Genomic DNA, 72,089 nt, shown 5'->3' with positions numbered 1-72,089 from the left:
TTCTTTGCTTTGTTTGATGCATCAGCCTTCTTCAGAAGGCCCTGTTATTGATAAAAGCTATTTCCACAATAGAAAGACCTTGGTCCCCATTGCTATCAGTAATGGGAATTATACCAGGGGTGCCTTGAGCCTCACACCAAACTCTGGATTGAACAGACTCTATCTTTCTTTTTTTCTTTTTTCTTTTTTTTAACTTACATCTAAGTTATTTAGCATATAGTGCAATAATGATTTCAGGAGTAGAATCCAGTGATTCATCCCCTACATATAACACCCAGAGCTTATCCCAGCAAGTGTCTTCCTTAATTCCCCTTGCCCATTTAGCCCATCTCCCCACCCACAACCCCTCCAGCAACCCTCAGTTTGTTCTCTATATTTAAGAGTCTCTTATGTTTTGTCCCCCTCCGTCTTTTTAGCTTCCCTTCCATTATGTTCATCTGTTTTGTATCTTAAATTCCACATATGAGTGAAGTCCTATGATATTTGTCTTTCTCTAATTTTGCTTAGCATAATATACTCTATTCCCATCCACGTTGTTGCAAATGGCAAGGTTTCATTCTTTTTCATTAATACCGTATTGTATGTGTACACAACATCTTCTTTATCCATTTACCTCTTGATGGACTTTTGAGCTCTTTCCATACTTGGCTATTGTTGATAGTGCTGCTATAAACACTGGGGTGCATGTGCCCCTTTGAAACAGCACACCTGTATCCTTTGGATAAATACCTAATAGTGCAGTTGCTGGGTTGTAGGGAAGTTCTACCTGTAATTTTTTGAGGAACCTCCATTACTGTTTTCCAGAGTGACTGCACCAGTTTGCATTCCCAACAGCAGTGCAGAAGATATCCTCTTTCTCCCCATCCTTGCCAACATCTGTTATTGCCTGAGTTGCTAATTTTAGCCATGGACAGATTCTATCTTTTTAACTCTATATCAGAATCATAGATTTTTATTTTATTCATGAAAAAAAATGAGAATTGATTGTGTTATAAGAGAAATCTGAAGATTTGAAATCACCTAAGATTGGGATAGTAGAGAGATGAGGAGAAATTTGGGACCACAGAAATTTGAAAGCATACAGGGACCTTAGAAATGACTTATGGCTTTGTTTCCTAGACTTTTTGCATCTTACTGCCAATAATTTTTTAACAGGGGTGTCTTTTAGGGTTTCTGGTTTTGCTTTGCCAAATATAGAGGTTTAAAAAAAATAAAGAACGTATTAACAGCCAAAAAAATTGAAGGACAAAATCTTACACCCAAAAAAGTCATATTCATTTAAATTGAATATCTGGCCTTATTAAAAAAACAAGCAAACAAATGCAAAATAACTTGAACATCTTCACCTGAACACCTTGCTTCATTCTGACAAGAACTCAATCACAGATCAGGAATAGTCTATAGAGTGGTATTTGTGACTCCTGAAGTTCTACATCAGTGTTGTTCAAACTTGACAATGTTCAGGCTTTCTATAAACCCAATTTGAGAAACATTAAAATCAAAGCTAGTTATTGTCACTTTATGTTTTACCTAGGTGCCAACATACTCAAAGCAATTTGACACTGAATTCTTTTTACAGACAAGAGAACTCAATGGAAAGAGATCAAAAGGAATTAGGAAGTATAATTGGCTACATGTTTCCTCCATTTCTACCGATAGGCTAAAATAAGGAGAGGCATTCAAAAAAGATGAGAGTTGGGGTGGTCAAGGAGCAAATCCGTGACTGACGGAATTAAAAAGGTTCAGTTCTGCCACCCTATAACCCTCTGCTTCAGTTTCTAATTCCTTCCTTTAACCCAAATTCTCATATTAAACATCAGAATCTCCTGTGGGACTTGGGGGAACCTACCCAATTTCTGACTCCACAGGTCAGAGTGGGGCCCAATGATTTATGATGATAATGAGTTCCCAGTTGATGCTCCTGCTGACAGCTGGAAGGCCACACTGTGAGAACCTTTGTTCTAACACAGTCTGATAAGCGAGCATCCCAATGGCCCAGTATTGAGAGGTAGGAAAGAGCAAGTAAAATGATAAGAAACACAATGGAGAGAAGACAGAAAACAGACCAAGAAACATATCAAAGCAAGTTCAAAGAAATCTATAGATTTGGGAAAACGAGCACTGTACTTTTGTACAATACTTAAAGTATTTGCTCTTTGAAATATGTTGGATGCTTTGAACACAGACATTCATTATAACTTTAAAAGTCAAATGACTGCATAAAAAAAATCTTAATTTCAAAGCACAGAACCCAGGCACTTTAAAATTTGGTGTGCACACATCATTTTCCATCAGCAGCTGTTAGGAGGATAATTAAGAATTAAATTTTCATTTAATCATTTTCAGATATGAATATACTTTCCCTCTCCCTCACCCCCACCCCAAGCCATTTGAAAGATGCAACTGAACCTCTAGCTCCAGATCTTATCTTTAGAGAATAAATAGATTTACTTCAATTTTGTAAACTCATTAAAGTGATTTAAGAAATATTTGGTTTAATTTCTATTTTCCAAATTAAATTTTCATAGTGAATAGTTTTGTTGTTGTTGTTGTTGTTTATTAAAGTTCTCATGTGCCTGAATGGGTGAGGAAATTCTATTCCATGCCTAAAAAGAAATATGAGCAGTTCACATCCTATTTGATTCTGTGTTGGAAATTGGTGGAAATCGGCAGTAGGGGGAAGTGAGGAAGTTTTGTAGGAGAATCACAGATATGAAACACAAGAAGGAACCCTACAGGTCACCCAGTCCCACAGCTTCATGTCACAGGTGGGGAGTCCTTGGCCCGAGGTCACACAGCCAGGCAGTGTGTTTGCTGACACTTTAACCCAGGTTGTCTCATTTAGAACCCTGGTGCTGTTAGCTGGGAACATTGTCATGTCCTTGCTTTTGTCAACATCCTAAGACTTTGGCTTGGAGAGACACAGGAATGTGGAAGAGCTTGCAACCAACCTGAAGACAAACCCTGGGAATGTCAGTCACTCAGCATTTCCTGCACAGGACAGTGACCAAGCACATTGTAGACCACACACAGACTTGAATCAAATGAGCTGAGATGCTTAAAATTTGGAAAGGGGCCTTGAAGGGAGGAGGAGAGAGAGAGGTATAAATACTCACCATCCAACTGTGCAATTTGGCCAAGATTTTGTTTCCATATACTAGGAAACACTGGACCTCAATTCCAATGCTTTGAAGGCCTAAAGGCAGTTGACTGGATTTTGCTTTTTCTCTGGGAAGAATCTATACTGCTTTATCTCTGCCTTTGAGGAGAGAAATTATTCCATTTGAACATTCCAGCAATTCAGGTGAAAATGTGGGTGGAGCCTGAGCGGTCCACATGGGCCTGGATTTCAGGGCTGCTGAAGGCTGGGGTAGGCCAAGTTCTTGCTGTCCCAAAGAGGCTGATGATTCTGGCAGGCTTGAGCCAGACCTTGCCAAACCAGAGGGCAGGGCTTCCCACTGCTTCCCCAGAGCCGGCCTGGGCAGCCGCCCACATTCACTCCGATTGATTCCAGCTGTGTGGTGCCATGCTGGCCAAGTCGGCCGCATTAGTAATGCTATCTGAAGGGACAAGGGGGCTTCCGTGCAAGTGCCTGAAAAAGGGACACCCTGCTTCCCTCCATTGCCCTCTTTTAGCCATTTTGCTGGTTCTCTCCCCATACTCCCATTTTTCACTTCTTTTCCTTCTCTCTTTTTCCCATTCCCTCTCTCCTCTTTCCATCTTTATCGCGTGCCTCACACTGTGCCACCTTTTTCTTTCCCTCTGCATCCTTTATGGCTCTCCCTTTCCGTTACCCAATCCTTTCCCCCTCTCCTCTGGCACCCTCAATCACCCTGATGTTTCCTCTTCCCAGCCCTGCCTCACATTCCCTCTAGCATTACAACGGAGTTAAGCTACAGGCCTTGCTCCTTTAAAATAAAGAGATCTTGGTTTTGCACAGCTGCAAGCAGGATTGAGCAAGACTGTACTTAACAGCATGGTTTTTTTGTGGCCAAAAAGGAAGAGTGTGCTTGTGCGTGCTTAGTAGCTTTGTCCAGGCTTTCATTGTCCAGCATTCAAGAGCAGATCCCTAATTTGCTGAAGAATCACAGCCGAATAGTCAATTTGCTTTAAAAGACTCTTGATTTAAGCCTTCTGAGAGCTCTACCTCTGTCCGTGGTTTTGGAAAGTGATTGCCTGTCATCTCAAAATGTTAGAGTAAACAGCGGGTCTGCTCAGCATCATATGTTTATTTTCCACAGTGGCATTTGCTAGGTCACGTGGTGGCCATTTAATTTCCACGACTGACATTCCACAGGTCTGAGATTTCATTCCTTTGGGAGTATTTCAAATACTTGTGGTTTTAACCAAGATGAAAAAATGTATATATTTAAAAAGAAAACCCATATGCCACCAGCCCCAAACCCCAGTCAGTGGTGTCCCTGGCACAGTCTCATGGGCAGCTCCTCTGCCCTTCACATCTCAGATGCCTGCAGACACAGGGAGAGTAGGAAGGCCCAGATGCCTGCCTTTGATAGATCTTACAAGACTAAGCCCTTTGAATTGACTCCAGCCTTAGACTTGAGTATTCGTTCTATTTTTGACTCCTGACACCTGGTTTGGCCTTATGCATCGAGAAGCTGGGAGATGGTTGTATCCTGAGTTGCAGTCACTGCTGGAGGAGCCTGAACATGTGCCCACCACCGTCCCCCAGGACCCTTGATTTTCCCTGGTGAAGAGACTGGTGGTACCATCTATCTAAAATTCCCTAAATTTCAGATAGAGGAGGACAAGAGGAACAAGTTCTTATCAAAGTATTTGGATTGTTGATCATTCACTGGGAGTTAACGTAAAGCAACAGGAATAGTTGGAGAAGCAATGGCTGCTGAATAGGAATGAGGTTTCAGAGATAAGGCCAGCCCAAAGCCACATGCAAAAGAAAACCAGAATACATCACTTTCATTTCAACCACCCTTTGAACTCTTTGAGTTCCATTTGAACTTGGCATCTCTTCATGATCTTCCAACTGCCTAGAGAGCTCCCAGAGGTATATCCTGCTAGGGTCAAAAATGGCTTTCAGCGTCCTGCCTCTCCTTTTCTGTTTATCTTACAAGTTCATTTTCTCACTTCCTCTTAGCCTGTCCTGCAAGAAACTGATGAACTCCATTGAGTGAAGGCATCTTAACTGATTGTGCTTCTTATTGCTCTTCTGGTGCAATAATTTTATTTTAAGAAAGGCCAATTACCAATTGTGGAACTATCATTAAAACATATATCGGGGGGCGCCTGGGTGGCGCAGTCGGTTAAGCGTCCGACTTCAGCCAGGTCACGATCTCGCGGTCCGTGAGTTCGAGCCCCGCGTCGGGCTCTGGGCTGATGGCTCGGAGCCTGGAGCCTGTTTCCGATTCTGTGTCTCCCTCTCTCTCTGCCCCTCCCCCGTTCATGCTCTGTCTCTCTCTGTCCCAAAAATAAATAAACGTTGAAAAAAAAAAATTAAAAAAAAAAAAAAAACAACATATATCGGAAAGTTCAAATTCAGCAGGAAGCTTTCCATCACCAGCTGATGACTAAAATAAGAACCTAACGGTTAGTAGCCTTTATTTTTCAAAGTTACTTTTCTTGACTATCTAAGTAAAGTAAGAGGAAAGAGTTAAAACACAGGTTTAGCATGAAATAGGGATTTGGAATGTTGGCACTGGAAAGGCCCTGAATGGAAGGCCTCCCAAATATCATGTGTACACACCTAGAGAAAATATCAGAAATTAAATTTTAAGGGTGCCTGAGTGGCTCAGTCAGTTAAGCATCCAATTTTGGCTCAGGTCATGATCTTGCGGTTTGTGGGTTCGAGCCCCACATCAGGCTCTGTGCTGACAGCTCAGAGCCTGGAGCCTACTTCAGATTCTATGTCTCCTCTCTCTCTGCCCCTCCCTTGCTTGCATTGTCTCTCTCTGTCTCTGTCTCTCTCTCAAAAAGAAAATAAACATTAAAAAAATTTTTTAAGAAATTAAATTTTATTATATCCTGTTACTCTTGCCTTCTTTCCTCACACTTCCCCCAATGTTTTCCCAAAGGCACGTCTTCTGAAAAGTTGGCATGTGGTCAAGGTGGGTCTCTGCAAAGACTGGCAGTGATAGCACATTTTCAAAGAGGTAGAAGGTAGACAATAAGGTGATCACTGCATACAGACATGTTGACCCTAAAATTGTCTCATAAAATTGCATTTCAACTTAGGAAGTTAATTGTTCCAGGGAAAATGGAAGCTGAAGAGTTTTAGATAAATCAGATAAAATCTTTTTAAATGTCTTCCTTTAACAGTTTCTCCTATGTTGCAGGTTGAGTTAAGCTCCCTAACTTTTGTGTTTGCCGGTGGATGAGATACATGTATTCCTCATCACATTCCTTTGTGGCCCTTTTTTCATTAGTAAGATGGAGAATGACACAATTTTAAACTCTCTAAAATTGCAGGTGAGCTGATGGCCAGAGAGAAAAGTCAGTATTTTACTTGTTTTTAATCAATCAATAAAGAACTAATAATTACATTAAAATATGCAAATCATTTGAAATTTTTTAACAAAGCACTCAATACAGTCAATATTTCCAATTGATTTTATTGTTGCTGTATAGTCCTTGATTAAATTCAGAGTACTTATAAATTGGAGATATCTCACCTTTTTTTACTCTCTTAGAGTAAGTTCCTTGATGTGTGCTTTATAGAGGAAGTCTAAAGTCACTGTCTTATATAGGAACCAAGGGCCACATGGGTATGATAAACAATCTAGTTGGTCTGTGTTAACTATCTTTATTTTTAAGGGTTTCTCATATGTTGCAATGCTCATGCACATTTTTATATGTAAAATTCAGAAATTACCATATATTTCAGCCACAGAACCCCCTCCTCCCCTGTATGAGGAAATACTTGCAGTACTAGTGTCTTCTGAACACACTTTGGGAAATACTACTGTTAACAATAATAGTAATAATAGCAGTGACAGTTGCTACAACTACAACTAGCTTTTACTGAGCACATACTATGTGCCAAGCACTGTTCTTAGTATTAACATGTATTCACCCATCATCCCCATCATTCTATGACAGGTACAGTTATGGTACCCAAGACCTGAAGAGCATAAGTAACTTATCTAAGGTTCCCAGCCATTACATTTGGGAGGTATGATTTGAACAAGGCTGATTAACCCTACTTGCACTCTTAATTCTTTTTTATTTTTTTAAAAAAATTTTTTTTCAACGTTTATTTATTTTTGGGACAGAGAGAGACAGAGCATGAACGGGGGAGGGGCAGAGAGAGAGGGAGACACAGAATCGGAAACAGGCTCCAGGCTCTGAGCCATCAGCCCAGAGCCCGACACGGGGCTCGAACTCACGGACCGCGAGATCGTGACCTGGCTGAAGTCGGACGCTTAACTGACTGCGCCACTCAGGCGCCCCTTAATTCTTTTTTAAAAAAATTTTTTTTTTAGGTTTCTTTATTTTTGAGAGAGAGAGAGAGAGAGAGAGAGCGCGCAGGAGCGGGGGAGGGGAGAGGGGCAGACACAGAATTCAAAGCAGGCTCCAGGCTCTGAGCTGTCAGCACAGAGACTGATGTGGGGCTCGAACCCATGAACCGTGAGATCATGACCTGAGCCAAAGTCAGAAGTTTAACCGACTGAGCCACCCAGGTGCCCCTTTTCTTCTTACATTATGCTCCCACTACTCTTTTCTGTGACAAGAGGTTGACAATGGTAGAACACAGTGGCCTAGAGTATGAGACCCTCCAAGGTAGGAACTTGGATGCCTAGGAGGTTCCTGCATCTCACATATCACTCCTTGTTGCTTTCTAGTTAAAGAATTACCCGGACTTAGAAGGAGGAGTGTATGTTCAATGTTATTTCCTAACAAGGTATTTAAACCTCCAAAATCCTAACACCATTGCAGAGTATTCCACAGCACAGAACTTAACTCCAGATTTTCTCTGCTTTCTCATGGATTCAGCTGTGTAACTCTAGACAAGCTGTGTAAGTTTTGTCTTCTCAACTGGACTTTAAGCTTCTATGGCCAAGAACCTTGTCTAATGCTTTTTTCCCACGTAGTAAGTGCAAATCATACTGATGAGTTGATTTGAATGGCCATATTAATAACTATACTCTTATTCATTGCTGAAAAATCTATTTATGAATAAAAGCATCCACATGGTATTTTGCTATTTGTGAATACTTCAACAAGTGCAGAATGCCTTGATTCCCATGACAGCCCAGTGAGGAAGATTTGAATTGTCTCTCCCCTTCCCAAAGATGATCACATATGTAATGTGACCAAGGTCATGGAGGAAAGTTTGAAGGTGGTAGAACTGAGACACAGTGCAGGTTGTTCAAACCCAGACCTTGTGCCTCTCTCAGCTGCCATATCACCACAAATAAGTGGAGTGTCTTATTTTGGAGTAGCCATTCTCTTTGGAGTATGCCCAAGCATGTGCACACTAGCACACTCACAGGTCAGTTCATCTCAGGCTACATTGCTTTCTATCTCCCACACTTTCTCTTCTTAGAATAGAAGCCTGTGGTTTTGGCCCACCAGAGTTAGGCAAGGAAAGAAAGGAGAAGAGATTTAGAGGACTTCAGTGCTAATGTTTTATCATCTCCTCTCCCTTTCCCACAGGGTGGGGAAGTACCCCTTTCATTCTGGGACACTTATTTAGGGTCAGGAGAATAATAAAACTTCTGGGACTCATGAAACATTTCTACTACTGAGCCATAGAGGCAAATTGGGAGGAAATAATATATTGGAGAGAGACGGCAGCCAGGGTGGGGGGGCAGCATTTGGATAATTCTTGAGCAAAATCATTGCTGTTTGCAAAAATAAAAGGAGTCTGCAGTACGCCCAAATCTGTGGGACTTTATTTCATACAAATGGCACCATAGGAATGATCATAATGATAGCAACAGACCCAGGATCCCAACTTGGCTGCCTCATGTTTGGCCAGAAATAATTTAGAAGTATGTAAGTGGAAGAAACACAAAGAGAAGGAAAGGTGAAGAGTAAAGATAAGAGTGATTCATAAATTGAAAGATGATATTTTTTTTATTCTATGGAATAATGCATTCAGTAAGGAAACAAGTACATCTTCAAGGGCACCGAAGGAGCACTGCACTTTAGATATTGAAAATGGAAGCACCAAAAAGAATGTGGCCAAAATGCTTAACAAGGAGGGTGATATTTTATTTCTTTAGTAATTGCCAACCATTGAAGCTCAAGTTGACTCTGAATATGTATTCTTGGAAACAGGGACAAAAGAACATAAAGAGATAATCTGGGAAAGTGGATGGCAGGGTTTTTTTTTTCTTCCAAACAAGAGGAAAGAGAAGGGCAGAGTACAGTCAGAGATTGAGTGTCGGGCGTGCTATTTCTAAGTTTGTCTTCTCAGACATGGTGCTGACAGGCGATTTTTGGTGGAGAGGGATGGGAGGAAGAGATGTCAAAAAGCTAACGACTCCCACAGAAAACTCTGACAGAGTTCAGGAAAGACCAGTTCTAGCACTAGAGAATTTTCTATTTTCTAAGTTTGTTTAAATATACACAGATGACAAGTTGGCCCGAAGCAAAATTGTGAAGTAAGAGAACATTGGCTTTAGGGCTTTATGAATCAATCAATCATTGGATATTTATTGAGCAACTCCTGTGCACAAGGCATCATGCTGGGGAAGTCTGAGCACATGCCATATGAATCCCTGCCCTCAAAAAACCTACTGTTTCGTTAGGAGGGCACAAGTTGCTATACCCAGATGAGGTAAATAATATTCTGAATAGTGTCATGAAGTACTGGGGAAAACAATATTAATGTAATGTTAAAAACAAACACTATAGTGTTTACCATGTTGCAAGATTAAAAGCTTTACAAATATTATGTCCTTTAATCCTTACAACAATCCTACGAGGTAGGTTTTGTCACTACCCTTATGTTACAGCCAAGGAAATTACAACACAGGAGTATGCAGTGACATTAGAATGGGAACCAGGCAGTATAAACCCAGAGCCTGGAGACTTAACCACTACACATGCCACCCCTTGTAAAATACCACTATGTACAATGAAAAGTAAATGAGTTAGACATGCGATAAATGCAGGGGAACTCTAAGTGAGGTCATGCCTCTGTCATTGCATTGGTCCAGACTCTCACTGTGGCCTTTGAGCCCAACAGTGACCCTGAGAGTGAGGGAGGCAAGGTCACTGTTAATCATTTCTGGACAGAAATGATTGAATAACTTTCTCAAGGTCACATCATCAAAAACAACAATCTGATGAGCCAGAACTAGAATTAAGGTCCTTGCTGCAAGTCAGAGCTTCTGACTCTGGGGGGAGCCGTCCCACTTTTCCATCTCCACACCCCACCCAGTCCTGAGTATGTACCACCTTGGTGACATTTTTTTTTCCTTTCACAACATTAATTGAGCACATTGCTATGTGATGAACATCAAGGAGAGGATGGAACAAAGGCAGTGTCAGCATGAGCCAGAATGAGTGATCAACCCTTAAAACATGTATGTTTATTTTAAAATTTCTATTTTGAAATAATTTTAGACTTAACAGAAAAGTTGCAAAACTAGTACAAAGAATGCCTATAAATGCTTTACCAGTTTCCCCAAATATATACGTATGTATTTGTGTGTGTGCATATATATATATAATTTGAAAGAGAGAGAGAGCGTGCATGAGCAGGGAAGAGGGGCAGAGGGAGAGAGACAGAATCTCAAGTAGGCTCCACACCCAGCACAGGGCCCAATATGGGGCTCAATCCCATGACCCTGGGATCATGACCTGAGCCCAAACCAAGGGTCAGACACTCAACTAACTGAGCTACCCAGGTGCCCAATCCAACTTCCCCAAATATTAATATCTTGCATAACCATAGCACAAATATAAAAACTAAGTTACTACAGTACTATTAACTAACTGTAGACTGTATTTGGATTTCACTCGTTTTTCCACTACTGTGCTTTTTTTGTTCCAGGATCTGATCCAGTATCATACATGATCCAGTATCATGTCATACATTTAGCCCTCATCCCTCCTGAGTCTCCTCTAATCATGACAGTTCCTCAGTCTTTATCTTTCATGGCCTTCAAACTTTTTTTTTTTTTTTTTTTAATTTTTTTTTTCAACGTTTATTTATTTTTGGGACAGAGAGAGACAGAGCATGAACGGGGGAGGGGCAGAGAGAGAGGGAGACACAGCATCGGAAACAGGCTCCAGGCTCTGAGCCATCAGCCCAGAGCCTGACGCGGGGCTCGAACTCACGGACCGCGAGATCGTGACCTGGCTGAAGTCGGACGCTCAACCGACTGCGCCACCCAGGCGCCCCTAATGGCCTTCAAACTTTTGAAGAGTAGCTGTCATTAATTTTGTAGACCATCCTTCTATCTGGGGTTGTCTTATGTTTTCTCATTACTAGATTGTGGTTATGTATTTTGGTAAGAAGTCTACCTAGGAAGTGATGTGTACTCAGTGTATCAGTCAGGTGTCAAATGATGACGTCTATTTGCTGGTGATATTAACCTTTATCACTTAGTTAAGTTAGTGTTTGATAAGTTGTTCAACTGTGTGAAGTTCTATTTTTCCCTCTGAAATTAATATATCTTAGGGAGATGAGGTTATATAAATATGCTGTCTCTCTTCAAACTTTCCCCCACTAATTTTATGTTGGGGATCTTGCCAGTAACAATTCTAATGTAGTGTCTTAATGATGATTTTCCATTTCCCTATTTTTTCTACATTTTTAAGTACAATTATTCTAGAAGGAAAAGCTATTACTTTTCCCACATTTATTTATTCAGATGTTGATGTATATAAGTATGGACTTATACATATTTGTTTTATCTATCCTATTGTTCTAGATTTGGTCATTAAGAGCTCTTTTATGTTGGTCCCTATGCCATTTTGACATATCTGCATTCTTTTTAAAGCACTTCATAACTTTTTGGCACCACAATATGCCCCAGGATCATCTTGTGTTTTCTCTGAGTAGCTTTGGAATCAAAAAGGTATCTTCAAGGAGCCCTGGCTCTATCTGTTGGAGGATGGCAGTTAGAAATCATGATCTGAGCACCAGGTGTGCTCATTGCTATTGTAGTGTCATTGCTCCTAATTCCTCATAGCAGACAGAGCTTACAAATAAGTGAATGAATATTAACTTATGCACTCACATGCATCTATATTTATTTAGGTACTTATGTACATATATTAAAAAGCCTTGAGTTCATACTCATATTTTTCATTTTAATCCAGCAGCACAAGGTTTATTATACCCTTTTCTCTTTTCTTATGTGTAATTTTATTTTCCAGTAGTGAAAAAGAACAGATTTTCTAACAGATTTTTAGATTTTTCTAACCTGACTCTCATTATCTACAATATATTTACTTATTTGTTCTAAACTAGAATACACATGAAATAGTTTCAGAATTATGAACCCATCCCCTTATGAGAAGCAAATTTACTAACTATAACACAGTATTTGTGTGTAGTTCTTTTTGTCTTTTGCCTTACAGTATGGTTTTTGGGTTTTGAAAAGCAGAAAGTCACATTTAACTCTTAGTTGTTTTGTTTTCTGTATAGTTCATATCTCTCCTGGATGGTTATGTTGTAGAAAATTTACTTTAAGACTACACCAGTGAAGAAGAGAGCATGTAGAAAATGATGCCAGAGGTGGTGAGGGGTCTACAGTCAAGGCATTCATTAATCAGTGAGTGAACCCTCTTCTTATATGCATCCGTATATTCATTCAGCCAGCAGTGGTTTATCTATCCATTGCAAAAGATTTATTGGGGGGCATATAACACATGGGCTATGAGCAACTAAATGCTGGAATTATCGAGACTATATTGGAAGTTGGAGTGAGACCAGGATGATTCTCTTCAAGTTTGTGAAAGCATTTCATGTGGAATAAGAATTAGACCTTCCCTGACTAGCTCCATTAAGCCAAACCAAGACAATTAGTCGAATATATGGTGATGCAAATTTTCATTAAATGTAAGAAAGAATTTTTTAATTCTTAGAATGGCCCGACAATTGAATAGGCCATCTTACACAGTTATGAATCCTCATTGCTGAGAACTTCTCCAAGAGGCTAGAAAGTTGGACAGGAAGTCCTCTAAGATCCTTTTGAAAGCTGAATCTGTGTGGTTCTAAAACACACCCTTTAGCACCCAGATATCCATTTGCTCTGTGTCTAACTCCTCTTTCATTTCCTCTGGACCCTCGTCAAAAGCACTTGGCTTGACAGAACACTGTCAGAGATAGAAAACCTACCTATGAATGAGAGAAATCCTGTCATATTAAGAGAGACACAATTGTAACTTCAACATTTTTAAATAAATAATTTAGTAAAAAGTACTTCAGGGATTGGTCTGAGAGGGTAACCCCATTATTTGGGGAAGTAGTATAGATAAGGGCAATTCATAAGCATATGTCAGTGAGTTGCATGGTTTTCAATGTTCTTAAAATTCATGTCAGGTCAACTAATGTTATTGAATACCTAATTTGTGCTGCCATGGTTTTAGGCACTAGGGATACAACACTTATCAAAAGAGACAAAAAGTTCTCACTATTGTGAAGTGTACATTCTACCAGACAGAGACAGACATCAAGCACAGTGGTTAAAGTATATAATAGGTAAAAAGGAGATATATAAAATCACTTTAAAAAAAAAAAAAAAGAGGGAGAGGGGAAAATCAGGTACACCAGGGACCAGGGTAGGAGATTGTTATATAAAGTGAAGAAGTAAGTGTGGGTCTCCTTGAGGTGACTTTGACCACAAACTTACAGGAGGAGTAGAAGTCATCACTGCTAGGCTCCTAACCACCTTCTGCTTTCATGAGGCCATGTGACTAGTCCTGGCCAATAAGCTAAGAGAGGATGGAGGATGTAATGGCATTGAATTTGAGGAATTTGAATATAAATTTTGACAGGTTCATTTCCCAAGAATACCACACTAAAGGCTGAGAAGGGACTGAGGTCACTTGTTGAGGTCACTTCCCTGTGCTCCTTTTAGTCATTGGCTTTATTTACATATCCTTACTCCTTTCATTTACATTCTTTAAACTTCTGTTCGGACTGAGTTATCCAAAATTCACTGAGTGTGGGGCCTCTTCATAGCTATTAATCAAGGCTTTATTTTCATGGAGAGTTCAACAACCAAAACTCCTTATTTACATATTATATATAATATATAACTTATATGCATGTATGTTCATATATATATATATATATATATATATATATATATATAATGTCAAACATACTTAAGCAAAGGAATAGTTTTAAGATCAGGTTTTTCATACATTTCTCACATCCTCTTATGGCCATAATGTTATGAAAAGCTCACTGTAAGTAGAGGTTTTCAATTGGTGTGTGGTTATTCCCTGGGTACCAAACACCCTTCACAGACACAGTGCCAAATTACACATACAAGCTATGTGTACACTAATTTTGTTGGAACCAAAGATCTATAATTTTATAGCTGTGGCTGTCAGACTGGATGCTAAGCTGAGGGACTTGAGTAATTCTTGCTACAGGTCAGGGTAAGGAATGTGGCATGTGATCAAACAAATATCAGACAAACATCCTGTATTTTCTGTAACATGTGAGAATACTGCCTTGTGAGTTAGTGAGAGTGGAGTCTGGACAGTGACAAAATCTCTTTAAACATGACACAGATTTGAAGGGTAACCAGGCAAACAAGTGTGTATATTTATATGGGTGTCTTTATGGGTACTGGAGATCCTCCAATTGTACTGGTGATTGTCTTGCCCTCATTGACAACTTGTATAGAAAGTGTTAGTATTTAGTGCTCTGCCAACAATTCCAACTACTCAATCCTGTCTTAAAAATCCTTGCAATATGTACAGACACAGGCTTGCCCCATTGGGTCACTTTGTCAAACCTGAGATAGGTGGGTATGTTATAAGATGTCTACTGACATTCAATCCTCCTCGTCTAGCTAGCAATAGACAGAGCTGAGAACCTGACTGTTTCCTCTGACCTCTCAGGTTCCATACTTTACTATGTCATTTGATAACTATACAACATTGTGTGAACTACCACCCTTCTCTTGTTATCCTCACTGTATTCTTCCTGGCTTCAAAAGCATGAAGATGTCACGTGCCATTCCACTGTGCTATCATCCCTTTTAAACCCATGGTAGCCATTCTTGGGAGAACTAAGTACTTTTAGGAGGGTGAGCTAATCCATGCACCCAGCACCCACCATGACACTACTAAACACTGAGATACAACCATGAACTAGGAGTGTTTTGATGTTAAAGAACAGCAAAGCTGTTGCCCCTGAAGTACTCCTGGGGCGCCTGGGCGGCTCAGTCATTTAAGTGTCCGACTTCGACTCAGGTCATGATCTCACAGTTCGTGGGTTTGAGCCCCACATCGGGCTCTGCTGACAGCTCAGACCCTGGAGCGTGCCTCAGATTCTGTGTCTCCATGTCTCTCGCCCCTCCCCCACTTGCACTCTGTCTCTCAAAAGTAAATGTTGAAAAAAAATATTTGTAAATAAACATTTAAAACATAAGTGAAAATAAACAAAGTACTCTCAATCCTGTGAGTCACACCCTTACAGTTTATTTAATATGGAGGACATTCCTGGGGAGGAATACGATCATCATTGTGAGGGGAAATATAAAGGAAAGAAACCAAAAGTGAGGGACAAGGGAGATGAGATGTGTGGAACACTGGGCCAACCACATCAAGGAGATGGAAGACAAGGTACCAGGAGACCTTTAGTGACTTAAGAAACGATGACAAGGACTTGTGAAAGGCAGTAAGAGATGGGGTGATAAGTGTTTGAGTGCTGGAAAAAACTCTCTGGGATGGAGAACACTTCAGTTTCTGGTATTTCCCAGTGACTTTGATGGAAACTGGATGCTGAGCAGCATTCAAGACTACTTGGAACAACTCTGAGGAGATAAACTGTAGGGAGCAGTTTGGCATGGACTTAAGGATGGGCCTGTTTGTTGTTCTTCCCTTTCAGCTCATGATTGTAAAAAGTTTACTTTCTCAGGAACTTTTGTTTGTTTTTTAAAACCCTATAGCAAACAGAGCCCATTGCTCATGATACACTACTTGACCATAAAATGTTTTGCATTTGTCTCTATTTGTTTCATGCTCATTAATCTTCCTCTGCCCTACCCCCCACCCATAAACTCCATAATCTCCAGGGAAGAGAGGGTACCATAAAGTTTTCTTCTGTAAATCCCACAGTAACCAGAACAATGTTGAAGCAAATACCGAGTGCTCAATAAATATGTATTGATAAACTATGGGTTTATTTAATACAAATATCTGCCTAAGCCCTCTGCTAGGAGCTGGGTGATGTAAATATGTCTTTTCCTCAAAATATGAGAGAAATTGGAAAAAAATCCACAAGTAGTTAATTTCCATTTAATGTTAAACAGAAATGTTGAGCACTAATATATAATAATAATATGTAATATATAAGAAACCAAAAGCAGTTTATGACCCATGCTAAACAAATGGTAGGATATCATATGTACAACTGCTGTGACTCCATTGTTTCATAAACAATTGGATTCAAAATGACAAAGGATTTTTGTCTTTTTAAAAAACATTTTTTTAATGTTTATTTATTTTTGAGATAGAGACAGAGCATGAGCAGGGGAGGGGCAGAGAGAGGGAGACACAGAATCCAAAACAGTCTCCAGGCTCTGAGCTATCAGCACAGAGACCGATGCAGGGGGTTTGAACCCACGAACCTCGAGATCATGACCTGAGCCAAAGTCAGACACTTAACTGACTGAGCCACCCACGTGCCCCATAAAGGATTTTGTCTTAGCTAAAGTGAAAAGCAATGCTGCTGTTTATTTTTCCCTTCTTTGTCCTGTTGTCTCTTTGGGAGAGCAACATACATTATGTAAAGTCAAAATACATGGCATGTGACCAATTTGGAAGCACATATATACAGTTGTGAGCAGTGTGGTCCAGCCTTGGAGCAGCAAGCAGGTGGTCACAGGTCCAGACTCCTGATATTTCTTCTGGTTGGGTGGGCATGGGTGGGAGCTGGTAACTGCTGTGGGTCAGGCTGGCCAAAGGTGGAGCTCCACATGACAGGTGAGGCTGGATAGCCATACCAGATCATGAGAGTAATTGGAAAGGTCCAGAGTTCAGCAAATTAGAGCCTCTTTTTGGTGTGTGTGTGTGTGTGTGTGTGTGTGTGTGTGTGTGTACGTGTACTAAATGGATGGGAGGAGGTTGAGGTTACCAGTAATGATCACTGACAGAAGGAGGTAAGGCCCTGAGGTTGAGTCATGCTTCCAGAAGGAGACCTGAATAGGCCAAGTTTTATAGTGCCAAATCAAGATAAAACTTTGAAAATGACCTGAATTTGATTCCCAAGGGTCTGCCCTTTCATTTTCATTAATAGGGCACTCCTTACCCAAAAGCAGAATGGATGGGAAGGATTTCAGTGTGCTGAGAACTTTCTTCTCATTTGTTTTTGGCTGATACCTATAGGTCTTTACCTTGAAATAAAACTTTGCTTTAACACAGATTTGCCATATAGGGGAGCACAGTAAATTTTTAGTTGCTTTTATTCATCAATGAGGGTGTTCTTTAAAGCCATCCACACAGGGCTGAAAATAGAGAGCAGGCATGGTAAATGAGTAGTACAGCTAATGGCACCAGTGTCCATATCCCCTTTGTACAGTGGGGGCCCCACTTCCAGGTAAAGAAGGCTAGTAATGCCTCTGTTTGAAATTCAAGCTGCATTTGCAAAACTTAACCAAGTCATAAGAGCAAAGGGAAATAGTAGTTCTTGTAAGAATCAAGCCAGCATTTCCCCAAAGGAAATTCCCTCTGTTGTGTAGACATCTTAGTGGTTGGGCCAGTTTAGTTTTAGCTCTCTCTAGCAATGTTTTTTTCTCCCTTGAGAGGTGATTCTAGAGTCTAAAGACCATTCCATCCTAGATCCTAGAAAACTCAGGGAATTCACAGCTTGAATGTAAATATAGGCTGATGGTTTAATTATGTCATGACTTTATGAAAAAGCATGAAGCAACTTAAAAGTGACTTTAAAAGTACCAGCAAAACATGCAATGATAAAAAGATACCTAAACCAGCAACCAAATCCCTTCTGGGTGAACCTAGATATTAGATAAACTCTACACGGAGAAGTCTGTCAGGAATCTTGCTATTGCAGGTGTCAGAATAATGGAACCAACTGGCTTAAATAAAAAGGTGATTTTTTGGTTCATATAACTGAAATGTCTAAGGTTTCAAGCTCAGATGAATCAAGGAGTTCTAACAATATCATCAGAATGGGTTTTTCTCCATCCTTCCACTCTGCTTTGCTATGTATTGATTTCATTTTCGGTGACTCTATACATTGCAGAAGTAAAATGATCATCCAGCAGTTCCAGGCTTACATCCCCGTAACTGTAAGTTTAGCAAGAGAGAATGCCTCTATTTTGGTACTCCTGACAGAATGCTTCTATTATGATATTGCCTTTATGGCTCTAATTGGGTCACATGGCTCTAATTGAACAAATCTCTGTGGCCAGGGCAGTTGGATGCTGTGATTGGTCAGGTGTGAGTCACATTCCTCTCTCTGAACCTGGAGGTAAAATCAAGATACCACTCAAATCATTGACACTGACGTAGTTGGGGAGAATATTTTTCAGGAAGAAGAGTTTCTCTTTCCAAATCAAGAGGGAATGGATGGTGTACAATAAAACCATCAAACACCACTATAGTCTAGAGTCAGTTTTTCTCTGATAATGTGTGTTTGTTGTGTGTTTGTGGTAGGGGGTGGCAAAGAAGAAAAGAGGAAGCACAAAAAGATGGGCAGAGTAGCAAGGTCTCCAAAGAAAAGTCTGAAAGTCTATAAAGAAAGCATTAACAAGGAGCTGGGAGGTAAGATGTAGGACAAATAGGAGAGCAAGCCAGATTCAGTATGTTAGCACAGATTGTTCTTTGAGTGAAATAAAATCCTCTTCTTTTTTTTGGAAATTAAAACTTAACTGTGACTTCTGCAAGTCCCTTTTCTTCTCTGGGCTCAGGGTAATCATCTGTGAAATGACATGGAAGGGTGAAGAGGATTTAAGTCCACGGAACACTAAGGTTCCATTATGCTGAAAATTTATGTCATATTTAATGTTTAATGAATTTTATTTAGTTTGAATTATAATTTCAAGGCAGGACTAATGAGGATTACCTAATACAAGAAATACTTAATTCAAGAAAATGTAATACAGTTCACCTCTACTTCCTTATATTTTTGTATTCCATTTATGTGACAATGGGCTTGCCAGGAGTCCCTTGTATTGGTGATAGTACAACCTAACTGACCAAAAGTGGTACCCAAAACTTTGAGACCTTATATATAGTGCTTGGAGCAGAGGCCAAAGTGAATTGATCAGCTGTAATTTGTCTGTATAGTTTCACCCATGTTGATCTTCCTGGGTCAATTCAGGCAAGGTGTGTGTTGTTCTCATTAGTGAAATTAAACATCTGTCTTAATGAGAAAACTTTAGTCTGCTACTAGCTTAAATATTAAGACTTGAACAATTTACTAAACTTGTAGTCCCTTTTTTTCTCTTATATTATTGGAAGTCTTTGGGATTAAATGATGCCTTAGCCATTGTTTTCCAAGGCTAAGACCCAGCCATAGATCTTTTATTACCTTTGCTCATAGATGTAGTCCAAGTTTTTATAAGATCCAGGTTTTTCAAATGTCTGATTTTTCCACAGTTATGAACATTTTATTAACATGGCTTTGTTCTGTAAGTCATCCATAGAGTAGGAAATCCATGCTCCAGCAAATTCATATTTTTTTCAGAGCAAGATATTGCCAGTCAACAGATGTTGAAGCTGGGAACCACCAAAGCCCAACAGAGTAAGGGCAGTGTCCTCAGATCCTTTATAATGACTTCTGTAATAGTATTTCAGGCCTTGCCCAAGGGAGTGTGACTCATAATTCTCTGTGACCTCCCTGATAACTCTCTTGTCCTCTTGAACATCATTTACTCTTCATTGAACACACCCTAGGCTCCCTTGAGAATGTTATTCTTGGTGTGAATTCCTCAAGCACAGCTCTGCCAAGAACAGTTTTTCCAGTCTTGATTCTCTGCCTGATGAATGAGTTTGAAGGTCTCTTTCAGGGAGAACTATAGAGGTGCATGAACTGAATTCTCTTTTTAAAGCTCCTTCCCACCTTGCAATCTTTCCGTTACTCATGCTAAGATTATGTTTCTCTGTAATGCTTAAGCATTACCCCTGGAAAGGGGTGGTAGTGGGTAGGAACAAGTAAAGTACTGTTTTTCATGTTTCACAGAATATGTGGTACCTGTTCCACAGTTTGAGTGACTTTATTTTTGGATGAAAGTAACAATGAAAGAGTATATGTACATAACAGGAAGAAGAAACAAATACTTTGCTAAACTCCTATATGAGAAAAGCTGTATGCATCCCTAATAATGGAAACATATAGGATAAACTCAAGTACTGAGTAAACTGTTGAATAAAGGTAATGGGATAGGTAGATTTACAACAATGAGATAGTGTAAAGATAGCAGGGTATAAAAGAAAGTACGTGAGATTTAGAAGAACCACAATTATTTCCTCTTTTAAATTGGATGTGATGGTACCTGTGTGCTAGGGCTATTATGAGTGATAAATGAGATAATAGATGCAAAGAACTTAAAATGGTGTATAGCTGTATTAGGTGCTCCAAAAAAGTGATTTTCTCTAGAGGCACTATGCCTGCAGTTCTGCGTTTTACCACCAGGTGGAAGTAGTCTCATTAAAGATAGTAATTGAATGATTCATTTATTGCTGAGTGATTAACATCTGCAGATAGAAATCCTCATCTTCATTACCTTATATTCCAGTAGGGAAGATTGGCATATTAAAAAAATGAATATATACAAATATGTAGGTTGTTGATAAGTGCTAAGAAGCCAAATAAGAGAATGAAGAAGAAAGGTACTACTTTTGACGATATAACCAAAACACTTTGTGCAGATGACATTTAAGCAGAGACTCAAATCAAGAAAGGGAATGAGCTATGGCATGCATCTCAGAGGAGAGTGCTCCGGAGAGTTGTAAAAGCAAACGTGCAGGCCCAGAGGTCTGGTGTTTGGGGACAGTAAGGAGACGTGTGGGTTAGGATGGAAGTGTGTGAGACAGAGTATATTGGGAAATGGGGTCTGAGAGACAGCTGGGGTAGATCATTAGAGCCCTCTAGGCCATGGTGAGGAGACATTTCATGGCATGCATACCTCACTTATTCATACTTTTAGCCAGTTCACTATCATGTGTAAATCAGGGGCTATGCTGATGAGTCCAAAAGGATAAAATGATTCACAAGGACCAGACAGAAATGGACTGCAAAATATTCAGTGGAGCTTCATGGTCCTTGAAACAGAAATATACACAAAGTGCAGAGGGAACATAGGAGAGGCTCTTATGTCTAAGGAAATCAAGACAAGCTCTTAGGAGATCAGCTTTGAAAAATGAAACATGAGTGAATTTTTCTAGGCAAAGACAAGGGGAATAGTGAGGTAGGATAAACATGCCAAGTAACAGCAGTATGACATTAGTGAGCATGACAACTTCAGGAACACAAATGGTATCGGATAGAGAAAGCCCATAATCCTGGCCATGATTTTTTTCCTTTAAACATTGTTGCATTCAACAAGTGTAGGTATTAGACATTACCTATTTATGTTACCATTGAGTTAGAATACCATTTGGAACAAGTTCAAAATAAATTCTGTTCTAGGCATAGATTGGTGCCATATGAATAACTGAATTATCATCAAGCCCTCCTAAGTTAAACTATATTTTATTGGTCTCCAAACTCCCATGCAAGGCTGAATCCCTGTACCAGTATCCAAGACAATCAACAGCATAATGGTTGATAGCTAGACCTGACCTCCCACTCTAGCCCTGGCTATTTCTATCAGCAATGTAACATTTTATTATATTATTTTATTACATATGTATTTTATTATATATGTAAATCTATATTACATATATTTAATTGCTTGTCTTCTCTGATAGACTTAGATCCAATAATGTTGATGTTAACAATCATCCTTGGCCTTTACCCTTTTCGTTCCATCCCATTACTTTAAAACTTCCCCAAAAACATAGAGTAACACAAATGTACCATTTTCCTTATCTCACTGCAGTCATCCACTCATCTCAGGAAAAAACACTTTAGCTGATTTTATGGGAAACCTGTAATGCACCACTTGAATTTCCTTGCTGGATTAGAAATGAATAGCATCTAGCATCTTACAGTTGCCAGTTCTGCCATGTTATTAGTAGTGTGATCTTGGATAAATGACCATATTTTATGAATCTGAGAAGCCAAAGATTGTAAGATGAATCCTCACTTCAGATGTATTAAAATGTGAAAAAAAAAAAGAAAAGGGGGGAAAAAAGCCAACTGATTCTAAGATGGCATCAGTGTTTTAAGGTGCATTCCATTCCAGAATGTTAAAATGTGAAAAATGTATTTGATTTAAGATCTGTGAAATATACCCTTAGTTTTTCTAAGCCTCAGTTTCTACCTAATAAGGTTGTTGTGAGGATAAATGAGATAACACACTTAACACAGGATCTGTTTGATATATTAGAGGCACACAAATATGTGCACAGGGTCCAAAAAGTCCCCATCCTTTCTTAGCCTGTTTTTATTTTTTTATTTTTTTGTTTTTTAATGTTTATTTATTTTTGAGACAGAGAGAGACAGAGCATGAACGGGGGAGGGTCAGAGAGAGAGGGAGACACAGAATCTGAAACAGGCTCTGGGCTCTGAGCTGTCAGCACAGAGCCCGACGCAGGGCTCGAACTCACGGACCGCGAGATCATGACCTGGGCTGAAGTCGGACGCTCAACCGACTGAGCCACGCAGGTGCCTCATCTTAGCCTGTTTTTAAAAGGGACTTCCGTTTTCCCACCTTCTGAACATATTTAGCATTTACATGAATAGCCTGATAGTATGGATTTCTCCCAATAATTACAACCTGGTCTTATACCACCTCTCCCTCCATCCCAGAACTAGCTCCTTGTGATTATCCACACATAGGAGGACTTTGTCTATGAAGCCAAATTCACATGGTTAGGGTGCTCCCCCAAACACCGCTAAATTCGGTGATAATCACTGTGACTTTGTGGTTTAGTGAAGATGTGGAAATTTACACAGGGCCTTCTTTAGGAGCTTCCCGTTGAAATACATAGCCCATGAGATGAATCAGTGGTTTCCTCATAAAATGTGGGTTTTTCTGATACTAATTAAGTGTCTCATCTGTGTGTTTGGTGAGAAGAACATGAGATTTCCTGTTAAGTCAGGGTTTCTCAACCTTGGCACTGGTGACATTTGGGGTCAGATAATTATTTTGTTGTAGGGGCTGTCCTCTGCATAGTATGATGTTAGCAGCACCTCTGGCCTCTGCTCACTAGATGCCAACAGCATTGCCCAATTGTCTCCAAACATTGTCAAATGTCTCCTGGGGGTAGGCAAAATTCCCCTGTTAACACCCATTGTGGTAGAGCGTTGGAGGCAGGAATTCTGACTTTGGCTGGATACCTGGCTTGGGCAAGAAATAGGTAATATTGGCTTACCTAACTCACAGGGTCACTCTGATGGTCAAAAAGCAAAAAGCTCATGAAGTGTTATAAAATGTTATATAAAAAAAATTTTTTTTTACAAATATTCTTCTCTTTCTGAAAGCTGGAGGGTGATCATCGTTTATTTTGCTTTGTAAACAGCATAGTTGCTGACTGATACTTACTAGTGCACATTCACTATATATGATGTGTGATATAGAGATACTTGGTAAGTATTATCTCACAACAGCCCCCAAAGATAGGCAACATACATACCCATTTCATAGATGGGAAGCAGAAATATAGAGGTGATAAGCAACATGACACACATGCATGTGAATTGTGGAGCTGAGATATTCAGACATTCTGGCTGCATAGCCTGGCTCTGATCTGTTCTATAGGCCATGGGGAAGGTTTATGTCTTCCTCAGCAAATATCCACTGAGGATCCAGTGGGCCAGTTCCTGTGCTGGGCAGCCAGTGATAAAAGAAAACATAACATGGTGGCAATAGCGGATTGTCTGAGATATGTTTTAGAATAATTACAAAGGAGCAGTAGAAAGACTTTGAAATTTACCTGCAATATTTTCCAGAAAAAAACAGGCCTCTTGAAACATTTCTGATGAATTTATGTGCAAAGGTGACGTTTTCTCACACTGGCCAGGCCCTGCTCATATGTCATTTTGATGGCTTGCAGTATAAAAGGGATGAATTTAGTCAAACAGTCTTTCTTTTGTTGTCAACCTGTTGGAACGCAGTGACTTGACTGTATTTTTCTCTTTTGAACTGTTTTTAGAATGATCTGGATATAGTTTTAACATTATCTTCTAATACTGCAGATTTGGGGGAGGGGAGAAGCATAGTATATGGCTTTACTTCCATCTTAAGCCGTGAACAGATGAACCCAGCTGTACAAAACAGATTTACTTTTTTGCCAGGAGTCAAAGTCTCTTCCATGTTTATAAGAAATTGTGAGCCTTTTTGCTGTGCAGGGCTCTGAATGAGAAACAAAAAGTTTTTAGATACAGCCTCTGCCTGCCCTCAAGAAGCTTACAATCTTCCAATAACATGTATATATATATTATATATCCATGCAATCCATGATAGAAGCTATCATTGATAGAGAACCCATGAGACATTGAAAGAAATTTTATAAGGAACCTCGGCACTATTGACACTTGGGGCTGGAAAATTCTTTGTTGTGGAGGGCTATCCTATGCATTTAGGATATTTAGTAGCATTCCCTGGCCTCTAATGACAAGACACCAGAATTAACCTCCCCTCCTGCACTTGTGACAACCAAAACTGCATAATTGCTAAAGTTTCCCCTGGTTGATAACCACTGATTTAATTGTAATGAGCTTGCTTTCCTGCTGCATATTTTTACTCCACAAACCAGGAAACTGAGGCTCCAAGAGAGTGACTAACTTTCCCAGGAGCACAGGGCTAATGAGGGGCAGAGGAAATATTTGAGTGGGGTCTTCCTGATTTTAAGTGTTGTGACCACACCACCACACTGCCTGCTGGATTCTAACGGCCCAGGATGCACACTAGTGGAAATCAGCACAAGGACACTGCATTGGCCTGAAGAGGCTGGGCATGTGAGAGAAGGGGCCTCAATGTAGACAGGTGGGATGGATCAGAGAGGAGGGCAGGGTAGCCCAGGTTCAGGAGCATACAAGAATTCTGAGGGGCTGTGGAAAGTCTGGGAAGGGTAAGGGAATGATTTGGTCCAAGTGGGTTGAGGATCCACATTTGGAGAGTAGTATCTCCACCACCAAGTGTTTAAGTCTATATAGGGGTCTGCTGTCTCACAGGCCACAGTTTATAGTGATTTTATGCTCCTTCAGGCTCTAGTTTTCCTTCAGCATAACATTTCTACAGGTCTTGGAAGAGGAACACAGTCTGGATGGTTGTCTGTGACCCTTAGCCCTCATGGGAGGCATTTGTCATTGGGGTTTCCCTCTCTGGAGCACTAAGCAGTCCTGCCAGCTCCAGAGACTGCAAGGAGAAATAAAGTGCTGGACAGTGATGCTTATTCCCCATGCAGTCTGGCTTTTGGCCCCTGCCTTTACCTCCTTAATAGTCCCCAAAGAGGCAGATGTGGTAAATGCAGTTCCACCCTTCTCACTTCTCCCCACCACCAGCATCTCAGTCTTCCTCTGTCTTTATCTTCATATCTCCTCTCTCTCTGCCCTCTGCTTTGAGAATTCCTGTGCATGTTTGTCAATCTGTCACGGGGGTCTCCAGCCCCCCACCCCCACCAAGTCCCTCCACCCATCACCTCCTTGGCTCTGTCCTGAACATCAGTCTGTGTCTGTCAAAACACTGACAGTGCTTCTCCCTGCTCAGAGAGCGTCAGATCCCATCTGTACCACAAACAGTCTTCCAGGTCTATTTTGCCTATCACTTCTGAACACTTGCTATTTAAATTCCAAATCATTTTTATGGGGGTTAACAGTGCCCCTGCTATTCTTGGAGTTTACTCACTACATCCCCAATTCAGCCACCTTATTTGTGTGCTCCTAGACTCATATATATACACACTTGCACACACATAAATGTATATTCGTACACATGCACGTGCAGACACATGAATAATGTCTTGCCCACTCCATCACTGCCATAAGCATCAGGCTGGGTTAATTGTCCATCTGTATGTTAAACGAACAGCAGAATGTCTGAGATCATTCCTGCTTTCAAAGACCACTTGAATCATTGGGAAGAAAAAAGAAATATGGGAGAGCTTAGATTTTTTTGTTTGTTTCTCCAGGCCCTTTCCAATCAAAATTTAATTATGTGATTCTGTCAGTTGAAATATGTTGAGAATGCTTGTCATCATTCTCTCTCACCTCTCTTAGATGCTAGAGGGGAATTTAGAAGTATTTCTTGGTAAATAAAGCAAGCCCATCACTTTCCCTGCTTATTAGTAGAAATAAGATCACTCCACAGCAGGAAAAGTGAAGTAATCCTGCCTCATCATGATGCAGGACTCCTGAGGCAGATCCTATACCTTTCTGTTAATATTAAACACTTCCAGGTCCAATGATACTCAGCAGCCAAGAGTATAAAATAGAGAATAGGCAGTCAAACAGTCTCAGCTCTAGAATCAGAAGTCAACCTTGTTCACCAGAGCTCTGGCAAGTGGCTCAACTCCTGAACTGCTCTAGTTCAGATGCCTGCCTACCTCTCAGGGCATTCCTGACCTAGGTCCTGCTTTCTGCCTGCTTCTTGCTTATGTAGCTGCTTTTCTACTGGAGTTAAGTCTTACTTACTCTTTGAATCCATGCCTAGAATGCCAAGTCCTGGCCAGTTGCATGCTGGCCCAGCTTACTCCCCTGTGGCAGTGAAGGCCTTTGGGTCAAAGAGTTTGTACTACTACCAGGCTAATGCAAATAGAATGAGATGCTGAGCCATTGAACCCCTGGCCTGATTTGAAAGAGGGGGTTTGAGACCTGGTGCCAACTCCAGAAGAGAAGTCCACCCTGCCCTTTTTAGTAAGGCCTGGCTTAGAATGGCATGTGAGGAGTCTGCTGTGAGTGAGAGTAGACCCAGCATCTGGGGTACTTCTGTTCGGAGTCATGAGGCACTCAAGTTACATGGATCCCAACTTAACTCTATAGTTTGTCATTTTCAAGTCTGGACTTATTCCAAAAGCCAGGGAAAGGTCCCTAATCTATTGTGTGTTCAGCTGGCATTGAAGCCCAAGTTGTATCATTCCACCACACCAACACCATCCCAATTTTTGCAAATCATGTGCCTTTCTATTTTTCTCATAAAAGCCAATCAAAGGGTCTGACCTCAAAGAATCATCTCATAAAAGACACAGTATTTGTCAAAAGATAATGGCCTTTTGCCAGAGGGAAATGCCAAGGCCCAGCCTCATCTACTCTGGAGTATCTCCATGTCTAGGAGACATCTGCCCTAGATGTATGAAGCTGGACAGTGGGGCAGACTGCAAAGATGGGGTTTCAAAATACAACAAAGCATCTCTCTGCCTGAAGTCAGTTTATACCAGTTGGATATTCTGTGTTCTTTGTTTCCCCTTATTCTCTTTCTCCTTTTCCTCACCCTCTTCCTTCCTTTTTTCCTTCCTTACCTTTTGCCTTCCTCATTTACTTTGTATGCATTTGCATGAGTGCCATTTGTGATTTTATTAAATATCAAAAGAATAAAAGCATTTATAAAATATATACATGGACTATGAAAACTAGCAACATAATCAACACTTGCACACCATCACTGAGTAGAAACAATAGGCCATGGTCACACCTTGAAACTCCTATCTCATTTTCTTCCCTCCCCCATTAGAACTAATCACTGCCCCTACATTGTGTGCATCTGATTTGTGATGCTCATGACCTGTTGAGACTTTTACAATCCCAAAATTCCCCAGACACTGAGCCATTACCTCCTGTAAGAAAAAATTTCCCTCCAACTTTGAGAAGATGACAGGAGGGACATTTGTGAACACTGTAGTCTTTTTCTTATTAATAAACATGGGAGATATTAAAAACTAATTTATCATCATCCAACATCATCCAAGAGAAACCCGCAAATCAATAACAGCCCATGATTCCAAAGCTACTTAATATTATGTGTGAAAAAGTTTTAAATGTTATTAAATTTAGCATATATAGCACTGCCTTATTCAGACTTCTAAGATCTATGTTCAACAGGTTCCTGTTGTGTTTTCTTCTTACTTTTTTTCAATTCCCGGTTATGAATTTTTTTGGAACTTTCACTCACGTGACGTTTTCTTTTAGATATGGAGACATTCTCCACAGTGGATTCATATCCTACACTCTCTTATGAAATCACTCAAGACTTCAGTAGTCAGCCACTAGGCACATGTGACTATTGAGCACTTGAAATATCCCAGTTGAGAAGTGCTGTAAGTATAAGCTGCACACTGGATTTCATATGGAAAAAGAAATTAAATTATCTCATTAAGCCTGGTAGTATTGATTCCATGTTAAAATTATAATATTTGGGTATTTTGGGTGAGATAAAATATATTATTAAAATTACACACATTTTTTTTTCATTTTTAAAATATGACTAGTAGAAAATTTAAAATAGTCTGTGTGGTCTACATTTCATGGCTTGCATTCCATTTCTATTGGGTACTCTGTCTTAGAATATCAGACAGAACAGGATACAATCAACCATCAGATTGTGTTATACAAGCTATAGGTACAGTATAAGTTCTTGACCTTTTGCCCTCAAACCCATTCCTTACCCTGCTCCTACTTTGCTTTGTACCACAGGGGGGCTGCTGCTTGCCAGATTGTTTCCCAAGTTCCAGTGGAAGCTATTGGATACAGCCAGTGGAAGGCACTATTAGGGAGATGGAGAGAGGATTTCTTTCCTCTCTGCTTCTACTTTGGCAGTGTTTTGACAGGTGCTGTGTCATCAGCATGCTTCAGGTCCCTACTAGACAAACCACTCTGGGGCTCCAATCCCCCGGTTCCCTGCCCCAGGTAGAGGATTACCTGGACCCTGGGCTTTGGTAACAGAGCCTTCTCCCTTCATTCTTTCAGCCCAGAGGGGGTGGCCTCCTGCTTCTACACTGGATTTTCATCTTTTGTACCCCCTGTGTCACAAATTCCATTTTCTTTTCCTGGCTGGACACTGACTGATCCAAAACCTAAATGAAGGGAGAGGTTGGCCCCAGAGCTGGAGAAGATGACGGAACACAAAATGAGGGTTTGAGGACTGGAAGACTCTCAAAAGTGATCAAGTGCCCCTTTTAGGCTGGAAGAGAGGAACTTAAGTGGGGATGTAAGGAAGGGGAGAGAGAAAGAAAAAGAAAAATTAAGGTGAGGGGGCTAGCCCCGGAAAAGGCTCAAATGTCGGGATGTGCAAGTTCTGTTCAGAAGACAGGGAAGAAACCATCCAATGGGATGGAAGAGTTTGGTTTGGTTTGATTTTATTTTAATACACTTTTGATTCTGGAATACTGTGGGCATCCAAGTTTACAGAAAAGTTGTGAAGATATTACAGAGATTTCTCATATACTCCTTACTCAGAGTCCCCTAATATTAACATCTTACATGACAATGGTAACTTGAAAGGTTTCTTTTAAATGTGAGTGATACATTCTATTGGCAGAGTAGAAGCAGATTATAAGAGGATCTATATTCGTTTCCAAATTTTAGAATTTGAAGGGGTCTTGGGGACCTCTTATTCTAATCTTTTCCTTTTATAAGAAACTCAGTGTCTTTTTATTCACTCACTAAAAATAAATTACAGTGCAGGCACTGGTCTAAAGTGGTAAGCCGAGGGTAATATAGCTCGTTAGTGGAAGAATTGAGACTAGAGCTAGATGCTTCTTCTGTGCAGTCCAGCGATTATTCCCTCAGCCACTGTGTTGTTATTGGGGCAGAGGGATTTACAGAGAACCACAACCAGAGTTTTATGCATGACATTTCTCAGGGCCTGGGTCTGTGCAGGTCTGTACTTTGGGGTGCATGTCAGACCTCAATTGAGGGAATCCACAGCTGCCCCACATTTCTTCAGAGTAGCAATTCTTAACTTTGCGTCCCCATTAGAATCACCTGGTGAGCTTGAAAAATGCCCGTGCCTCAGCTACAGCTTCTCATCTTTGGTCTGGTTTGGAGCCTGGTAATTGGTATTTCTAAAAAACTCCCCAGGTATTTCTAACATGTGGTCAGGGTTTAGAACCAGACCTAGAGGGCACAGAAGCTCTAGAAATTGGCACACTGTGGCTTAGCGACTCTCCCAGACGCTGACAGCTGAGCTGAGTTTGAATTTCCATGTGCACTGTGTTTCATCAGGACCCCTTCCAAGATTGGTCTTCCAGACTTCCTTGGAAACACTCATGTTCTCACCTGGGCATTTCTCATTTTGCTTTATTGCTATTAGCATACAATTGAGTTTCTCTCCTCTTTATCATGGCCCATGTTTCCATCTTTGTCCATATGATCACATGGTCTTGATTGGATGCTCAGAGCCGTTTGGATTCAGAAATAGTCAACATTTTGAACATTGTCTCTTGCCACCTTCCGCCTCTTCATCCAGTGCCATTTATTATGCCCTTCATCCGCACATGTCCAAAACCCCCATGGCATTGCGGCCTCTCCTTTCTCCTTTATTAAAACCTGACTTGTGATTTCGCACTTGTGCCAAGTTCCAAATCTTAGAATTCAAAATTTTGGTGGTGGAAAAAAACGAAGGGACTATATTTGCCCCCATTTTGTAGAAGCCTAAGGGAGGGCGCTCTAAGTTTTGGCTGAGTGTTGCTTTTGTTCATCCCATACCATATCTTCTCCCTCTCAGAAGCTGAGGGACTGAGAGGGTTTCTAGTGTTCAAAATCCCTCTTTCTTTTCACTGGCATTCACTGTTCTAATGTATGCATGACTCTGTGTGTGTGTGTGCGTGCGCGCATGCACTTGCACACACACAAGCATGCATGTCCACAAATGTTAGGGTCCATAATACACAGTACCTGCAAATGCTCATAGATGTTATGGAAGTGATGGAAGGGCTGTGCCAATCTCGCAAACACAGAGCATGTGTTATTCTAAGACTTTGGCTTTCCAAATGGGAACATGTAAAAACAGCTGATAGATTTATGTTCATGTATTAAACAGGCCACCCAGCCCCGGTGTAAAATCAGGGTGACAACAGAATACATCACTGTTCCCGGCAGCTACCTGGGTGCACTCATTACCCAGTGGAAAATGGGCCAGGCTTGTTCATTAGAACTCCCTTCTCCTAAGGAGAGCCATTTACACGCTGTCTCATTTAAAACAAACAAACTAACCCCACAGAGATTTAAAAGAAAGCAGAAAGACCTTTCCCTTTATAGCTTCTGGAAGGTGGTGCGTGTTACTCCTGTTTGCCTGTGTCTAAGCTGTCGTGGATGAAGGATAACCGCACACCTGCTCAGAAGAGGGAATTGTTTCCTTGTGGGAGGAGGGATTACCTGTCGGCATTAATTAGAAAGAGGTAAAAGCTGGTAAATATTTTGGGGAGGAATTACTGCAACTTGCATGAACAGCATACTGATTGCCACCCATGTCACCTCAGAGGAACAAAGGGGCAGGTTGGAATTAGGGTACCATCCTGTGAACGTTGCATGCAGGTCAAGGCCCTGCAGGTGATTTCCCACACAGACACCTGGAGAGCAACAGCTCACGGTCTGTGGTAAGGGAGTTCACTGTTAGCCCATGAGGGAGTTCATGGGTACAGGACACAAAAGTGTTCCCTCCCAGACTGCTTGCAGCCTTACCTTCTCAAATTCTGATGCTGTGAAATTTCAGGAAGGAAATGGAGGCCACATGGTGGCCATGAGAATCAATGATTACCCCTCACTCTGTCCCTTCTGTCCTCCTGCACCCCACCTCACCAGCTGTCCCAGACTTACACCTTTCCTCTCAGACTCTTTGGCTGTTTGTCTGGGCTCCCTTCTTCCCAAGGGCGCTCCTTGTTCTCATAAGCCATTTGGGCAGTGTCTCCTACTTTAAACTTCTCCCAGACACCACAAAGTCCTCTCCCTTTGGCCTGACACCAGCAACAGGGGATAAAATCCCCCAGGACCCCTGCTGGCCCTGGCCAACCATAAGCCTGGGGACTGGATAGCCCCAGTATGCTACCCTTCTTGCTGCTGAATCCTGCTGGGAGCAGGACAACTGTTCTTCAGTCTTACTTCCTTTTGTCACTTGCCCAACAGCCTTGAGCAAGTTACTTTAGTTCTGTGAGCTTCCATTTTGCCTCTCTAAACAGGGACACTCTTACTTATAGAAATTCAGTTCACAGGGTTTCTGGGAGGTAAAAAAAAAAAAAATGAGAGGAAGACAGTGAATGAACCTTGCAGACACAAAGGGGCAAATGGTGGCACCTGCTGCTTCTGACCCTTCTCCTTCTCAGACATCTTTTCTTGGGTCTAAGGTGGACTTAGGAGTAGAGTCCGTTGCTGAAAATCTAAACCAAACTCTGTGATGCTCCTAGTGGTCTAACCCTGTGTGTTGGAATTGATTATACATGGTGAGCTGCCTTGCCCCAGACTCCTGAACACATAGATGGCATGCCAGGATCCCCTGCTCCACCCTCCATGGGGCAGGAGGGTGGGTGGTGATAATAATAGCAAACACCGGAAGGTACAGTTCACTTGCCCTTCCTGAAAAGGGTCCCTGGGCCAGTGCCCCACCTCTCTAGACACCTCGTTTTATTCACAGGCAGCTTGGGAGAGAGGTGGGCAGGCGTGATATCCTTACTCACCACTTCTCGCTTCTCTATGTGGCATACGTTGCCAGACACATAGTATATACTGAACCCCAAAACAGACCATATATTTGAGGAGAATAAAACCATGTCTGTTAGGGAACTGCAGAAACAGGGAGAATAATAGTTCCTTCCTTGTAAGGATTCTGAGTGGCAATTGAGATCGTTCTTACGTGGCTGACATAGTACCATTCTGCGAGTGCAGAGAGCATGAACTTTCCCTCTGCTACGCTTTTGATCTTATTCCCAGCCCCCACCCCCTCACACACACACACACACCTCTTACTCCCAAGGGGATATGTGGACTCTGAGGACTAGGGACATCTCTAATTGTACTTGTGGTTCCTGTGAGGGTGAAACCACCTACATGCAGTAACAGTGCATTCCACCAACTCATGCTAAACATGAGTGAAAGCATTCTGGGGCTCACTAACCCAGGGTCTCACTGGTCTGTGCAGGGCCTGGGGCCATCAAGGTATACCCTAGCTCTGAGCAAGTAGGTGCCCAGACACCTGTTGATCATTCTCAGCCACTTCAACAAAGACACTTACCTTCCTTCCATGGGGTAGTATTGGCAGGGACCCGGTACACTGCTCATCCTTTGCTTTCATCATTGCGTCCATATCTCTCACACTACTTTCTGTTGTTTAATTTCTTATCACATTTTAAAATCTTTTTTATTTTAAAATATTTTTTAATTGGTGGATATGCACCACCAGCCCAAGGGAGGAAGCAGCAAGGATGCTTAAGCAAAAGAGAACTGACACTATCCCCCTCCAATTCCAGTCACTTCCACAGTGGTCCTATGAGCCCCTGGGAGCCAAGATTTAATAAAAATTCCCTAATTAAATACCCTGGGATTCCACTAACACAAAATTCTACCCATCAATATAAGAGGGAGACAGACCTATTTTTTTATTTATTATTTATTTTGAGGGAGAGAGAGAAAGTGAGCACAAGCCAGGGAGAGGCGGAGAGAGGGAGAAAGGGAGAATCCCAAGCAGGCTCCACACTGTCTGCACAGAGTCCAATGCAGAGCTCGAACCCACGAACCCTGAGATCATGACCTGAGCTGAAGGTTGGACACTTATTTAAAGAGCTGGACGCTTATTTGACTGAGCCACCCTGGCTCCCCAACAGTCCTATTTTTTTAAACCCCACAATGCTGTTATATAAATTCCACTGAACCACAGACCAATGTTCCTTAACTTCTACCCTGTCTCCCTGACCAGGACACCTAGAAGTCCTGCTGTATGTGCAAATTGGCTAAGTTTCTGGAATATAGTCTTTATCCTCAAATGAAAAACTCTTCTGGCATCATCTGTATCCCGTGTGTGGTCCAGGTACACCTATTTCCCCTAAAAGTATCCCCAAGGCTGAGCAGAGGGGAGGTGGTTACTAATCTCAAACTGGGTATGTTAACTCACAAAGAGCCCCTCTCCATTAAGAGGTACCAAGGTGTTATGCAAGGTAAGGATTTTGTTTTCTTTTAACATCATTTAAAGGGTCACTGTCAAGTTGAGGCAAGACCTGAAGAACCTGAGAGAATAACTCTGTGCCTTGATAAATGAGTTTGTACACTGAAAGAGAGAAATATGGCACATCGTGAGGGCTTCCTTGCTGACAAATGGACAGATACAATGGATTCTTGATAATAACATTGACAAGGCCTCCAACTGCCAAGATCCTATCTGTGGCTGCTCTTCCCTCCACCCACAAACCTTCAAGCTTCCATTGCACTGTTTTAAACCTGCATTGTTAAAAGCAAGGCAAACTCACTCACTTTCTCCTGAGACTTCTCAGCTTTGTGTGGCTATGAGCTTCTCAGACATGTTTGCTGGAGTTTGGTTCACAGCTGAAGCCAGGATGTACTGCAGGGGGCAGGCAGAAGGGGAATCAGCTCTGAGGTGGAAAGAATGTTGGCTTGAGGGTCAAGAGACGTGGGTTCTATTGCTCTACTATGAGTGACAGTGGGAACCTAGAACTGTTCTGTCCAACAGAGCAGCCACCAGCCCTGCACAGCTACTGAGTACTTGGAATGTGGCCAGTCCGATTTGAGATCTGCTCTAAGGGTAAAAAACACACTGGGTTTCAAAGACTTCGTGCACACACACAAAAATATCTCATTGGTAATTTTTGTGTTGATTACATATTGAAATGATATAATTTGGATAAATCAGATTAAACAAAATAATTGATTTCATCTGTAATTTTACTTTTTAATGTGGCTACTAGAAAATTTTAAATTTCACACATGACTTACATTATATTTCTATGGGTCAGTGCTGCCTTAGACTAATCAGTACAGCTTCCCTAATTGGTAAAATTAGGTATGTTAGAGACCACCTCTGACAATCAGTATTTTCCTTGCATATGCTATATCCTCCAAGGTTCACTGACTTCTTTGATATTTTAGAAATGATTCCCCAGCATCATCAGTGGATGTTAAAGAAGTACTGAATACAAAACATGTCATGTGGGACACATGTTGGCATCCAGGCACTATAAAGATATAAAAAACATGAGCCCCACCCTCAAGCAGCAAATGCTGGGAGTGGAGTTATAAGACATGGAAACACAAAATAATCACTGATGATACAGAGTCAGATGTAATTAAATGCCAACTTAGTTCTTTGCACGATATAGGATGTGTAAGTCTTTAATCAGAGGACTTCACATGGGGAGACTCCTTCTAGTGGGGATTAATGGTGAGAACAAAACAAAGATGAGACTATTATTTCTCATTGCCCCATAAATAGTTGCATGACAATAATGGGGAATGATGAGTGAGCTAAGTGTTCTCCAAAACAGAAAATGTCTACCGAGCCATTATCTTTCCCTCTAAGAATATTTCCCCTGCTTTTTTTTTTTCCATCAAGATTGGGACACCTGGGTGGTGCTACCCCTTGCTTCTGCCATTTTCTCCAAACTCCCAACTGTGGGAAGCTAGAGATGATAACAAGCCTCTCTGAGGCAATGGGGGGTTATATTAGAGAACTCTGGCAACAAAGAACAGTAAAGGTGTGAAGCATGTTTTACTCCTCCAGGAGAGTGAGAAAGTGGTGTTGTAGCACACTCCTTGGCATACTGAGTAGCTTCCAGTCTGCTTTGTGACTTCCCTTCCCCAGCCTGGAGACAAATGCCCCCCTCAGCAAATGCGACCATAGCATTTCATAAAGCTTACATAGGTGTTATGGTGATGAATCAATTGAACTGTCATGCTATTCCAGGTTCCTGTACTGGGGGAAAAAAAAAGCCTTTGGAGAAAACCACGAACTGGCCCTCATCCTCCCTCTCCTTCAAAGTTTTCCTCCCAGCTAATCCAGGAAATAACATCGCAGAGGCTCCCATCTTGGTGTGTGTGGTGTTTTTAAATCCCTTCTAAATGGCTAAGAAGGCAATTCTTTTCAGTCATTTGCTTTGTGCAGCCCTCCCCTTTCCTGGCAGAGACAGTGTATGCACTCTATTAGAGCATTTTTTTTCTACATATAATGGCACCAATTAAATTACCTTGCAGCCCGACCTTAATCTGGCAGGAATGATTATTCCATGAAACAGTTAGGGCTCTAATTGACATGAAGTGCCTGCAAAATATGTCTTTTGCGGCAACCCCTGTCAAAGTCACATTGATATGCTAATCCCTATAGCTGGCAGAATCACTTCATAAAGAGAGACATTGAAAATTGAATTATTTCAATTTCAGTACCTAGGAATCTAGTGATCTGTCTGTATATGTAACTAAGTAGGTGCAATACTTTATATGGGTAAACAGCTGTACTAGGGCGTTGCCATGGAAACTGCTTGACTCATGGCAGTTGTGTTAGTGATGAAGTCATTAGCAGTGTGAAATGTACTTTGAGGTTGTCAAGTGTAACACTCCAGGAATATTTCAGCGGTATTAGTGGAGCCTTTTCATTTACATAATTTAGGCTTTCACACATGATCTCATTATGGCGCAAGGAAGGAGTGGGTTGTGGGGGCAGTTGTACCCAGACCAGATGAATCTCCGTTATAACACTCAATTATTATTCTTTCCTCCTGAAATAGGGTCCCCCAAATAAGTCTTATGGGAAATTGATAACTCCCTCAGAACAATGACTTTGAGAAGCCCTGTTGGTTGTGGGACAGGCTGGATTAGCCTACATGTTGCATGTGCAGTTAGAAACTATTGAGTATATTGGGCCAGTTTATCTCCAGATGCACCCGTTATTTTTGTTCTGATGTTTCATTAACCTTATAAATTAGGAAATAAAACTTTAAAGTCACAAGATTCATTTTTTAATCACTATCCAAGTAAGTGTTATCCCCTTTCATGTGCATCTCCAGTAGCTCCTTCATGATCACAGTGATGATGCAACGTATGTTATTAGTGGATTTCTAGTTTGGAAATTGTCTTCCAAGTCAAATTACGAGCCCTATTTCTTTTTTTTTTTTTTTTTTAATTTTTTTTTTTCAACATTTATTTATTTTTGGGACAGAGAGAGACAGAGCATGAACGGGGGAGGGGCAGAGAGAGAGGGAGACACAGAATCGGAAACAGGCTCCAGGCTCTGAGCCATCAGCCCAGAGCCCGACGCGGGGCTCGAACTCACGGACCGCGAGATCGTGACCTGGCTAAAGTCGGACGCTTAACCGACTGCACCACCCAGGCGCCCCACGAGCCCTATTTCTTGGCCCCCCCAAAGATGATTAAACTTCTTTCAGGTTTTTTGGGGTCAGTTCTGAAGGATTTCTGGCCATTTCACAAAATCAGGTCACCCTGAATCAGGCTCTGAGCACTCTTCCAAAAGGAGGATTCTAAACATATTTTAAACAGCAATTACTTTATTAGTGTAAACAGGCAACTTCCCATGGGGAACTTTTTTGACATGCAAAGCACTCAGATGTATGAATGTAGGCATATGAGTTTATAGCTACATCTCAGTTTTTCGTTTGGTATTCTGAGTTTTTTTCACCCGCCATTCATTTCATTCATGTATTCACTTGTCAAATATTTATTGGGTGTCTTTACACCAAGAAGTATTCTAGATGGTGGAGATTAAGTGGTAAACATAATAGACACAGCCCCTGTCTTCATGAAGCTTAGCCTAATGGGGAAGACATATTTTCAAATATATATACATATATATATGTATATATGCAGTTGTAAGAACCAGAAATGATGAGAGGCACCAGAGGGAGGTGCCTAATTTAGATTGAAGGGATCAAGCAAGGTCATCAGGAGAAGTGCCATTTTCAGTTGATATTGGAGAGATCTGAGGAATGTGGGGAGAGTAAGAGGAAGCATATTTTACACAGGAGACAGCCCATGTGAGACACTGAGGCCAGGGGAGTTTGCTGGGATGAAGGAATTTAAAGCAAGTAGGAATGAGTTCACTCTAGGCCTCATATTTGGAGGGAAAACAGATGTCATCTGAAAAGGGTCATTGCATTTACCATTTTCAGATGAGTGATGATTTTCAAAGAATGCCATCCACATAGGATGAGAATCTTCACATTTTCCAGAAGTTTAAATATCTGTCGAAAATCTCAAATAGCCACACATTTTTATGCCTGTTTTTCCCTTGTGTATAGTGAGTCATCAAACAGGTATTAGATATTTACTCATGGAAGTAACTTCTAGGCTATGCCATAGGGTCTGCTCTAATTTACTTTTTTTCCTTGACTTCTAAATAAATTACTTTCTAATCAAATTTCCCTGCACTTTATATATCCTTTGACTATGCAAGCTATAAATTAATATTAGTACTATTAATATTAGCATATCTGTTGCTGTTCCTATTAACTTGTGACAGGGACAAACTGTTATTTATTTTGCTTCCCCCTCAATTATCTTTTAGAACTATATCGCACAGGTATTATAGAAGTTACTAGAAGGAACGCATGAATGGTAAGTGCTGTGCAACCTGGCATGCCTTCCTTGGTCCTATAAAATCCTTAAGTGTCTACTAAGCTAAATTGTTCCTGCAAAGCAATTTTACAAATGTGAGCAGGAGTAACTTGAAAATTATTTCTGTGGTCAAATATATTTGACTACATTATATAACACTTTTATGAAGACACACAGTGCATATTGGCATCTTACAAGCTTGGAATCCTGCTTTAAAGATGATACTTAACTTTGCTTACTCCTGAATTCCCAAGCTCAGTTAATCATAGACCTCCCTCTGTTCCCCACTCCGTTTTGGCCACATATTTCTCAGCATCTGTGAAGTGCAGTTCAGGGAACCTAGTTCATGTTAAGGCTTTTTCAAAATGTTTGAAATATACATATTTGTTTTTCTAGTTTTTGAAAGCATATGACAGTCTTCAGTTAAAGTGAATCCTTAATGAATCATAAAACTTTTCCTTTCATTCCATTACTCACTGGTCAAATATACATTAATTATCTCCAGTGGACTGGTAGTGTGCTAGAACTCATAGTTCAAGCAAAGCAATGAATAAGAAATCCCATTCTTGCAGTGATGTGGTAAGTGGTGATGGAGCTTGTCCCAAGGCTAATCTTGGCACAGAAGTGCAAGCCCCTCCCATTCCATTTTGGACCAATGGGAGATTGTGATTTATACTAGTGATGAGCCATTTTTCAGCTTGGTTCCATATTACCCATTCACTTTGCACCCTCTTTAAATGTTCCTTAATATACATTTTTTAAAGTCTTTTTTTTTTTTTTTTTTGAGAGTAGGGGAACACCCATGGAAAATGCAGCTGCTCATAGCTCTCCAAGTCCCTTGATATGCCACTTGCAGCAGTGGTGGTGATTGTGACCACTACAGGCATTATTATGGGTTGTCATAGGGCTGTCTAGGATCATCATCAAGAAGCTGTCCATCCTCTTCACAGACTGTAGCTTCCTACAACTGAAAAGGAGAAGAGGAAAGAACCCATTACAAACATGTTTCCTTAGAAAAGGTCAGGACACAGTCACTGCTGGATAAGAATCAGCACATTCCTCGGAAGCAATACCAATCCTTTCCATCAGTCCTCCCAGTGAGGCATGTCATGTTCTGTCCATTTTTACAGGCCTTATCTATCCACAGCCTGCCTTTTCGCCTTGATAACTGATTTCTGCACTATCAATCGCGTTGGCTATGGGAGCTATCTGAAGGACCGCAGAAGTGGGCGAAATGCCAGATTTATCTCACTTTCCCTCTCTGGTGTCTTTTATCATAGAAATACTTACTTGCTGTATAACTTAACCATGGGCTACTGAATTGAGCTCCAACTTTGCCCATCCGCAGAATGGGAATAACAACTAATATTAACCTCAAGGGACTGTTGTAAGCAAAAAGCAGATCACAGAAGGAAGAAACTACAGGGGATATGCCACAGGGTAAATGCTCAAAGAATGTTCTCTATTTTTTTTTTTTTTGCTCATCATTTCTTAATATTCTTTATATCATTTCTTAGGTTTGGAATTAATTTTTGAATGAAATAAGTCTTAAGTGAGCACCAGACATCTAATTCAGCAAATATTTATTAACTATCCATGATGTGCATGAGGAAATAAAGGGACTCTGAGGAAATAAAGGTCAATAGAATAAGAATCTTGTCTCCAGAGGACAGCACCATGGAATAAAGGACCTTAGAATTTACTATGTGTTCCGTCTTGGGATGGAATGGGGTAGGTACAATTGTAAGACAAAACAGTCCTAGTCTCCCAAAGATCCTATGACTGTTCCTGTACAGAGACATTAGCTTTTTATGCAGGGAGCAGGTTAGGTTGGGATATAATTAGACACCCAACTGATGGAACTGTTTCTGTGGCATAAAGTAGAGAAGCCAGATGTGAAGCTAACCTGGCTACAACATCTGTCACCCAGGGGTTCATTTGGTATCTCAAAATTAGCTAAACCAAAAAACAAACAAACAAACAAACAAAGGTTAGCTAAACCAGTGTCTTGGTCCTTTCACCAAATGATCAGGGAGTCAACCTTCCCCCTAGAATTTTGCTGTTGGGTCCATCAGTTAAGAATAACTATATTCCTGCTCTGGGTACCCCAAACCCACTCTCTACGCCCATCAGTAGGAGTTGATGTTCCCCAAGCTCTGTTTTCAGCAATGGTAAGGGGGCATTGTTTGTGAAGAGTGGTGGTCTCTACTTCCTCAGTTTATGGAGAAATGTAAGACAACTTCTTTTCTGAATGTATTTGTCCCAGGGTAACCATCATAAAAGTGTCTGTCTCTGTTGGCTGAGATATTTTTCTCCTTTTCAAATATCCTATTGTTCTTTTCATGTTTATTGTTTCCTTTATGCCTCTTTGATAGCTTCTTTTGAGGCCTTGTAAGATATTTTGATACTGAGTAAGGAAGGCAGATGTGAGACCCTCTATTATTCTGCCTCTTATTTTGATTTAAAGTTACATGTTCCCCTATGGAAGAAAACAATAAAAACACAGTGCTGGAAGAAGGAAAGAATGTGGGAAGATGAATAGGAATCTGTTTCACTGGAGAATGAAAGAAGAAGAAGGATATTGGGCATAACAATCAATGCAGGAGATCATGAGTGACACTCAGATAGTCTATTAACCTGATAATAACTGCCTTGTTAGATTTATTTCTTGAAGGTGCAGCAACTACTGAAAGACAGTCTGAAAGTGTGGTTTCTCCCGATATGTTGTCTAATTCAGTGTAATCACCATCTTTTATGTATTAATTATAGCTTAGCTTCACAATTGGGATGAACGGAAGAGCTGACATCAAATCAGGCCAGATTTGATTAGCATTCTTTGACAGAATTCTTATCCAGGATGGCATTTTGAATCTCACATCCTCTGAGGACGAATGTGGATGAGAGCATTTTGTCAGTGATCGTGAGCAGGGTCGCACATCAAGCCGGGATGCTCCATGTGGAAGTTACCTGCCGTGGAAGAGACAGGCTTAGTTCTAATTCCTGTTCTGTTACCTGGTAGCTATGGATTTGGGACAGATCACCCAAACTTCCTGAGTGTCAGTTGCTTAATCTACAAAATAGGAGTAAAAATAGCCATTCTGTTGACCCAACAGGATCATTTGGAGGGTCCAATGGGATAATGTACATGAAAGTGCATTAACAAGTGTTCATGTCAGTCCCTGAGTGACCAGAGACACCAATCCCTGCCAGACGAATAGCTCTATCTTCACTAGTCATCTTCAGGGTCCAGGTTATTATTTCTGCACACAGCAGGCACTTGCCCCATGGGATTGACCAAACAACCTGACTGTCCGGCATGGGCATCACCCTGAAGGAGAGAGTTTACAATCCCATTTAGAACACAGATAAAATGTGACAAGCCACTCATTCAAAAGGTCAAAATAAGTTCACTTTAAAGACAAAGAGGCATTTTATACTCTACGCCTGTGTCTCCATTTTAAAAAGTAAGTGGAAAAATCCTTCAAAGATGAATTTACTTAATCAGGCCACAGTTGGAGCCATGAAAAACCTATAATCATAATATAGTATCTTCTGAATATTTATTACTTTTAACTGGACATACGCATCATTTCTTTTATTCCTCACATCATTTTCTGTAAAGTAGCAAGAGAGATAATTTAAGATTTAGGAAAATGTGTTCTAGAACCATTTGTCGGAAGAGACATCCCTGTAATTGGTAGAGCAGCAGTGAGAAAGCAGGCCATCCAGGGCAATGCTTGTTGCTGTTACTTAGAGAAAAGGCTAATGAAATACCCATTTATTTAAAGTGGCTTGTTTGTTTTGTCTTCCCCTTGATGCAAATATGACAGTGCAGCATGCAAAAATCTACCGGGAGCTCAGGCTACACCTATCCACAGGCAATATCTACAGCAAGTACGGTGTTAAGACCTGTTTACTCTCTACTGATCAAATCATTTCAAAATAGGATTTCCTCTTCCTGAGGCCCCTTTCGCCACCTTTTATTCCCCAGCCTTTGCCCCCTGTAGCTTCATTTTTCTTCCTCTTGTTTAGATAGCAAACCTGATCAAAGACCATCTGTCTGCAGGCTTTCAGTGGAGGTTAGCATGCGTCAGAATGTGATTAATGTTTGATTGTATATTAACATCATTTTAATTATGAAAACTGAAATTTAAATAAAAATATCCAATTTAAATCTCTCCCAAAGTCAGCCTCCTGTGTGGTTCTCTGGGAGAGAAAAGAGGGGGATTTTCTGACCTAATTCACTGGGAAGACTGAGAGAGCATATACCCCCAAAGGCCAGGTTTTCTTGCTCTTTAGTATGACAGTGACATCTTTCTCATTCTCTACTAAGGAACAATTCACCAAGTTTTTGTGTTTTTAAAGACACAGTCTGGAGCTGAGCTGCTTGACCCATTGGTTGAAGAGCCATTGTTTAGCTGTGAAAAAATGCAGAGTAACTGATAAAGCCCATCACAAGCCCTCTGGCTAAAAGGTAGTTTTGTTTTGCAAATTAGATTCTTTGACACATTAGAAATTCGGTAAAAGAGATAAGGCATTCAGCTTGGGTTCTGAATAGACAGTGTTCATGGGAGATAGCTCAGCTCCTAATGCATAAAGAGTGGGGTTCACAGGAGTGCTGCTGGTGTTGCCCATGACATCGAGCTGCCACCAGTAAATGCAAAGCTCTTTCTCTTTAGAGGGTTTCCAGCATTCTGTGCAAAGATCTGTTCTATGTAAAGACAGGGAATTAGGGAGAGACTCTTGGCATGCCACTTTAACTATTGTCTTCTCTGGGCCTTTGCTATTGTGATGATGATGTAGATTAGATCCCAGGAAAAGGAAGGGACACACACACACACACACACACACACACACACACACACACCCTACTTTATAATGCAGCTGAGGAAAATAATGCAGCAGGTCCCCTCTGCTGCTCCTTTCCTGAATCAAGTCCTGGCCTAAGAGAGTCAGTTCCCAGTACTTGTGTCTTTGTCCTGTCCTCCTAGGCTGTCTCAAATGGTGCTAATGTTTGAGGCTGGCAGAAAGATGTGCAGGGGAGTGGCTTCCTGGCTTTTTATTCTTGTTAGTTATTTGGCCAGTAATTAGGTTTGTGGTTTTGCCTTGTGCATTTTCCACAGGAAGAGGAGTGGCTACTCCATCTTAATTATTGTCCCTTGGAGGTCAGGACCCAAGGGCAGGTCCCGGCTTGGTCCAGGCACGGTTCAGAAGAGAGGCTATGGCTTCAAGAAGGGAAAGAGTAAGACCACCTATGTGGCACTGTTGCTCTCTCTTGTCTGTGTGTCAGCATCTAGCAGCCCTTTCTGAGGACTTGCAGTCTCCTGTGTTGTAGGATTTCCTTCTTCCATTTTTCAACAGAAGTAGTGAGGTAGGGGCTGTCACATCTTCATTTTACAGTTGAGGGCCCTGGGGCTCAGAGAAGTTAAGTAAATTGCTTAGGTTTGCACAGATAGTTAAGTAGTTAAGCCTGCTGTGTCTGTCTCCAGAGTCCTTGTCACTAATATGTAATTTTACTGAACCCTCCCACATTGAAGTCTAAGAAGCTGCATCATTTCCTTCCCATTTAATTTGAAACTGATGATAATGCTGTGTTGTAATAATTCATTCACATAATCAAAAAAAAAAGTTTATTTATCACTGTCTTAGTCCATTCAGGCTGCTATAAAAATACCAGATACTGGGTAGCTGGTAAACAATAGAAATTTATTGTTTGTGGTTCTGGAGACTGGGAAGTCCAAAATCAAGGCACCAGCATGGCTGGGTGAGGGTCTTCTTCCTGGTTCATAGTGAAGGGGAAGAAACATAATTTGACCCTTCTGAGTTCTTGGCTGAGACCTCTGTAATAATAGACTAACAAGAGAGAAACAAACAGAAATTTATTAACGTGTACTTTGTATGCACAAAGGAGATATCAGAAAAAAAAGGAATAACTTTAGAGGTGGCTGAGAATTCAGGCTTAAATACCATCTTAATAGAGAAAGGGTTGGGGAGATGTAGGCCTCTTAAGGAAAAAGAAATGATTCTTAGGGAAGATAAATGGGCCCTTAAAAGAATAGACTGGAGGTATGATAGTTTGTGACAAAGCCTGTCTGGGTGTGGTGTTGACTTCCGGTCTCCTCTCCTGTGATAAGACTTAGTCCTTTCTGGTTGATGACACTTTTGGGGAGGGGATTGACACTTACATTCCTTTTGGAAGATCTGTCTCTAGGCAGATAAAGGGAGTTCAGAGAAAGCCTCTCCCTGCATTTTCTGGTTGGAAGGTGGAGGAGGGACTAGAAAGGATCCTCTAAACTAGGAAAGCACTTTGAGACAAAGAAACAAGGCAGGCAACTCCATGTGGTTTACACAGAAATTTATTCAGCATGAGTTCCAGAGAAGATCTGGTGGACCACAAGGTGGACAGCTGTGCAGCTATTCTCCGCAAAGTCTGGACCTCAGTCTACAGACTTTTATAGAGCAAGGGGATGTGCGGGAGGGCACCGTGATGAGGTCCACACTCATCAGAACTTGTGGCGCCGTCAGGAGGAGTTGGGGAACTATATTGTCTCTACTCGTTATCGAAACAAATTTAGGAAAACCGGAACAAGCCTCCGTGCAGCCTGGCCATGGCATACATTAACCTCCAAGGGGCCTGGAACGTGTAGCCTTCAGGGATGTCATCAAAGATGGAGTCACTATTGTCAGTACTCCTACATGCTGTTTTTCAAGTGCTATGAAGTTCAAAATGATCAGTATGCCAATGTGGCATATTTTAGCCAGTGCCTTCTCACTGTGTCTTCACATGGTAGAAGAGGCTAGGGATCTCTCTGGAACCTCTTTTATAGAGGCACCAGTCCCATTCCTGAGGGTGCCACCTTCATGACCTGAGCACCTCCCAAAGGCCCTGCCTCCTAATATCATCAAATTGGGCCTCAGGATTTCAGTATAGGAATGGGGGTGGGGGGGCGCGGGCGGGGAGCAGAGGCAAGCGGCACAAACATTCAGTCCATAGCAGTTACCTCTTACATGCCAGTCACTGGACTAGATGGTATAGGACAGGTGAAAATTAAAACAAAACTTCCTTTTCATAAGTAAAAATAGTTAATAGTGAATCCTGATTACTTTCCCACTATGGACCAGGCACTGTCTTAAGCATTCTACATACTTAAATATGATGAATCCTCAGAGCACCTCTGAGGTAAGTACTATTATTATGCCCATTTTATAGATGAAGAAATGGAGGCATTGATGAGTACATTCCTTCCCCAAGATCACACAGCTAGTGTGAGGTAGATCTTGGTTTGAACCCTGTCTGACTCACAGCCTGTATTTGTTGCCCCAGGAGCAGCCTCATAAAGGAGGCCGATATGTGTCGAATAACTCTGCTATAACAGAGGAAATATCACATGGCCAATAGGAAAAGGAGATGATGCTGATGTGGGAGGATTGTTATCTGGGCCTTGAAGGTTGGGTAGGAGTTGGGGTCAATGAAACGTGGATGATGTGACTTCCTACATAAGCAAATCATCTGCCTGCTGGCTGGCTCAGGGATTACCACTCTTCCTAAAAAAGTTTATGATTTATAAAACATTTTTACAATTGTGTAAGGAGGGCACAGTAATATTACCCCATTTTAGAGACCAGGAAACTGAGGCTTAGTGGGGACTTATTCACGGTCACATACCACAGCTAGTAGTTGAGTCAGGACTAGAACCTAATACTGACCCTGTGGTTCTCAACTCTGCTATTTTGACCTCACTGAGCTGCTATACTGGGTGGATAAGAAGCCAGTGAATAAAGACAACTTAGGGTCCCCCAGACACAGCAGAAGGAGGACCTGGAGTCTCACCTGAGCTGGCCAGAGGCTGTACCATTCATGGACCCGTGGCAGGTCCATCCAGAAGCCTCTTCTCCTTTACCCTTTAAAAGAGTCCTGACCTGCCTACCTATTTACCAAGAAAGAGGGAGTTGCTGAGAAAAACTAAGAAGTGGATATTGGCATCACAGATACTCACATTTGTGCCTGCTCTTGGCTCAGAGAATTTGTGACTGATTTCAGAAATTTTGTTTTTGCTCCATTCAATCAAACTGGTTTGTTTGTGTGGTGAAGTTATAAGCCAAAGCAACAGCTTTGAGAAAGGAAAATGCAATCTATCGAGCAGGTTGTTTCCTCTCCATAATGCCAAATCATCGGTTGGGATGATTTTTGTACCCTGTGTAGTCTCCTGTTGCTCCTCTTCGGAAACCTTTTCTACAGCCTTCTGGTCTACTTACTAATCCCTGAATGCGCCACAAACATTCTCACCACCGTGAATATTTACTCTTGTTTAAAATATTGCTCGTCCACCCCCACAAAGCTCCATGCTCCTGTTTTCCAGGTCAGGCCCTCCCCTGAATATTCCACCCAAAGAACACTTGTCTCTGAAGCCTGTTTCTCAGTGCCAGCCCTCAGGTCTCATTACCTCTGTTGGGTTCTTCCAGGTCTTACAATGGCCACTCTATTTCATGTTCCCCTCTCTGCCCTGTAATGCTTATCATCTATGTTTATGTCTCCTCTCTTTTCATCTACACAGGAGACCCTGCAGAGGAAGAGACCAAGTCTGTGCTTGGTACCTCTCTGAAAAATGTCACATAATCTAGTCCTGAATGAGGCTGTTGTGGGTTTTATCAACTCAAGATACTTTGGTTGATCTCTAACAGGTCTATTTTCACATGATGGTGTCTCTGGCTGCTGAGGTTTGGAATAAGTAGATGGTTGGTCTATACTCACTTGTAGGTAGCTGGAAGCCATTGAATTAGCAGATATCTGCACTAGCAGGAACCTTGCAGAGTAGCTTTTCCAATGACTTTATTCACTAGATGAGGACATTGAAGCCCAGAGAGGGACAGTGACTTTGTCAAAATTCTCTCAGGAAGTTATGGAGTAAGGCCCCTTGTCTGTTTGTCTGGGCCCCCTGGCTCTGTTCCCATCACTCTACCTAATCTTTCCAGTATGTCTGGCTGCTTATACTTTCCAGAGATGGGAACCTTCATTCTTTCTGTCTTTCTTTCTCTTTCTTTCTTTTTCTTTCTTTCTTTCTTTCTTTCTTTCTTTCTTTCTTTCTTTCTTTCTTTCTTTCTTATTTTTTTAATGTTTATTTATTTTTGAGAGAGAGAAACAGAGCATGAGCAGAGGTGGGGCAGAGAGAGGGAGACACAGAATCTAAAGCAGGCTCCAGGCTCCAAGATGTCAGCACAGAGCCCGACGCGGGGCTCAAACCCATGAACTGTGAGATCATGACCAGAGCTGAAGTCGGACACCCAACCAACTGAGCTACCCAGGCACCCCTTCTTTATTTCTTCTTTAGTTATCCATTCTTTGGTTTTGTCAAGTCCTGGATCAGGGTCTTCTTTCTATACCCAACAGAAACTCAGCTTCTATTACAGAAAGAAAAATACTATTCTTGTAAGTTCATATGCTCATCCTAGTACAAGCCACTGCTTGTATCTCTTACATTTCAGATTCAGTCTTTACTCATAAAATACATGTAGTATAAGTGAGAAGATGGGACATGTGCATGGAAACTGTTAGCAAAAATATAGAGCAGTGAGTGATCATTGTTCAAAGTCATTAACCAGTCAAACAAACTACCAAAACAATTCCTCAGAAAGATCCTTCCTGTGGAAGTCAGTATTGGGTAACTATGGATAAAAGGCAATCTCTTTGCCACATGTCAAAGCCAGGGTCCAAGATCACTGTGCATCAAGGAACTTTCATGGAAGTGTCCAGGGATGGAGAGCTTGGTAGAGACAAGGCTTCTATGATGGACATTTCTGGGCACAGCCACCTGTAGTGGCTGCTCTTATCTATGTGAAATGTATACAGACTTGACTTATGATGTGCCAGATGAGGAGACACCTCTGCCCTCTTCCATGATTTTTTGTGTTCTTTTTTTGGTGGGTCTGAAATGTCACAGTAATGTTCACTGCAGAACCACCTTGGCAAATCAATTTATAGGCTAGTCAAATAGTTGATATACACCGTGCAACTTTAAAAGTGGGTCTGTTCTCTGTATGTTATTAATGTTTCTTTTTTCTTACATTTGGCTAAAAGATCAAGAGTCAAGCTTTATACCAAGATCATAGTCTATAACACTAGTGTTGGAGTGAGGTCCAGCTGTCCCCATCAGTCAATGATGCATCCATCCCCAAGCACTTACAATGTGACCCAGACATGTTAAATATGCATTGTGCTTGAAAGCCTTCCACATACCTGTAGCAGCAGAGTAATTGGACCTCTCTATGAAAAGATGCTAATAATGACACACCAGTTGAATTTCTAATTTATTACAATTATGATTTAAAATGTGCATTCTTTGAACAGTTTGAGAAAACTGAATGTTCAAGAAACCCAACTCTTCAAGACTTGGCAGGCTCCCCACTTCCCATTTTTTCAGTATGTATACAATATGTCAATAATGTTAGAATATGATTCTTTCCAGAGAGTCTCCAAGGAGTCACTCTTTGCCGTTTCAGCTCAACAAGCATGGCTTCACCTGGTCTCCATTATTACTTCCTGTGCTGGTCTCTTGGTCCTCTCCATAGATGCCTTTGGTTTATGTTTATGTGTGTCTGGTGGGACCTCAACCAGACTCCAAGCCCTCTGAGGATGGGACCTATGTCTCATACTTGTTGTATTCTCCTTGCTCATGAAAGTGTCTATCACAAACTGTACTCTCTACACTATCTACATATATCTACTATAAGCACTGTCTACAAACTGCAGAAACTTTCAGAAAATGTGATAATTAATTAATAACTGAAGTGTTTTTCTAATTACTTGACATCCTGACTCATTGAAAAGATGACCCAGAGATCATATTACTCAGGATTTTCTTTTTCTATAAATGAAATTTAATGATGTAGAATAGTTTTCCAACCTATGGGCCACTGACCCCTAGGAAGACTAACAAGTCATTGCAAGAGGATTTCAGTCACACATGTACATAAATATTTTCTTCACGAATATATAACAAAAGTACAAATGTTGTCGTTTGGGCCCTTCCATACACTTTGCCACTTCTGTAGCAATTAACTTAAGGCTTTGGAACTTTTATTAAATGCAAACCCTGGGTAGTAGGTGGTCTGTGTGGTGGGAGGGTGATCATTCTTTGGTGAAACAGTGATCATTCTCTAAGGAATGAATGGAAGATCTATAGCTGGTGTCGGGAGCTAGAGAGGAGACAAGATTCATAGTGCTAAAGAGGAGAAAGTAAGCTTACTGCATAGTGCTACCTTTGGATCCCCTGAGAGGCAGACAGCATTCAGCATATGCTTCCAGTTTGTATTCATCTGCTAGAGAGGAGGACTCAGAGGCCCACAGAGTTAAAGAACCACCTCTGGGTAAAGGCTCCTGCTCCCTATCATTTAGGAACATAGGATAACTCTTCATTAGCACATCAATTATGTCTAACACAGATCAAATGGAGCCTTGTTAGAGAATACTTATGTGTTTTCCTTGCTCTCATGGAGTCAATAAGAGACTGTCTGAGAGGCAGAAACCACCTCTGGGAATCATTCCACAAATAGTGCTCATGGCCAAATGCATGGTGAGTGCTTGCAACCTGACCTGTGACAGAGGTTGGGAACAGGGCTGATGGGCTTGAGTTAACAGTAGTCCTGGGGAGAGATGGAACTTGTTCCAGATACAGAAAGCTAATGGTGATGTGGTAGGGGAGGCCAAAGCATTGCGGGACCAGCAGCAGGGCTGGGTGAACAGTAGGAAAGAGTGCTGTTGTTGGAGATATAGGATACAGCACTAAGTGAACACATGTGTTAAGGAAGGAGTCTGAGGTCCTCGACTGTCTTTTGGTGCACCCAAGAGTAAATCAAGCCAACAAACTGTTTAATGTTATTGGCACTTCCTAGCAGAATGTATCTTTCCAAGGTCAAAGGATTTCAAAGTCTTAATCTTGAAGTGCACTTGGATGTCATCTAGTTTGACCTCCACCCGTAGTGGGAATCTCCACCCTAGCTAGGTCTCTGCTTTGAATTCTTCCAGTGAGCATGAACTCACTGCTTCCTGGGGCTCTTGATCCTTTCTGGATGGGTTTTATTATTAGGACATTCTCCCCCTGATTTTCTGATGCTCTCTCCTTTCCTGTTCTTCCCCCGCCCTCTGTTACAACCCTCTCCCTCCAAGCCACCATGTATCGCTGCAGACACATCTGACCCTACCACTTATCACACTTCCACCCACTGCTTGAAATTTAGAACTCTAAATTAGACCAGCTTCTCTGCCTTAGTCACCAGCTTAGGGCTTCTTATTATATTAATTGCTGTGTGTAGCAGAGATGATTTTTTTTTCTGCCAGATTTCTTCTCAGCCTTATTATTGTTCGGAAACCATAAAACTGAAAACTGCATTTTTATGACTCCAAATGACCTTCAGAATTCCAGACACGGCTGACTCCTGCTTGGCTATAATATTTTGGCTCATTAATTTCAGAGAAGATATTCCGATTTATAATTTTATTAAGTTTCTGAGGATTTTTAATACTGTGTTTCTAAATATGATGAACTTCTCTCCACCAAATTTTAATTAGGGAGCATATTAAATCCTCAATTAATGCTTGCAGTAATGCATATTTAATATCCAATAACATTTGATCAGGATCCTCTCAGCAAGGAAGGGACTGGGGTATTCAGGGTCCTTGGTTCTCGCTGGCCGATAGGGAAACCATATCTTCCTTTTAGTCCTTCCTCACCCAGGAGAGTAGAGCCCATTAGGAGGTATTGGTCAGGAACACAAATTAACACTCTCATTATTAACTTCCCCACCGAAGTGAGTGGAGAATATTCTGCCACTGGGTATGCAAGAGGCACCAAGTAGATTTTCTGAACAAGCAAGTCCAAAGTACATGAAGGAACTTTTAAAACTATGTTCCTTAAAGGTATTTTATTTCTTCTTTTCATCTCTAATTTATTTTTCAATGCATAGGAGTAACATACATTAGTGCAAACTTTTTCTATAAGGGGCCATTTTTTCTGTAAAGACATTGTGGGTCATATGGTCTCTGTCCCACCTGCTTGATTGTGCTTTTATAGCAAAACAGCCATAGATAATACATAGGTGGATGGATGTGACTGTGTTCCAATAAAACTTTGCTTATGAACAATGAAATATGAATTTCATGTAATTTTCACATGTCACAAAACATTCTTCTTGATTTTTTTTAACCATGTAAACATGTAGAAACCATGCTTAGCTTGAAATTTGGTCAGTGGCCAGTTTTCCAGCCATTGCTTGAGTCAAAAGAGTGCAGAACCTAGGTCAGGAGACCAGCTTTGCCACTAGGTCACCTAGGGACTCTTGGAAAAGCCACTGCACTCTCTTGGGAACCAGTTTCTTCAGTTGGAAAATGAAGATTTGGCCTGGATGGTAGCTAAGATCTTGGTCTAAGAATGAATCATTGCTTCCACTACAGTAACTTGCTCGGTATTCTTTCTAGAGACCATAAGAACCATCTATTCTCATTTCCCTCTTGCTTCTTAAAGCAGTCCCTCTCCTTCAGCATCAGAAGGCTAATTGGAAGAGCAAAAGTAGCCAGGCCAATTCAGGAGTGCCTGAGGTTCATGGTCTGCACTTTGGGATACAGAAGCTTCATTTTGGCATTGGTTGCAACAGAAACAATTTCTCCCTCTGCTTCTTTGAAACCTTCTCTCTCTCTCTCTCTCTCTCTCTCTCTCTCTCTCTCTCTCTCTCTTTAAATTAAGTTCATTTATTTAGAGAGAGAGAGAGAGAAAGCACACATGAGCTGGGCAGGGATTGCAGAGAGAGAGGCAGAGAGACAATCCCAGGCAGGCTCCACACCATCAGTGCAGAACTGGATGTGGGGCTCAAACCCACAGACCATGAGATCATGACCTGAGCCAAAATCAAGAGTTGGATGCTTAACCAACTGAGCCACCCAGGTGACCTGGAAACTTCATTCTCTTGAGAGCTTCAGAATCTTCATCCAGAAAATCCATCCAGGAAGTGCTGACCACCAGGGAAGCCCATAGAATTCAGAGGTAAACAACATGGCTATGGAATGGAGAACATGTTTCTCTTAGAAGGGCTGGCCCTCAGCTATATTCAAGCCACCAAAGGAGGCAGAACTCCCTCCAGTCTTCCACTTTGGCTCTTATTCCTTCAATAGCCATGTCTGTCCCTTTATGCTCTTCTTCCTATAAAATCCCGTTGTCAGGATAAGGACATAATTTGGTCATTCATGTTGAGATAAGGACAGTTGTTGAAAACTTATAACACTGGAGAAGGCTGGAAGAATCGGGCTCTGATAATTATGAAAGCCAACACTTAATGGGTTCTTACACCTGGTAAACTCTGTGTGTAGGTGTGCACATGTGTGTGTACTTTTCTACCTAAAATCCCCATTTTGCAGATAAAAAAAATTAAGATTAAAAGAATCTTAGTAACTTTCCCAAGGGTATCACCTATTAAGTGATGGGATTTCAACCCAAGAAGTTTGACCCTAGAGCTGCCACTCTTATACTGTCTCTAGAATAGTAAAATTTGGAGAATCAGTAAGTGGAAAAAGGAAAGTATTTAGAAGAGCTTGCCTGAACCATCCTCTTATACATACTTTGAAGCTGCCATGCATTTTGTCTCCTGTGAGGTTGCCTCTCCTGTAATATGCCTTCCTTCCCTCATTCACAGTTTGCCAAGAAGCAGGATACTTGTATACTGGAATCTGGGAGCTGATTGTCCTTGGAGCTGTTAGTTCTGCCTCACTCCCTTCCTCCCAGGTTGCCTTGCCATCCCTTGCAGTATGATTTTATCCAGATGGCCAAATAATAACTTCATTATAAAAATAATTGGTTAAGGAAAGCTAATATTTATGATTTATACTCAGAATTTTCTTTCCTCCTGTTCTGAACATAGCAAAAACATAACACTTTTAAATGCCACTGAGGCCATCTGTTGTTTCCTATCAGTTCCTGACGTCATTTGAGTGGCTCAGTTATTTTAGGGTTTCCATAACCATGATCACACAAGGAGGTATTTCAGAGCATTTTGGGACCACTGAACAAGGGACTCAGACTTGCAAGGGATCCACAGGTCATCTATTTCTCCCTTCTATGTTCTCCAAGTGTTTTGTTTTGTTTTGTTTTGTTTTGTTTTGTTTTGTTTTTTTCTGATAGGTAGAATTCAACCTAAGTTTTGGAGATTCCTATCCAGTGAGAAATTCCTGATCCAGTTGAGAAATTTATTAGGAAATTCTCCCTCCCTCTATATGCCAATGTAGTTCTCCTCCCTGAAGAATTTGCTCACACGTCTAGGTTCTACCCTCTTGACCTACACAGAGTAAGATGTCGGCCATGAGTAGATGTCCAAAAGTTTCAAAACTGTGATCATGTCATTCTGGAAGCTTCCTTATTCTAGTGAGTTTTCTCTATTCCTTCAAATACCTTTTAGGTGATTTGGCATTGATTGTGCTCACTTTCCTAATCTTTCTCTTCCTATTAGACTTCAGGAATCCTCTTACCATGGGTGACCATCACTCTCAGAAAGCACTGGAAGAGTTATTATATCATGTAATTTTCACAAACACTCTGTGAATAGCAAGGACATTGGGGTTCCCTGCTGTACTGATGAGGAGACTAATTGCAAGGTGGACAAACTGTTGTGTTCACCATAAATCCCTGACTCCTCTACTGTCCAGTGAAGAGTCACTGAAACCTAATACTTTTCTCTGCAGCCCAATACTTGCTTATGATGCTCAGAGCTTTTTATTTTTTCTTCATTTCTTTTTTATTTTTTTTGCTCATTTTACATAACATTTTCTCTTTTTAAAAAAAATTTTTTTAATGTTTTTATTTATTCTTGAGAGAGAGACAGACAGCATGAACGGGGGAGGAGCAGAGCATGAGAGGGAGACACAGAATCTGAAGCAAGCTCCAGGCTCTGAGCTGTCAGCACAGAGCCCCACAAGGGGCTCAAACTCACAGACCGTGAGATCATGACCTGAGCCGAAATCGGATACCCAACTGAATGAGCCACCCACGTGCCTCCATTTTCTCTTTTTTTAAATGTTTATTTCATTTTGAGAGAGGCGGAGACAGAGCACAAGTTGGGGAGGGGCAGAGAGAGAGGGAGACACAGAATCGGAAGCAGGCTCTAGGCTCTAAACTGACAGTATAGAGCCCAACACAGGGCTCAAACTCATGAACCGTGAAATCATGACCTGAGCTGAAGTCAGACACTTAATCAACTGAGCCACCCAGGCACCCCTTTTTTTGTTCATTTTAAAATGAAATACCTAAGGCATACCAAAAGAGTATAATTAATAACTTAATGAACCCCCTTATAGCTATTACCCAACTTAGGAAATAAAACATTACAGATACATAGCTTACGTACCCTTCTAAAATGACCCCCACCTTATCTCCCTTCTTTTAATCCTTAAGTAACCACTATTCTAAATGTCATATATATCATTCTTTTTTGTGCCTATCCCTATACAACACATAGTATAATTTCATGTTTTATGAAACTTCATATATATGCTGTTCATAATGTAGGTATCCTGATTTTTTATTTCATTTAACATTTTGGTTTTGAGACTCATTCATATTGATACATGTTACTTTAGTTCATGTTTTTCTATGTCCTGTAATATTCCCTTTAATTAATATGTTATATATTTATTCATTCTACTATTGCTGAACATTGTAGGTTCTTTCCCATCTTGCTGTTGCAACAATGCTTCAACAAACATGCTACTTGGCTCCTGGAGCCCAAGTTTCTCTAGAAATTGAAATACTAGGTGACAGAATTTGTGCATCTGGAGTATATGTAGCTTTACCAGATATGAACACATTGCTCTCCAAATTGACATTTTATGCTCACTACTAGCAGTGGTTGAAGGACTCCATGGTGCTACCTCTTCATCCACACTTAGTAATATCATACTTTGCCAGTCTGATAGGCAAGACCATCACTGTTTTGCCAGAAATAGATATTGTTGTTTCTAATTTATAGTAGAGTGCAGAAAACTAAACTTTATTCACATTAAGTGCCTCGACCAAGCCACACAGTCTGAACTGGAATGCAGGCTTCTCCAGGAATAGAATTTGCTCTGCTGCTCTCAGCCATTCGTCAATATTGCCTAGGCATTGGTTTGTAAAAAACAGCTATCCTAGGTGCCATGCGACATCCATAGGAAATCCTTTTGCATTTGTTAATGCTGATGGAGGCAATGTACAGGTAAAGTGGGTTTGTAATTTGGACTTATGCTGCTTTTGGTGATGTAATTGAAGTGTGCACTGTGTCAGTCTATATAACAGCAAGACATGTGATCATAAGGTTCTGTGGAAGTGGACACACTCCATCCTCTCAAGGAACCTGCCATTAAATGGTAGAGCAAGTGAAGACCACAAGCAGTGGCCCAGATGGAGGCTAAAGAGTGGCGTTGGGGTTAGAGTAATAGAAACAGAAAGTCAACCCAGCTTTGAAGATGTGCTCCAAGAGATGTGCCCTGCTGACTTGGTGGTGACAGGAAGATACAGACAGCCTGGACAAGGATATGAAGACCTGCTAGCCAGGGAAGTTCAGGCAATATTGAAAGCCCAGGCATCCAGCAGGCAAATGCCAGTGAGTCTACTAGAGCAGTTCCATTGAAAGAGCTTATAGGCACATAGCACAGAGAAGGTGGTGATGTTTCCCTCGGAGCCACACATTGACCTAGGGAAGCCCAGGGCAATGGCTACTGACTAGATCCAGAAGGTAAAGTTCACAAGCCCAGAGGTGCAAGTGTATACAAATTTTTACTCTGCACCTGCCAGCTTCAGACACTTGAGAGGTACTGAGATATGAGATAGCAAGTATAAGGATTTTGTTTATCATAAGAAAGCTGGAATAAGGAAAGTTAAAAGACTTTGTTTACATATATGTTAGAGTAGAAGTAGACATATGGTAAGGAGTCGGTAGTAGGTAATGGTAGTACCAAAAGCTAAAGTGAAAAGCCAGAACCACTGATGGGGAGTCTTGAATGCCAAGCAAAGGAACTGAATCATCATCCAGTAATACTACCGGCATACTTATATGGCACTGTATATACCTTATATCATTTAATTCTCACAATTGCATATGAAGTGGGTGTATTTTTATCTGTTTTATAGATGAGGGAACTGGGCACAGAGAGATTAGGAGACTTGTCCCAAATCTTCCAGCTGCTATGTGGTAAAGCTAGGCTTTGGACCTATGCAGGATAGCTGCTGGGTCTGGACTTATAACCACTATCTTAAGTCCCATTATAGGATCTGAGAATTTTTAAGTAAAGGTAGTTAAAGCCTATTGCTTTTCAAAAATCCCAGATGTCTTGCTGCATCACTGGACATTCAAATTCCACGCATCTGAAATATTGAACAGCTTCCTGGGTAATTCAGGTGCACATGCACATCTGACTGACAGTCACTGCTGTTAAGCCAGGTTTCTGATAAGCCCAACCACATTCCCAAAGTTCACCATGTGAGCAAAGGAGTATCACAAGGAGTATTTTAGCAGAACTGACCTGGGACTTGTGCTTGGCAGGGACTAGGAAGGTCCAGAGAATTGAGGTCGAGAGAGAGTGGCAGACTGTTCAGAGGCCAGGTCATGGGAAAGGAGGAGCTGGGCCAAGAGGAAACAGAAACTGAATAAACCGTTGATGCTGAAGACCAGTTAGCTCTGTCTAAAAAGAGATATGGATGCCTTCAAGTTGGGAACTTGAATAAAGAGTAACAAAATCCTCATGCTGCTGAGTCCACCACAGTGGTTAACACGTGGGCTCTGGTTTCAATCCCTACTCCATCACTTACAAGCTGTGTGGCTGTGGATAGGCAAGCTATGTAACCTTTCCATGCTCCACTGGGTTCATTTATGAAGTGAAAACAATGACAGCACCTCTCATTGGGTGATTACTATATAAACAATGCTTAGAGCAGTGGTTTGCTCACAATATGTCTGCAGTAAACGTTAGGTCTTATTATTTTTACTGGTAGGAGATGGAAATCAGGAAGTATGAGAGACAAAAAACTACGATTTAGAATGCTTGGTCTTTGATGCAGCAAGATCTCTGATCCTACTGCAGGCTACCTTCAGACTGGGCGGGGGGGGGGGGGGGGGGGGGGAACCTCTGCTTTTCCCAAAATGACAGCAGCTTCATTTTCAATGAAAATGATGCTAATTACTGGGTATTGACCCAAGATGAATTTCTCTTTGATGAACTACATACTGCTCTTCAGAAAACCTAGCCAAATCATCTCAAATACCAGGAAGTGTGGGGTAATGCAGCAAATTGGGGGAAAATGTGTATCAGAAAAAATTATTGCTACAAAAATATTTTCAGTAAGTTTGTTCCCTTCATAAATAGTGTGAATGGAATGCCTCAGCAATCAGCTGAAAGCCCGATCTTCGCTGTGGGCTAATTGCTCGTCTGGTTAGTGCAGAATTTAATTTGTGCTATTGTGCAGGCAAGGCTGAGAGCGTGAAATAAACAATGTGTGTTAATTTCACGTTTTCCAGTCTACTTAGCCAAAGAGAAAGCTTGGGCTCCTTCTCAGGCCTCACCCCACCCCCACCCCAGCTTCTCATCCTGGAATTTGCAGACCATAGAGGGGTACGATATTTGCTGACTGCAGGTGTGGGGTTTTTGCTCCAAGACCAAAGTCACAGGAAAGCCGGTTCACTTGGGCAGTGATGCTGACCAAGGACATGCATGGTACTCTCCCCACTATGCCCAGGACTGGTGCCCAGACCTTTCTTCCAAGACAAATGGGTACCTGCTAGTGCCAGGCAACTGGCTTTACGCTCTCTGGCTTGGTGATACCCCTGGCCTCCTGCGGAGCTGTTTTCTTCCAGGGAAAGAGAGAACTACCTAATCCACACTAAATGGATTAATTTGATGAGCTAAGTGGATTCTTCTCTGTTGAGGGCAACAAAGGCAGCTTTTTGAGGCTGCAGAGGTGGAACTTGGCACTAAGCGACTACCTCCTTTCTCTGTGGCCGAAGGCATGGAAGCCCAAGAGAAGTGACTGGCTTAGGGTCAGAGGGGCAGTCGGTAGCTTGACTAGGGCCTAGAACTCCAGGACATCACCACCCTTCTACTACTCTCTGCTACACCATTTCTCAACAAGTCTATAAAGTAAACCCAGTTACCTTCTTGATTGCTAACTTGTGAGCAGGAACCCAGAGCCAGACTGCCTAAATTCATATCCTTGCTCTAGCTAGATAATATTGCATGAGCTACTCATGCCTTTCAGTGTCTCAGTTTCCTCATTTGTAAAATGCAGATAACAATAGCACACTCTTCCTAACAAGATTATGAGTACCAAACTAGTTAATACGTGTAAAGTGCTTAGAACAATGCCTGGCAGAAGGTAAGTGTTCAGTAAACATTAGCTATTATTAGTGTCATCATTTGGAATATTCTAAATTTCTGCTGTGATTTTATATTAAGATTATTTGTATGTGCATGTATGTGAACCCAGATATTCCTGTCCTCTCAGAAAGGAGAGCTGTTATTCCCTTGCCTTCACTTACCATCTGTCCTGCTTTTATTATTAAAAATCTAATAAGGGAATTCCAGTATTTGGAAATATCTGAGGCTCCCTCTTAATAAGGAGAAGAGCAGAAGAACCAAAGTCATTGATGCAAATCCTTGTGATGGCAGAAAACTTGCCTTGTTTGTCACTGTCTTACCAGTGACCAGCTCAGGTCCAATACAGAGTATATCTTGAATGTGTGCTAAACTACCAAGAGTCCAATGGGAGAGGCAAGTTGTGGCTATATCTTTCAAGGCTACAGAGGACAAAAAAACAAAGTGGAGCAAAACAAATCTCTACCCTTCAGGCTTTCTTTGGTCCTAGGGATGACTGCTATTTCTTTCCAAGGAAAAGCAAGATCACCAGTCTTATTTTAATTTATTAAAGCATAGGGTAGAGCCACCTGACTCTGGTCTAAGAGACACTGCTGTATATGCTCTCAGTGGGGCCTCCATAAATAGTCATTAAGGCCTTGCCTTGGGCTGGCTACTATACCAAATACTGAAGATACAAAGATTGTGCCTATCCTCCAGGAGGCCACAATCCCTGTAAGTAGGGATATTAATTATATAATGCAACTTGACACTGAAGCAGCATTCTGCTGTTGGTAAAGCACTGTGCTAACCATTCCTAAACAATAGGTGAGGACAGTAGGACAATGAAGGGTTGAGGGATTTACCCAAGGTCACACAGCTGGAATGTGGCCTCAGGTCTCTGGGTTTAAGATCCTCTCCTGTCTCCCCTACACACATCAACTCCTCCATGAAATAAGGGCTGTTTGGCCTGACAGCCTTGCTCCACTGACAATTGGCAATGGCAGAGAAAAAGCACATTTTGTGATAGTACAAGGTGGGGCTGCGTAACCTGAAGATAAAAGAAGAAGCATGTTTCCACAATGCGACAATTATGAACTGGGAATCTAGGAGAAATGAATACTCTCAGTAAAGCAGCCATAGTAATGGAGTACCTACTGCGTACAAGACACCAGGCTGGAGTTTTGGCAGGAGGGAGTAGAACTTGGGCACAGAGATGAGTAAGATGCTGTCCCTACCCTCTGGTGCATCACAAACTCCAGGAGAAGATACAGTGAGAATCCCCAGAAGGAAATTTCATATTAGCTTTTGGAAGCTGTTACCAAGTTGTATGGACTAGATAGGCTAGAATTTGAGAAAAGGTGAGAGCCTATAAATGCTGGGCTGGATTTAGGATGCAAGAGGAGAATCATGCAAGAGGGGACGCCAGGAAGTGCATCACTAGCTGCCTGGCAATAAGAGGAACAGTATCTTGTTTGCTGCAGGGAGGAGAAATCAGGGAAAGCTTCTAGAAGCAGGGGAACCTATATGGGCCGAGTAAATGACAGCCGTCAGGAGGCTTCCTGCTGCCGCAGTGCCACAGGGACAGGCAGAGGGAAGGGAAGGTTAGAGGAAGAAGGATGCAGATATCAGATAATCCAACAGGGAAAGTGCAGTGTCTTGCCCAAGCCGCACAGCTGGTCATTTCACTGAATGAATCAGCCAGTCTAGTATTTAAAATCTTCTAACATGTGGAACTGGATTGGTGGTGGTGTTGCAAAGAAAGTGACTGCTTGAGTGCTTCTGAGGACCCCGTGCGACGTCGTCTTTTCTTTAGGGATTTCTAGAGTGGAGAGGGCCTGCATTCTAAACCCTTCATGATGCTTGGAGCTCCCTGGACCTTTGAAAATTTCCAAGTGTGAGAATTTTGAGTTGAGGAGCCAAGAAGAATACAGCAGTATTCCATGTGTTCTGCCCTGTGAAGTCACCAACTTCTATGCATGACCTGGATGACTCATTCCTGTACTGTGCTTCCATGGGCAGAGCTTCTTTTCCTTCACCTTCAACTCACAAACCTTCTCCATCCTTCTAGAACCAAGTTGAGGCCTCTGCTCCATGAAGGTAGCTCCAAATAGCCAACACCGATCCATATGTTTTCCCAAAAGCTAGCTAGTGAGAGCTCCCATTTGAAGAATGCTGACTCTAGGCCCTGTGTTAGTCATGGTTTCTTCATTTATGTTCACAACAAACCTATGAAGTGAAGCATTATGTTAACTGATGGGAGGACAGAGACTCAAAGAAGCTGAGGAATCTGAACCTGGGTTCAGCCAATTCCAAAGTCTGAGCTCTGAACCACTGCATTCTAGTGCCTCATCCAGCCCTGACCATGTGCAGAACTTTTTTTTTTTTTTTTTTTTTTTTTTTTTTATTAAGACCATATAGATTAAAACTGAACTTGCTAGGTTCATTGGGGGTATAAAGTATTATGAGATCCACATCCCCTTTTGTTCAAGGAACTTGAAATCTGGATATACAGATAAAGTATTTAAATAGGTAGTTAAGGGGCACCTGGGAGGCTCAGTCAGTTAAGCGACCGACTTTGGCTCAGGTCATGATTTCACGGTTCATGAGTTCAAGCCCCACATCAGGCTTGGTGCTGACAGGCTGGATCCTGTTTTGGATTCTGTCTCCCTCTCTCTCTCTCCCCCTCCCCCACTCATGCTCTGTCTCTCTCTCTCAAAAATAAATAAATATTAAAATAAATAAACAAATGAATAAATGGTTAAAATACAGAACACATTACATCATAACAAATGATGTTTATTGAGCATCTAGTATGTGCCATCAGGCATGGTACTAAGCTCCTCAAGATCTTAAGAGAACTGTCTCTGCTCCATTGAAGCTTATAATCCACTGAGGGAGTTAGTCCTTAAACAAATAAGTTTGCAAATGGCTGTATAATTTGTACCATATGAAATGTTAGGGAGAGAAAGATTTGTAAGCTATGAGAGATAATAGCCAGGGGACTGTTTTTAGATGGGAAGACCAGAGAAAGCCTACCTTCAAAAGTGTTATTTTAGCTGAAATTTGGAAGATGAACAAGAGCTGGCAGAATGTAAGGAGATTGGGATCTGGTAAAGGGGTGATTTCTGGTCACAGCTCGAGGCAGAAAGAAACATGGAGCTTTAAAGGAACACACCTAACGAAGGCAGCCAGTGTGTGCTTTCAGCTTTTGCCATGCTTTTTGGGGTTCTTGATCCCCCGGGTCCCACATTCTGAATGCCCTGAGCTTAGCAGATGCCTCCCCTTCTGTCTGTATCACTGGTCTGTTTTTATGACATTATCCACAGCTTCAGTCAGAGCTTGGCCTCTTTTTTTGTCCATTTTCTCCTTTTGATCATGGCAGGGGCTTCTGGACCACTTGGACAGTGGGGCTCATGGCTCATCTCCCCAAACAGGGGGTTACTGGGGGCTGTCAGAGCCCCACCTGGAGAGCTCTGCTTTCTTTTGTAGCTCCCCCTCCCCAGTCTTCGTGGGAGCTAGGACCTGGGAAGACTGTAAATTGTATACATTATTTCCTTTTTGATTAGGTGAATAAATAACTTGATTGAGACGCGCCTCTTTGGAGGGTGATGCTGGCAGGCTTCCAGGAGTGGGAGGCAGCTGGCTCTGAGCACAGAGGAGGTGGCAACAAAGACTGGAGGGATAGACACATCGTGGGCAGGCTTGGGATCCTGCCTGGTACTGGAGAGAACCAGCCAGAAATATTTAGGGAAAGCAGTTTGCCCCCTCTCTGTCCCTGAGAGGGAAGGTTCAGGTTTGGGCTGCTTTTGCAAACACCAGGCCATTTGTCCCAGCCCACTGCTCTCCTGAGTGACAGGCTTCAGCTGGAAGGAATGGGCACAGGCTCAGAGCTGATGACGATTTTGCTACCCAAGTGAGTTGGACCATGGGAAAATTCTCCATAGATGAGAGGTATAATTTTTAAGAAAGGCCTTTAGATCCTGGACAGTGTCTCCATATGTGCAGGGCAAAGACATATTGGTGCATGGAATACATTTTGGGCCTTTGATCCATGCTCCTCTTACTGCTCTAAGTTTAAAGTATGGAACTAAGCTGGGATTCTTTTCCCTTCCTCAAGTGACCTCATTGGCCACCTGCACAGCCTCCCATAGTGGTCGTGCCCCACCTTAGAACTATGACAAGCTCTGGTGCTAACCACCCATGATGCCCTGTAACAAGGGGCAGTTTCAAAGTGGTGAGAAATACCATGGCAGACTCTAAGTGATTCAGATACAAGTCCTACCCCGAGGCCAAACCTTGAGATTCACTGCTCCGAGGACAGGGGAGAAGCCAGCTTTTAGTGTAGACACTAAGATATCTAAAATAGGCCTCTTGGTACAAAATTGGGTTTCCTTGCTGGTTACTGATCAACCAGCTGGTTACAGAGTTATTCCTTGGAGTTAAATCATGGTGGCTTCAGAAATCCCTTAAGATGGAAAACGATTAAACCAATTTTAGTCACAAATACCTTATTTGGTTAGAGAATAATTGATTACTACCCTTTAGGGCCCAAGGAGATAGATGGGGACATACAACAATTTAGGGAGCCCATTACAAGCCTAGGAGAACACTGAGTCTTTTATGCATGTCTTCTCATATCATCCTGAGGATCTGTAGTGACAACCACTACACCTTTTCCATTCTTCCAGCTGCTTTACCTTAAGGTATATTGGGGAAATGAGACTGTTCTGAGGAAACACCAGCCCTGGAGAACCTCTGAGAGGGCTTCTCTGAGTATCTGGGTACCTAGGATGGAAGGGAGAGTACCACAAGCTGTAAATGGCCCAGATTTGACTCTGTTCACCTACAGTCCGTGATTTACATTGTGACCCCATACCTTGTGCTCCTGGTTCCTGGGCAGATCCTCCACAGGCTATAGGTATCACTTAATACCAGTCAGCATGCTTGCTTGCAAGGTCTTCTGGAGTCTCAGGAAAGGCCAAATGCACAGCCAGATGTTGAGCCACACTTGAGTACATTGCGATGAAGATGATGTCAGGGGAATTGGAGAACCTGAATCCAAGTTACAGTACATGGATACTGCATTGTTATCACCGCACACACTCCTCACTTGTGCCAAGGAAGCCCCAAGCTGGCTTCTATATAGGAGAAGACCTCTCACTCCTCTTATTCTACCCAGTTCTGACCCTTACCTATAGTCTTTCCATGTGCTTCGCCTCCTCTTTATGACCTCTTTATTACTCCAATCATCTCCTTGCACCTGGAAAATTCCTTACCATGCTTTGAGGTTCAGCTCAAAGATGTTCTTCTTGATGATCGTTGACCTACAGCCCCCTCTTTGGTTTTTCCCTGGCACAGGAGTTCTCCCCCACTCCTGTGACAGAGTTTATCACCCAGTTATGCAGATCTGTCTTCCCTTCTAGACAGGAAACCACCTGAAGACAGTGTCTGTTACCTTTCTAGTACCTAGCACAGTGTTGGCACATAACAGTTCTTGTGGGAAAACCTCTCTGACCTCTTCTCCACCTCCCAGGCTTGGTTCGATATACATTCTCTGTACCCTCACATTACCCTGCTCACACACATAGTATGATGAAGACTGTTTATTTGTGTGCACCATTTATAAGCTACAGTATCAGGAGAACTGGGCCCATGACCATCCTGTCCATCAGCCAATCACTAATGCCTGGCATATGTCTGACACCTAGGAGCTGCTCAATTAATACATATTGAGTAAATGAATGAGTCCATCTGGGATTTTGAAAACCAATTGTAGACTTTGTCTGAGTCAGACACCTTATCCCAATAAACACCTTATTCTCTTAGTCCAGGTCCCCTGCAAGGCACACTTGATCTGCAATTGCCCAGAGTCCCAACATCATCAAACTGTGCTTAACTCAATCACTGTGCTGAGGTAGTAGTTGTAGTTAAATGACTTCAATCAAATACGTAATTTTTCCAGAAGTTCTGGGTTCTCACCTTTGTTCTAGTACAAACAACATTAGCAATTAATGTGCTCTTTCCTTTTACATACAAGGAGAGAAGAGAAAAATACTTTGTCCTATGGTAGGTTTGATATTCTTCAAAACTGGGAAATCTGATGTCTTAGAAAAAGCTTTATTCCGAAGAGTTAGAAACTAGAGTCTGCTATTAAAATGCTATGAGACCTCAGGCAAATTCACCCAACTGGCCTAGTTTCCTAGTTGCAAGTGCTACTTCTATGCCTCACCCCTTTTTTTCTAGTTTAGGTTTTCTAGACTACCTTTCTAGTCTGTTCACTAATTGTTACAAAAATATTAAAAATTGTTTCCACAAGTTCAGCCCTTTAAATGAAACTTATATATTTGCTTATCTCTTATTTCATTGCTCTGTGGGGTAAGTAGGATAGTTTGATCTAGAGGATTTCTAATATGTGTTATAGTTTTCAGTTTCTAAGAGGTTTAAATTTAAAGATTTGTACCCTTTGGCCCTTGTATACAGGATCCCTTCCTCAAGGTAAGGCCAAGAATTCCCATGTACCCACAAGTCACAGAACACAAACCTATTCATATGGGGTGGTAAGAAAGAAAACCCAGAGGAGCTTATTCTCCAAAGACAGGACTCCCTGGTGGAGAAATCTCCCATAGTCATGATGGTCTGTGTTTTTTGGAAAAAGTGTCTTCCTACTTCCCTGTTAGTCACAAACCAGGGCTACTGATCTCTGGCAGTGCATCAGGCTTAGCCTGACTTGTGGTCCAGTGATCCTGGCATTGGACCCTTTGAGCCTGGCAGAGATCATGGGAGGGATCCAGACTTTCAGCTGAGTCCCAGTTAAGGACACAGCTCAAGTACTTTCAGCCATGCCACATCAATTGCTATCATAAGGTAAGAAAGGGTGGTTGGCTTGTTATACTAGTTTTGAAATACAAGGCTTGGAAAGGTGTAATGGCTGGTCCAAGGAACCACCAAAATTCAGTGGTCAGGACATATGGCTATACTCCCCATGCACTGCCAGAAGAGAAAGCTTCCTTCTCATTCGAAAGTGCCTTTTAAACTTTGGCCTCAACAGCATCTGTATGAATATTGCATCACCAGTGTTCATGGGCTTGAACATGTGGAAACCATATGATTTCATATGGAAAGAATTCTAGACAAGAAGACAGCAAACCAGAGTTCTAGCTGAAGCCCTAGTTAAAGTATTGCTTCCATGTTCTGGGTCTTACTTTCCTCATCTTTACATAAGAGAATTATTCAGAGAAGTGGTTCTCACTGTTTAGTCTGAGGACCAAGTATATCCACATCATCTGGATGCATGTCTAGAAAGGCAGATCCCTAGGCTTCCCCAAGACCTGCTGAATCAGAGTATTAAGGAGTGGGAATGAAAAACAGCACTTGAAACAAACTTACCAGGTAAGATTGTGAAGCATGCTAAGGTTCAACAACCCCAGGACCCGATGATCAATAAACTTCCATCGTGAGATATCATCTTATGATCTTATGGATATAATTATTGCAAGGTCCAAAAGGTGCCAGCTATACTTTTAGTCTCCTGATTTTTTATCCCCCACCATGTGTGCCAGTTCTTTGTAGAAAGTAGATGCGTTTGAAAAAGCTAGTTCATTCTGGGGTGCACTGTAGTTGCAGACTCATCTTGAGATTCCCTCCAGGCTGTTGTGGAGCATGAAGCTCTTGATGGTGGGATGAGAAAGGAAGACAGCCTGCTCTGTGTTCTGAAGGAGAAAGAGAGTCCCTATAAACAGCAGTCCCAGAATTACCCTCCAGCTCCCTCACCATTATAAAGAAGAGCTGACACAGCAGAGTCCAGGGGATGCTGAGTGTCTGCAGAGCCTTAATCACTAAGCCAGGCAGGCTAAATGCAAGAAGAACATTTTCACAAACAGCACCTGTACTGAGCAGCCATCCTCTATTTTTAGAGCTGCTGCAAAGAGAAGAGGGACATTTGGAGAGACTCCCGAAGGGCACTAGGCAACAGGAAGGTGGGGAGGTTCCAGCATGTTCTCTCTGGTTGATTCTATAATGCCCTGTGAATGGAGTCATTGAAAACTTAGCAAGTCTGACTTTTTGCTTTGTTTTGGTTTGTTTTATGGTTGAGGATGAGGTGGGGACATAGTGGTAGAGAAACAAGATGGGGTAAGGAGTGTCATTCACATCTATTGGTGATGTTTTTGATGGAGGAACACATATTTAAAATAAAGTTAATATGATGTTAATTCTAAAATATACAACAGTCTTTTCTCCAGGACTTATTCTGGAGCAGCTCAAGGTAGGACTAAATGGGAAACTTTTTATCTTATTAATTTTATCCAGCTGCAAAAATGTCCTCCTTGTTGGGATAGTCACACTTTGCATTTGTAGATAGGACAAATTACATAATTTAGTGCTAGATATATGTTAGGTTGGTTGGTTAGAACCTGACCATTAGAGCTTCTGGCCATTTGGAAAGACTGTCAGCTCAGAATGTCAGCTCTTATTTCCAAATGAGGAATAATAGCAAACACTAATTGAGGGCTTAAACATTTCCAAGGGCAGACCTATTGACAATTAGCTAAAGATATCAATACGCATGGAAAGGTAGACTGGAACTTTGGTAACATTTTATGACATGGAATTTCCCATCCAAGTGAACACCATCAATCTGATAAATGTTATGCGTTTGTTTGACCTTTCAGGTAGATTCATAACACTTCAGGTCAGAAAATGTCATTTTCTGATCTACCTCCTCCTCTTTTCCCATTTGCAATTAGGAAAGTCTCCTCTTTCATTTTCAGCCTTCCTGGGAATATTGGGTTGAACAATGCAATATCTGGTCTAATCCTCTCCCATTGTGGATGAACAAAAGAGTCTTGTCTCCTTTTCAAGCTCACACAGCTATTTGTTTGCATGGTTAGCTTGGAACCCTGACTCCCAGCTTAGTGCTTTTTTCTACTACATCAGAGAATCTGAAGATCCTAGAGTTGGAAGGAAGCTTAAAAATCATCCAACATAACCAGTTATCCCCAATGCTTGAACTGATAAATTGGAGATCACAGACTTTTTTCTAATAATTCTTTTGAAACACAAAATTAGACAAAAGGGATGAATGCCAAGTTGAGTCAATTTTCTTTTGATCCTGCTTAACATAAATGCAGAACAAACAAATAAAAACACCACCTGGCTGCATCTTAACGTAGAGTGGTCTTGAGGTGTGTAATTCAGAACTTGTGGACCTTGTAAGACTATTTTTACAGGGTAAACAAATTGTGATGGAAACCAAGCTGTGATTTTGCTGCATAAATACTGTATATATTCCTTAATGCATTCTAGCTAATGCAAACATTTTGTGACTGTTGGAACAATAACCTTAGTGAACTGTTAACAGAATTTCAGAACAACAAATTTTGCTATTTTCCGATGTCCACTCAACTTCCTGATGATTTCTCCCTGTTTTTTATGTCAGGCCTCTTCCAAGAAGCCACCCCTTGTGTTAACCATCACCCTTTGGAGTCTTGCTGTCAGCCATATTTTCCCATAAATATGTAATAAGTTTGAGAAGGCCAAAGGGAAGAAGAGAGGTGTGCTTGTCCATTTGGGCTGTTGTAACAGAACAGATTGGGTGGCTTGTAAATGACAGAAATTATTTTCTCATGGTTTTGGAGACTGGATAGTCCAAGATCAAGACACTGACAGATTCAGTGTCTCATGAGAGCCTTCTCCCTGGTTCATAGACAGCTATCTTTTTACTGTGTTCTCACATGGTGGAAGGAGCTGTCTGAGGTGTCTTTTATAAAGGTACTAATCCCATTGAGGAGGGCTCCACCTTCATGATTTAATTACCTCCCAAGGACCCCACCTCTTAATATCATTACATTGGGGATGAGGTTTTAACATAAGAGTTTGGGGATCTATTTTCAGTCTATAACCAGAAAGAAATAGAGATTTAAGAAGTACAGATTCCTAAATCTAACCATGTATTTCTCTCTCATTCTTCTGATTTTGTTTGCTTCCATTATGGGCTTTTTCAAATTCTGCTTTGTATTAGATTGAACCCTAGAAAATTGTCATTTTTGTAGGTCAAAATCAGTCAAATATCACCAATTTATTAAGATTCAACCTAATGTCATTGAGTCAGTATGTTCTGAGGATTGAGGATGCCCCCACAGCAGTGGGGTACTTCCTTCTTCAGACTGTTGTTGCTATGCAGCCACTCAAATAAATTAAGGTTCTCATCTTCATGGACTTTTTTTGCCAAGACAAGTCCCAAACACCAGTATATAGCCTGACCCCTTTTCACCTCCCACCTCCAGAATACATCATGGTTTCTCAGGCTTTTGCACTAACAAACATTGGAAAGTAGCAGGTTTTTCTTTCTGTTTTCACTATTGATTTCAGGGATATCTGTTCAACTATGCTTAGCACTCTGTGTAAAATGCATGCTCTGGAGATTTCAAGTTTAATGGCAGTAGGAAGGAGAGCAAAAGAGAAAGTATGAAAGAGACATTATAATTTGAAAGAGGAACAAGCAATGTAAGCACATGTGGGGGTAGTGGGGCATATGTCCATCACTCAAAAGGGAGTAAGCTCTTTGGAGTTAAGTATTAACTTTTCAATACCATACATTGCTAAGAACATAATAGCTGGTCACCAGGTATCCATCGAATCAAAGTAAATACTTTGTTTAGGATCTTCAGTATTTAAGCCAATAATGGTGGAAGCATGATGTCCCTTCTCCAGGCATTTTTCAAACCACACTATGGAGGCAGCCACTGGTTACCTGTACTTGCAAAGCCAGATTTGATCCAAATTTTTTTTCTTTTTTTCTTTTTAAATGTTTGTTTATTTTTGAGAGAGACAGGGAAAGAGAGAGTGTGACTGGGGGAGGGGCAGAGAGAGAGGGAGACACAGAATCCAAAGCAGGCTCCAAGCTCTGAGCTATCAGCACAGAGCCCAACACAGGCTCGAACCCACAAACCACAATATCATGACCTGAGCCAAAGTTGGACACTTAACCAATTTTTTTTCAATCCGTTTACTCTTCTCTGCACCCAAGCAATGTCCAGCAACTATTTTAAGCAATATTCATAGCTCTAAGTCCTCTTTTATTCGTCCTCCAAAGGACTACAAAAGCTAAGAAAGCAAAGTCAGGGAAGGAAAAATAAACAGCCAATTTAAAAAGGAAGGAAGGAAGGGAGGGAGGGAGGGAGGAAGAGGGGAGGAAAGGAAAGAGAAGAGATCAGGAAAGTTGAGCCCTTTGAACTCCATCCTGGCCTTACCCCATCAGTTATATATGCTCTCCTTGCCTTTGTAGGACACTGCCCAGCTCCATCTACCCCTTCTCACACCACATCGTGCTGTCATCTTATCCCAAGAAACTCCAGCAAGTCTTGAAACAAAGACCGACAGCAAATGAAATCCCCTGTTTGACTGGGAATAAAATGCAATTAGCCAGGGAAGGTTTTGAAATTTATTTTTAATGCTACGAATATTTTATCTCCTGACCCTCACCTCCATTCACTCCCCCCCCCCCCAGCCCCCGCCTGGACCCCTTCACACAGGGTCTTTGCAAAGTGAAGCATGACCTTTGGATTGAGACATTCTGTGTTGCAATACGTTGGAATAGGTTTCAACACGGTAACTCTAGATCTATTTACTAAACTGTTTGGCACATTCAGCACGTCCTGGGGGAATTGTTGGCGGGACCCGCAGTGCGTTTTTCACTCTTCCCTGATGCATTACCAGACATAAGGTCATCCCAGTCTAGCAGAGATGGGTGCTGCACAGGGCTCATTACCTCGCAGCAAGCCAGCCAGATGAGGCTGTGGGATGTTTTCTCTTCATCATTCAAGCTTGAAAGGAAACTGTCAGCCTCCACTTGCTCTTAAAACAATGAAAATTTAGGTGACAGCACTCTCATTAGCTCAATGGAAATGAAGGTTTCTAGGCAAAGACTTCTCTCCTTTGTAGCATACTAACAAACTCTACTTTAAGAGTCATTCTAGAGGCCAGGGCGCGAGGATGGCTATCAGCTTCTGGGAATAGGGTAGTGACAATCAAACAACCCCCATCTCTTCAGTAAGACTAGAAACTTTCAGGATAAAAAAAAAAAAAAAGAAGCTTTCAGGGCACACACAGCATCTGAACTGAGAAAAATGGGTAGATTTTAGGTAGATCCGGGTTTTCCATGGCTTAGCTTTGCTGGAAAATGGGTATATATCTAGGGCTATCCTCTTTTGACTTGCATGTATTCACATTATCAGAAAACAAGCAGGGATATTATTACACTGGCAAATGTTCTTCCTAAAAGAAACTCAGGCAGAAGTGCCAAGTGTAGATCCTATTCCCTAGACTTATCATTGCAGAATTCTAATCTAAGAGGGTATGCTTAATATTTGATGAACTACTTGAATAATGCACAGAATTATGGGAACCCTAATAAGTGCTTACATTTGTATAGTACCATATTCTAGGACATCCATATGCATTATTTTCTCATGTGATCCTTATAAAAACCACATTTAATGGCCTTAGTAGGTAGTCAGTCTTTGTTTTTATAAAATCTTAAGAAGATTAGAACGGAAAGTGACCTTAGCTATAATCTTGATCAGTAGATGCTAACCAGGGATGCATGGTGAATCACCAGAGAAACTGTTTTCAAAATCTGTGTGTGTGCACCACCCTCCCAACTCTCTACTTCCTGCTGTCCTCCCCCAACACACACATACAGAGTCTGAATCACAAAGTGGGGAGGAGAACCCACACATAAATGCTTTTTAGAAAAAATTCCAGAGCACACCCCAGTTTACATCACTACTCTAGGCCAGTCCTTCATTTGTCCAATGGGGAATTTGAGGAGTAAAGCAGACCTGACTGACCTGGAGGCAAAAGTGTCAGGCCCCCTGACACTTAGTTGGGTAGCCTTTCTTTCCCACTTTCCTACCACTTTTCCAAGTCAAAGGACAGACTTCCAGGATGAGGTTCTTTATTTTAAACTATTTTTTGCTTCTG

This window comes from Lynx canadensis, chromosome D3 (assembly GCF_007474595.2).
Source record: "Lynx canadensis isolate LIC74 chromosome D3, mLynCan4.pri.v2, whole genome shotgun sequence".
Classification (NCBI taxonomy): domain Eukaryota; kingdom Metazoa; phylum Chordata; class Mammalia; order Carnivora; family Felidae; genus Lynx; species Lynx canadensis.
Note: the sequence above shows the minus strand (reverse complement) of the source record.